Source organism: Solanum dulcamara, chromosome 10 (genome assembly GCF_947179165.1).
Source record: "Solanum dulcamara chromosome 10, daSolDulc1.2, whole genome shotgun sequence".
NCBI classification, from domain to species: domain Eukaryota; kingdom Viridiplantae; phylum Streptophyta; class Magnoliopsida; order Solanales; family Solanaceae; genus Solanum; species Solanum dulcamara.
In genome coordinates, this window is record NC_077246.1 from 11,763,402 (window position 1) to 11,835,490 (window position 72,089).

General features: G+C 38.0%; 1 long non-coding RNA gene across 3 annotated transcripts; it reads right to left on the bottom strand.

Annotated features, from left to right (window-relative positions):
• Nucleotides 1-1,136: 1,136 nt before the first annotated feature.
• Nucleotides 1,137-5,190, bottom strand: LOC129870319 (uncharacterized). 3 transcript variants are annotated; one of them, XR_008762067.1, is made up of 4 exons: nucleotides 5,022-5,190; nucleotides 4,206-4,266; nucleotides 1,783-2,041; nucleotides 1,137-1,476 (listed from the first exon to the last, which is right to left on the bottom strand). It is a non-coding gene; the product is annotated as an uncharacterized LOC129870319 (long non-coding RNA). The 3 variants fall into 3 exon arrangements; XR_008762066.1 differs by lacking the exon at nucleotides 4,206-4,266 and having other exon boundaries at nucleotides 1,783-2,023; XR_008762065.1 differs by lacking the exon at nucleotides 4,206-4,266.
• Between the last annotated feature and the right edge of the window lie 66,899 nt (nucleotides 5,191-72,089).

Sequence of the window (72,089 nt, forward strand, 5' to 3'; positions counted from 1 at the left end):
TTCTAGTCAGAGATATTATACTGCTAAGGTCATTTCCGGCGGAATTATATTGTCAAGGTAATTTTTGGTGAGGTTATGTTGTCGAGGTCATTTTCGGCAAGATTGTGAGACTGAAGTTATTTTCGATTAGAGATTATGAGATTGAGGTTATTTTCGGTTAGAGATTGTGAGACTGAGGTCATTTTCGATCAAAGATTGTGAGATCGAGGTCATTTTCGATTAGTAATTATTATGCCGAGGTATTTGTTGGAGATTGCACACATGCATGATTATTGAGTATGCATATACATATTCTGCATATCTGTGTGTGACAGATTTCATGCTTATATATGCCTTGTGATTACTTGTAAGTTATATCTTGTGATATTGAGTTGTGATTTGTACCTTCTTGAATTGTTTAGTATGAACTGTCAGGTTGGGCTGATTTCTGTGCAGGTTGTAGTTATAGAGGTTGGGTTGGGTTGGAAAGGAGTTCATGTATCCTATTAGATTTAATTAGTTTTGCTAGTTAGCTTATTGGGTACCGTGTTGTTTAGTACTCACCCTTTCTTCTACACTTGTGTAGGTCCTGAGCCTGGACTGTGATCACCCATTCCTTCTGATTATCTGAGGCTTTCAGGGGATTGTGAGAGGTAGCTATTTTCATCCAATGGACTCTCAGTTTTCCAATTTTTTTTGCATTACTCTATTTGAGAGTTGAAGAAATATTGATATTTGTATTTCATTTCACTCTTTATTTCTTTAGCGGCTTGTACATATGACAATCAATTTTTGTGGGTATTTAAGTTGAAAGACTTCCGTTTTTGATATTATTAGCTTATTTGGACTATTTTCCACTTATTTTTCGTGAAAGTTGGTTTTTAGATTGACTTGTCTGATAGGAAAGGACAGGTGCCATCACACCTAGATTTGGGTCATGACACCGACTATCCCGCCATGACGGCTCCCATCACGCTGTGGCAGCACCGTCGTGGAGGAAATATTCCTTCTACGATTGGATGACACAGATATGGATCAACTTAATTCATAAAAATTTTGCCGCACCTAGCTAACAATGGTTCGGATCGTTACATAGACAAAAATGGGCTAGAGGAGTACATCTAAAAGGATATACTCTACCTAATTATTTATGAAAGTCAATGGAAATTGTTACGTTTTGTATGTATCTATAAATAAACGCCAAACAATCTAATTTCCAGATAACACAATCAACAAACTCTAGTAAAAAGACTACAACATATATATATATATATATACACACTAACTACGCATATGCTACCCCAAATATCTCAGGATAAAGGCAATGAAAAGGGTAAGTGTCTATAAGCTAAAACTCATACAAGCCTTATACATCACAGTGCCACCACCAATTGCAGACTGCCCGAGTTTGACGTTTCCTAAGATTGCAGATATAATACTAACTATCCATGGTTGAGGTTCTTGATATGAGAAAGTCATTACCTTACATGCAATGTCCTGCGGCCAAGGTAACACATTCACTTCATTTATTAAAGTCAACAAAAAAAGTTCAAAAGAGTAGGACTTCAGTTCAAGTCCTTAAACAAGAAGTTTGATTATAGGTAAGATATAAATATTATACTTTTCATTTTTAAGAAATGGAGCCGACAAATCAATAAATACACTAGTAAACCAATCTCTTCCTTTTTCTCTTATAAGAAATTTGAGCATTTTGTAAAATACACAAGTTAATTAGAGTTTTGTAAATCACGTTGTTAAAAAATGCACGTTTTATCCCAAAGATGAATAAGCAAAACAATTTACCTCTATGCTGTGCACGTGGATTAAGTGTGTCGGCCATCAAATCTAAATGCGCGGTATTGTGAAGAAGTAACACCAGTGACACCAAGACCTTCTAGAATTACCTCCAATTTGGATCTAAACAAAAGAGGCCAGCTGAGGAAGTCTTCTATTGATGGTTGGGGCCTTTCTCCTACTCCGGTGGCTTAAATTTCTTCAGTGGAGAATTTGGTTCTGCTTCTTCAGAAACCCCTGCTAAGAAGGCCTATGGGAGGCCATCAGACTCCGTAAAGAAGCAACAGCCATAAGCTTTAAGTATATATGTCTTCAATTATGTATCTAGCTTCTAATTTGGCATTATGTAACTACTTCTAATTTCGGAAGGATTTAACAAATACACATTGATAACATAAATAATTTAACTTAAATACACTTGCTCAAATTCCTTAGTGGTAAAATTATGCAGATTTTGGTAATGATATTGGTGTTACGGGTGCTACTTCTTGGGATACATTAGAGTTGGATGGATGCCACACTTAATCCCATGTGCACATCGGGGAGGTAGAATATGTTTTGATTATTGATCTTAGGCTAAAACATGCATTATATCGGATGTTCAAGTCTAATTTGTGGTGTGTGCAAGATGTGTTTCAAAATAGAGGTATCCTTTCCGGTGTCATCTATCACTTTGGTCTACTATCTCTTGCCTGAAAAACAACCTACCCTATTCAGGCTTCATCAACTCACACTTGTTCATACCTAGGTTGAATCCTATTTTTGTACTGATTGACATTTTGTATACTTAGACTTGGTCGTATTTTCCTTGTTTTTTGCAATTTGATGCTCTGTTAATTGAAGCACACTTGGTGTAAGGTGATACATGATTGTCTCCTTATTCACGTCCTCCAATAATTTTGGATTCTCGTGAAAGTGTACTCTGGATGAACCGAGCAATCCTTGTTGAGATGCTAATTTCATCTAAGAAAAAGTAGGTATAAATGAATGTTGGAATTGCTTCTGTTTCTTATTCCACAAAGAATGTTCCAGAATCATTGATTGATATAATTATTCACATTTTATTATGACTACACCAACTACCTTGTTCTTTGCAATTTAATGATCTAGTGATCGAAGGCCCATTCTAGATGAACGAAGAAGTCCTTGTGGTTCGCCTTTAAGAGAATCCAAAATTATTGGAGGACTTGGATAAGGAGACGAGCATGTATTCTCCGGGCTTCAGTTAGAAGATCATCAAATCGTAAAGAACAAGGAAGCTAGTGCAATCATAATAAAATGTCAATCTTTAGTTCCACCTATGATTCCAGAACATTCTTTGAGGAATGAGAAACAGAAGAAACTCGAAGATTTATTTGCACCTACTTTTTCTCAAATGAAATTAGCATATCAACAAGGGATGCTCTATTCAATCAGAATATGATTTTACAAGAATCCAAAATTATTGGATGACTCGTTTAAGAAGACAAGCATGTATATCCTAGAGGAGTGTGCTTCAGTCAACACAACATCAAATCACAAAAGACAAGGAAGTTGCGCTCAAGTCTAAGTATGTAAAATGATAACCAGTACCAAATAGGATTCAACTTGGGTATGATAAAGTGTGAACGGATGAAGCCATAATAGGTTAGGTTGCTTTTCAAGCAAGAGATAGTAGACCAAAGAGACAGATGGCACCAAAAACGCTACCTCTATTTTTGAAAACATCGTTTGCACACACCAAAAATTAGAGTTGAACATACCGATATAATGCAAGCTTTAGTCCAAATATTAATAAGAAAAACATACTTAACCTCGCTGATGTGCATAAGGATTAAGTGTGGCATCCATCAAAATTTAACTGCGGGATTTTCTGAAGAAGTAGCACTCGTAACACTAACAACAACACCAAAATCTGCATGATTCATGTTTCATTTCCATAGTGTACGACCAAGTATGTCATGTGTATGTCAATGAAATGTTCCAACACAACAATCAATATCCAACACAAACATCCAAAACTAGGTTCGAATCAATATATGAGAGCAAGTGAAAGATAAATCAAGTGTGCAAATATGAGTCACAATTCAGCAATTATAACATGGATCATGGTCCCGTTATAACAAAAATCATCAATTGATAGATAAATCATCAATTTCTCCATAATAAGAACCAAGGGTTAAATCAAAGCCAACTCCAAATCACTATATAAGATTAGATGAGGAAAAGACCAATCAAGTGACCAAATATGAGTCTCAATTAGTCAATAGGTCTAAAATTATGCTCACGTAGTCACACAATTAGCAATCAGCAAATAAGGTATCAATTTTCCATAACGTGGAACTTGTACCCACTTACATTTTCATCATCTCATTTATACGGAAACTCCATTACCCCTTAATTAAGAACCAACACAAACACTTTAAATAAGAATCTAGAAAGTCTCAACTTACCTTAAGTTCGAAGAACAAAGTATAAAATTATGTTTTTCCCTTTATTGACCTCCGAACGATCCTAATCCGATCAGTATATGTGTACATAGAAATTTAATATCAGATCTGTAGCGGATATGAAAAAATAAAAAAAACTTTTTTGGATCTATCGAAAAAAGAGAAAACTATCAGATCTATAGCTAATACGAGAAAATAAATAAAAGACTTTTTGGATATGTCAAAAACATGAGAAAACATATTTTCTATTTTCTTCTTCCTTCACTGTGCACCATTAATGGAGAAAAAAACTTCTTCTTTTCCTTTTTGTTCTAGATCTTTGGAAAATTTTCAGATCTTTGTGTAAAAAAGGAATTTTTTTCCAGATATTTAGATATTTGTATAAAAATGTTTTTTTCGTTTTCAAATCTGTTCAAATAAATGAACACGCCTTTTTTTGTATTCAGATCTATTTATAAAAAAACTTATTTTTTTCATTTCCAGATCTGTTGCAAAAGAAAATCAGATCTGTTTCTATGTTTTGTTTTGTAACTAGAAAATTTTCCAAATCTTGTAAAAAAACATATTTTTTTTCATTTCTGAAAACTAATTTCAGATTCAAAAATAAGTTAAGTGTTGATTGAAAACTTTTTCTAAATCAGTCTCAAAAGAATTAATTTATTATACCCAATGACACATTTTAAAAATTAAAAACAAAATTCTATATGTACAGACCAGAAAATCAACTTATTTCTTTAATACCAATGAAGGATTATATCTATATCACCTTAATCTAAGAAAATATTAGATAAAACATAAACCATAAATACAAGAACTTACTTGTTCTTTTTGTAGCGAAAGTGAAAGACTTAGTTAAACTGCGATTTGAATTATTGATCGATCGTGGTTGTCATGGTGTGTTGGAGCAATTTCTATTTCACAACTAAAACCCTATTCTTCATGGAGAGAGAATAAGTAATGGAAAATAGTGCTATTTTCTATCCTTTTAAATCACACACATGGCTTATTTTTATAGGAGATATTAGGGTTATCTTATGTACCCTAATGGGCCTTGAAGCATCCTTATGGATGGGCCCAAACAAACTTCGTACGATTATTAATGTAAATAGTGGAGATGTAAAGTTGTTAATTTTTTTTCTCATTTATTATTTCATATGCTTGTCGTGGTCTAGAGAGTTCTCAAGTTATTTGAATTCGAAATATGTAAGGTCTATTCATTGAGAAAGCTCTCCTTCACATGATTTTTTAAGGTTTTAATTCAAAACATTCGAGAAATTAGAGGTGAAGAGATCATATTCAAACATTTGTGATAAACTCATATTGATTAAGAATAAATGCCCTTCATTAAAGCTCTAACTTGTTTATACAAAGGGATATCCACAATAAAGAAGTAATTAATCTGAGTTCTCAAAAAAGAATACATAAGCTTGAACATTAGTAATTACAATTTTATTGTATTATACCCCTTAGAAATATAATATAGTTATTTCATAAATTAACAAATCAACCTGGGATTTACCGTACTAAATTTTGAATATTCTATCAGAATTGACTTTAAAATTCTGATATTTCATATCTATTTTTAATTAACGATTATCGAAATCGACCTTTGGAAATACCAAATGTCCATCTCTAATGAATTGCTTACCATATATATGGAAAATATTATCTAGTGTTTTGAATGTCTTATTGACTTATGCCAACAAATTCATAGTGTTAGGGCTTGATTGTAAAAATCTAACATCTATATGTGATTCTCTAAAATCTAACATTTCAAATGATGGACAAATTATTTATCTCGCAAAGTTATTTTTTTCTTCGATACGTAATTACCGACTTATCTTATCAAAGTTTATTTATTGTACATAAGTTTGATTTATCGCCAAACTTTGAGAGTTCGGTAGTATGTATCTACTTTCAGTTACGGACTACCAAAATTGGATTTTCAGAAATACCAAATCAAACTCCACACATTCACCCCTATCAACCTTGTGTATTAATTATATTAACAAAAAATTAGAAAGAAGGGGAGCATAAACCTAACTTCCAATCGTAATATTGGTTACACTTTTCAAAAGACAAATCGGTATAGGTTAGTAGGATAACTAATAACCTTACACCTAAGCTATGAGGAATCTGCAATTGACAATTAGTCCTATTATATTTTTAAAGTAAATAAGGAAGACTTGTGAGAGTTCTTTTGGTTTCTCACTCGATGTTTGATATCTTAATCAGGGATAGAGGGGCGCTGAGTCACGATCCAAGCTACCCTCTAGACATGTCATGCCGAATAGTACCCCAAAAGACCCTAAACAAGTCACTTGACATATGTATGGCACTAAGATAAACAACATAAGCAAGTAATTCAAAAAGTGGAAGATAAGTCTCAACATATTCTGATATAGCATAATCGTAAAAAAACAGATACAACTCAACATACATGGAATCATCTAATGTCTAAAAGCCTTTATCTTAGACGAGATGCTAGAACATGTCTCTAGGTATCTCTAACATAAGAAAAACTGAATAAAATTTTGAACAGAGTCTAATATGAATGTCCTTGGAACATGAGGACTCACCAACTGCAATAAAGGCAGATAGAAGTCTGTACTAACCACGGGCCTAATAAGAAGCATCGTGGCTTATATTATAAAATTATATAGGCAAAAGTATGAGGTTAGTACTATGGAATGCAATGAGTATGGAGATGTGCAAGGGATGATATAAAACATGATATGCAATGACGAAGCAAAAACATGACATAATATGATTAACCTAGTTAAAACATAATACATGGTCAATGCAATAGTCGTAAGAAAATCATAAGTTGAACATGAAATAAGTGAGAATCATAAGTATTGGATATTGCTAACCTACATAAACCATGTGAGCTATAACGTGGAGTCTCGTGTCTTTCCTACATCAAAAAGAGATTGTCCTACTTGCTAAGGTAAAGGACCATGAACATGAGCTATTATGGATACACTAGCTAAGGATAATTAAGGCAAAGTACTATATGGGCATGAAGTTATATGATTTAGGGATTGCTATTAAAGGTCCACAGACACTAAATAAAAACCTTCATCCCTAAAGTCCACTCGGTGCTAAGTAAACTCTCAATCGAATATCATATATAAATATCAATCTTTAAAAAAGTTAAAAATATAGTAATACCATGTTCATCATAGCATACTTAAGATCATAAGAATTGATCCTTTCAACATATCATGATTTCATAACATATTCATAAAAAGACACTTATCTAAAACATCTAGATTATGACAAGCTTTTCATAGAAAATCACACTTCAAAAGTAGCTAAGTCATATAAATCTTTCATAATGATAACACTTCAATTCATAGCAACTTGTTTTCATAAAAAACAACCTTGATGCTTTATCTAAAAGCATCCTTAAATTATAGTTTCTTCAATTCATGATGCATACTTAAAGTCTAAAAACTTGAGCTAAAACTCAACATAGCCTTATAGTATGGGTTCATGTAAACATGTTTGAAAACATGTACTTAAGATAATATCATGCATAAGAAGATCAATAAGAATGAAAAAACATAATTGATTGAACCCAATGCATAATCACAAAAACTCTAGATTTTTGGAAGAAATCACAGAAAAAATTTGAAGATTCTTTGGGACTCTATGGAAGAAAAGTGTCGCAATCCGAAATTGGGTGTTAGGTACATGTACAAGCCGATACTTTTGACGAAATGAGAAGGTACAAGTCCAAATGTCTCAGTACTCAAAGAGAACAAAGTATACGATAAATGGGCGGCGAGAGTCTGCCGAAGAAGACAAGCTGCTACCTCTCACGCATCCAGAAGCTCGGTCTAATCAATAGAAATACTAAGAACATGAGGCACCGAGCTCAGATCCTCCACAGATGTATAAGAAAGGGGGTAAGCACCAACCAACATGGTACTCAATAAATGGAAACTAAACTGTAAGTAAAGCAATGCAGAACACATGTACTCCTAACATCCCAGCCACATACCGCCACAATTATACACCTGCACTTAGAAAACCCAGTCTATACAGTTTATACATCAATTATCTCTGAAATACCAAATAGTCCACAAGTAGAAAGTACATATATGTTCTCATCACTATACTCAGGAATACACAGGAAATCTTAATCATATATAGCCATAGGATGAAATAGATGCAAATGCAATGTCAAATAATCATGATATATGTCTGTCCTATGATACACATCTGTTGATCGCCTCAGATAAACCATGGGGGCGTCACAAGGACCATGTATCTATCATCATTGATGGAAGAAACATCGGCCATAATATCCATCGGAAAAGATCTCAGCCAGCCATCTCGACTGGTAGAAACCTCGATCCCAAAATATAATATCTCACTTATATCACTTTCTCAGCCATCACATATGGATATATGAACAAGTAATGAGTGAATACATTGTAAATAGTCATAATATAATACCATATAGTCCATAATCACACACAAACAGTTAACAACTCGAGAATTTACAACACTTGGACAATTATACCCGAATTCTACAATCAATGCCTCATAATAGATTAATCATACTCAATTTACTACCTCAAATACACCCTAATCCCCACACATAGGAAAATACAAGGTTTAATATACTTACCAAAAGGTTAGAAGTCCACTTGCCTTAGTCAAGGACATTGTCAACTCAAATCCAAAGCTTTTTCTCTCCGATGATACTTCAAATCAACACAATCTGATCAAATATAAGCTCATAATCACATTTCAAAGCCAATGACACTAAAAATAATTAATTTAGGTGAAAAGGAAAAAATGGTCCAGAAATTGAACCCCAAAATTCGAGGTTCAAATCTGAAAAATTCTAGGATGAAAATGTTCCTCAAGTAGTTAGAAATCTAATGGTAAAGGCCATTTCGAAAAAGGACTTAAAATGAGTTCACAATCCCAAATTTTAATAAAATTTCAGATTAGGCAAACCCCCCCAAAATCTCCAATTCAAATTACCAAATTTGAGGTTAAAATTATAACTTAATCAATGGAAATCAAAGATATAAGTTGAAAATGACTTACCCAATTTTTATCCACGAAAAATCTCTTTGAAAATTGCCTAACCGAGCTTGAAAAGTTCAAAAATAGTGAAAACACCTTATACCTCGCCTAAACCCTCTCAGATGTCGCTTAAGCGATTGGGTTTTCACTTTCGCGGAGGTTCTCTTTTGTGAATATGGTTTGCTTAAGCAAACTCCGCTTAAGTGACCCTGCTTGATAAAGAAGCGGGTACATCGCTTAAGAGGAAGTTGTTAAAGCAATGGGTACCTCGCTTAAGCGAACGTCGCTAAAGCGCCCCCCCCCCCCCCCCCCGCTAAAGCGAGTGCGCCAGATCTCAACACTCAAGAAATACACCAAGTCACAAAAGTCTCCAATTTGACCCTCGGGATTTGATCGAAACCCCATATATACAAATCGTATATGCAATCCTTCTAAATTGGACGTTCTGAATTTAATGGAATCGTCCAAATTTGAATTCGGGGTCTCCTTGACCCAAAGTTTGACAAGTCGCAACTAAATTAGTTTCGATATTTAAAATACCCAAAATACTCTCGAGACTTCTAAAAATTACAATGAAGACATTTGTAGCATTAGAATCACCCCCCAAAACCATTAAAAAAATTAGAAATCTAATCCGAGCACCCGAACCCAAAATGTAGACCAAAGTCAAACTTAGATCAAATTTTAACTCACTTTCCAACTTTGGACCTAAAATCTATGTTTCAACTCCAAATCTAATTCTGAAAACTCTCCTGGATCAATTTCCACATTTCAAAATAGATGGAATCGATAGAATTCCATTCTTAGACTCGAAACTCCAAGTGACTCCAAAACTCGAAATTTGACAACTTAAGCCTTTACAACTCATTTCTTTAGCAAAACCTTAACTTTTCACAAGATTTCCAAAACCCAACTTTTAGACCCAACCAAAAGTGACTCGGGTAAAATAATGTGAGGGTTAAAATGGTAATTTTATCAAAAATATCGAAAATAACCTTTAGAGTCATTACATCATCCACTACTAAAGAACATAAAGCAAGGAGCATACTCGGAGTCTCAAAAATATTGGGGTAACAGGCCCGCATATTTGACTCTATCTCCCAAGTAGGTTCTCCCATGGGACAATACCTCCACTGAACCTTCACCGAAGCTATCTTCTTAGTCCTTAATTTCCTGACTTTCCTTTCCAGAATAGCCACCGGTTCCTCCTCTTAGGTCAAATCTAGGCTCATCTCCACAGAATCAAGGGAAATCACATAAGACTCATCCGAGATATAGCGTCGTTGCATAGAAACGTGAAATACTGGATGTGTAGTAGATAAACTAGGTGGCAAGGAAAGTTTGTAGGCCATCTCTCCCGCTCCATCTAGGATCTTAAAAGGACCAATATACCTAGGGCTGAGCATTCCCTTCTTCTCGAACCTTATCACACCTTTTAAGGGAGAGATCCTCAACCATACTCTGTCACTGACCATGAACACAAAAGGTCTAACCCGCCTGTTAGCATAGCTCTTTTGTCGACTCTTAGTTGTCGACAACCTACCCTGAATCAACCGAATCTGCTCCATGGAATCTCTGAGCAAATCAGTGCCTAAGCTATCCACCGCCACAGAATCAAACTATCCAATAGGTGACCTATATCTTCGGCCATACAAGGACTCAAAAGGAGCCATCTGGATATTGGAATGGTAACTGTTGTTGTAACTGAACTCCGCCAAAGGAAAGTGTTGATCCCACTAAGCACTAAAATAAATCACACACGTCCGTAGCATATCCTCAAGCATATGAATAGTCCTCTCAGACTGTTCGTCCGTCTGAGGGTGAAACATGGTACTCAAATCCAATCAAGTACCTAACTCACGCTACAGGACCTCCCAAAAGTGAGATGTGAATAATAAACCCCGATCAGATATAATGGAAATAAAAACTCCATAAAGTCTATCAATTTGAGTTAGCCAACATCTTCACCATGAACTTAACCTTAGCTAGAATTAAATAAAAAGCTCTAGTCAATTGATCAACAACAACCCAAATGGAATCAAATCATCCCATGGTAGTGGGAAAACCTACCACAAAATCCATAATGATCCTTTCCTAGTTCCAAATGGGAATGGGCACCCTCTGAAATCACCCTCGGGCCTCTAGTGCTCATAATTAACCTGTTGGCATGTCCAACACTTGCACACAAACTTAACGATGTCCTTCGTTATACCACACCACTAATAATGCTGACTCAAGTCGTGATACATCTTTGTTGTCCAAGGGTGAATAGAATATCGAGTGCAATGGGCCTTCTCAAGTATCAATATGATCAAATCACCCTTCTTGGGTACACAAATGCGACCCCCAATCCTCAAAACACCATAAGAATTAAGTATCGCTTCCTTATCTTCACCTCTCATCACCTTGTCTCAAATAAGGCACTACTTCTCATCCTCAAAATGTCTCTCACGAATCTGATCTATAAAAGAGGAGCGAGCATCTATGAAAGCAACCACTCGACCCTCATCAGAAAGCTGCAATCTCACTAACCCATTGGCCAATCTCTGAATATCTCTAGCCAAGGATCGCTTCTCATCTTGAAAATCTACAAGACTTCCCATGCTAGAAGTCTTCTAACTCAATGCATCGGGCACCACATTACCCTTCCCGGGGAGATATAGAATAGTCAAGTTATAATCCTTCAGAAGCTCCACCTTCTTTTCCTCAAATTCAAGTCTTTCTGGCTGAAGATATATTCTAGACTTCGGTGATCGGTGAATATCTCACAATAGACACTATACAAATAATGTCGCCATAACTTCAAAATAAAGATAAAACTCTAAGTTATGGGTGGGATAATTATTTTCATGCGTCTTCAACTGCCTCAAAGCATAGGCAATCACCTTCCCCTTTTGTATCAATACTTCACCTAAACCCACCCTCGATGCATCAAAATAAATAATTAAGTCAACACCCTCCTTGGGTAAGGTCAATATAGGCGTGGTAGTCAATGATACCTTGTGCTTTTGAAAGCTTTCCTCACACTCATCTGACCAATGAAATGCCATATTTTTCTAAGTGATCCTGGTCAATGGAGTTGCTATCGTAGAGAAGCCCTGAATGAATCGACAATAATATCTCAGCAAACCTGCAAAACTGTGAATCTCAATAGCTGAGGCAGGTCTAGTCCATCCTCAAACCACCTTAATCTTAGCCATATCGACTCTAATGCTCTTCTTGGACACCACATGCCCTAAGAACGCCACCGAACTCAACCAAAACTCACACTTGGAGAACTTGGCATAAAGCTTCTTCTCCTTAATCCTCTAGAGCACAATCCTCAAGTGTTGCACCTGATATGCCTTAGTCTTGGAGTAAACCAATATATCGTCAATGAAGACAATCACAAATGAATCTAGATACGGATGAAACACATATCTGCTTTGACACTTATAGTGTCCATATCTGGTTTGAAAGGTGGTCTTAGGAATATCTGAAGGCCGGATCATCAACTGATGATACCTGAATCTCAAATCGATCTTAGAGAATAAGGCCGCTCCCTAGAGCTGATCAAATAAATCATCGATATGGGGAAGATGGTACTTGTTCTTGAAAGTCACCTTGTTCAACTCTCTATAGTCGATACACATCCTCATGGACCATTTTTTTTCTTCACAAATAAGATAGGGGCACCCCAAGATGAAAAACTAGGGCGAACAAACCCTTTACTTAACAAATCCTGAAGATGCTCCTTTATCTTCTTCAAATCAGCTGAAGTTATACGATAAGGAAAAATAGGAATGGGCTTGGTGCCCGGCTCAAGGTCAATAGAAAAATTAATATCCCTACCAGGTGGAAACCTTAGAAGATCAGTAGGAAATACGTCTATAAAATCTCAAACTACAAGAATAGACACCATAAAAGATGGCTTAGTAACAGTATCATGAATAAATGCCAAATATGCCAAAAAACTCCTATTAATCAATTACTGGTCTTGAATACAAGAAATAACCTTACTGGACTAAGAATCACTCGAACCCTTCCACTCTATACGTGGCCTACCAGGCATAGCTAATGTAACAGTCTTGGTATAATAATCAAGAATAACATGATACAGAGATAACCAGTCCATACCTAAAATAATATCAAAGTCTACCATATCAAGGATAATCATATCCACCAACGTCTCATAACCTACCAAGGTTATAAGACAGGATTGTCACACCCGATCCACTACTAAGAGCTCTCCTACTAGGGTAGAAATATGCAGGGGAACGAGCATATAATTACAAGAAAAGTCAAACCTAAAAGAAAAATATGCAGATAAATATGAATAAGTGGAGCCAGGATCAAATAACACAGATGCAGTGTGATGACAGACCAAAACAATACCTGTGATGACTGCATCAGAGGCCTCAACCTCGGGTCTACCTGGAAAGTCATAACAATGATATCCCATCCACCACCTATTTGGGAAACTCTTCTACCATCCTACTATGTTGGGGCATCACCCACTCCCTACTTTCGGTAAGACCACCTCTATAAAAATGACCCCTACCACGACTACCGGTCTATGAGGATGAACCTCTGGCTGGTGGTGCCAAACCCCTGACTGGCGCTATTGTGTAAGAATGGTGTGGACTAGAATGAGTCTGAATGGGGCACTGTCAGGCTTGATAGTCCAAGGATCCATACGCAAAACACAATCTCGGAGCGTATGGCTGCTGCGAAGAAACAGGAGGAATATTATAACCAACCTGGACCGCAGGCCTTTGTTATGAACTAGATGAACTCTAACCTGAACTGTATAAACTATGATAACCCTGTCCACCTCAGATGCCGATAAGTATGCATGGACCCTTCAATACCAAAAAGAACAACAACCATGTGCAACATCTCTGCGTCCAAATGAGGTACCAGAGTACTCACTAGATAAATGAGTCCTTTTAGGGTCCCCAAACTCCTCCTTCTCTATCAACGCCGCCTTCTTAGCGGCATTAACGATAGACTAAAAGGAGGCTCCATCTCTAGATACCCAAAATATAGACTGCCTGATAGAATAAGTCAAACCTCTCACAAAATGGTGACCCTTCTCGATCCCATCGGGGATGATAGCGGTGACATATCTAACTAACTGATAAAAGCGAACCTCATACTCAAAAATGGGTATCTCATCCTGCCTCGGGCTCTCAAACCTTATGCGACTCTTCTACCTCATACTACAAGGGATAAAACAATCATAAAAGGCATTGGTGAACATCTCCCAAGTCACTAAAGAAGAGACTTCTGGTAGAGACCTAGGATATATTCATCACCACTCTCTAGCCGGTCCACAAAGTTGAAGAGTAACATAAATAACACCATGGGAATTAGCTAACACAACTATCTGTAGCAACTCCCTATAAGTAGTCCAAAACTCATATGCGTCCTCAGCCTTCCCACCCTGAAACTGAGATGGGTCCATCTTTCTAAACTTATCATACATGTGCTTCTCATCCTCAGTCAATGCAGTTACTGGTGCACCATGACCCTCAATTGCTTATGCCATAGGTATCTCAACTATAGAGACTACTAGCAGTTATCCCGCCAGTCTCTAAGCCTTAGGAGCCTACTGTTAGCCTATAACCTGGACCTTTACTCGGATCTTTGATATACCTAGTGAGCCTTCTGGGCTGCCAGTCTATGCCATAGTATCGAGCACGCCCAAAACCCTAAGTAGAGTATCCTGTAGTAATGGTTTTGTCGCATACTCAGGAGGAACTTGCTTTCCTCTTGCCTCTATCACAGGTTCAGGGGAAATATCCCTCTCACGACCCTGGTTGGTGCTTCTCCTTGACCCCAACCCCTACCTCGGCCTCTAGCTCTGGCTCTACCTCTACCATGAGCTAGGGTCTTAGTAGCAATATCGGGGGCTAGCTCCTAACGTCTAGAAAAATCTGATGCTCTAGTCCTATCCATCTATAGAAAGAACACGCAATAACTTAACACTTATACAAGAACCCACACCTGACATAACTGAAAGAAGTAAAAAGAGGATTTCCTAACAGTCTTCATAGCCCCTCAAAGATAAGTAACAGACATCTCTACACCGATCCTTAAGGCTCTACTAGACTGGGCTTGTATACATGTGAGAGCTATGAACCTAGGGCTCTGATACCAATTTGTCACAACCCGAATTGGGCGTGATGGCACTTTCCTAATCTACCAAAGGCAAGTCATCCAAAATATCTAAACAAGTCAATAAACCAAAATAAAAATAAAAGAGTAAAGTCTAACAAGATATATATATGCATATGAATAAGCAGAAGATAAGTCTAAACCACCGAACACTTGGTGTCACATGTACAATCCACTAGTTTAGACAGAACTAACAAGTTACAAGTCCAAATGTCTCAGTCCTCAAATAGAGCAAAACATAAGATAAATGGGTTGCGAGAGTCTATCGAAGAAGATAAGTTGCTACCTCTCACGCATCCAGAAACTCATTCAAATCAACCAAAATACTAAGAACCGATGGCACTAGGCTCAGATCCTACAAGGTTGTACAAGCAAGGGGGTAAGCACCAACCAACGCGGGACTCAACAAATGGAAACTAAATTCTAAATAAAGCAATGCAGAACACATGTACTTCTAACATCCCAACCACATACCGCCACAACTATACACCTACACTCAGAAAACCCAGTCTATACAATTTATACATAAATTATCTCCACAATCACACACAAACAGTCAACAACACCAGAATTTACAATATTTAGAAAATTATCCATACCTGAATTCTACAATCAACGCCTCATAATAGATGAATCATACTTAGTTTACTACCCCAAATACACCCTAACCCCCACATATAGAAAAATACAAGGTTCAACAATATTCTTAATAAAAGGTTAGAAGTCCACTTGCCTTAGTCAAGGTCACGGTCAACTCAAATCCAAAGCTTTTTCCTCTCTAATAATACTCCAAATCAACATAATATAATCAAATATATACGCATAATATCATTTCAAAGCCAATGACACTAAAATCAATCAATTTGGGTGAAAAGGGTAAAATTGTCCAAAAATTAGAAACCAACAATCGAGGTTCAAATATGAAAATTCTAGGATGAAAATGTTCCTCAAGTAGTTAGAAATCTAATCGTGAAGGCCGTTTCAAAAAAAAGGGGCTTAAAATGAGTTCACAATCCCAATTTTTGATAAAATTTCAGATTAGGTAAAACCCCCTAAAATCTCCAGTACAAATTACCAAATTTGAGGTTAAAATCATAATTTAATCAATAGAAATCAAAGATATAAGTTGAAAATGACTTACCCAATGGTTTTCCATGAAACGTCTCTTTGAAAATCGCTTAACAGAGCTTGAAAAATTCAAAAATGGTGAAAACACCTTAAACCTCTCAAATGTCGCTTAAGCGACTAGGTTTTCGCTTTTGCGAACATGGTTCGCTTAAGCGAACCCCGCTTAACTGACCCTGCTCACTAAAGAGGGGGTAAATCTCTTAAGCAGACATTGCTACCGGTATGGGAACCACTCTTAAGTGAATATCGCTAAAGTGCCACCCCCCCCCCCGCTAAAGTGAGTGCACCAGATCTCAGCACTCAAGTAATACACCAAGTCACAAAGTCTCCAATTTGACCCACGGGATTTGATCGGAACCCCGTATACACAAACTATATATGTGTTTCTACTAAATTTGACATTCCGGACTCAATTAAATTGTTGAAATTTAAATTTGAGGTCTCCTTGATCAAAAATCCGATAAGTCTCAACTAAAGTAGTTTCGACACTTGAAATATCCAAAATACCCTTCGGACCTCTAAAAATTATAATGAAGCCATTTCTAGCGTTAGAATTACCTTGCAAAATTATTGTAACCATCAGAAATTCTATCCGAGCACTCGAACCCCATATGTTGATCAAATCTAAACGTGGATCAAACTTTAACTCACTTTTGTACTTTGGACCTAAAATTCATGTTTTAACTCTAAATCTGATTCTGACAACTCTCCTAGACGAATTTCCACATTTCAAAACTGATGGAATTAACAGAATTCCATTCTAACACTCGAAACTCTAAATTTGACAACTTAAACCTTTAAAATTTATTTTGTTTTAGCAAAACCTAACTTTTCACAAGATTTCCAAAACCAACTTTCAAACCCAACCAAAAGTGACTCAAGAAAATTAACATGAGGGGTAAAATAGTAATTTTATCAAAATATCAAAAATGACCTTAACGGTCATTACAAAAGGGGATCCATGGATGAAATTTCCACATACCTCAATGAATTCTATCCTTGAAATTAGAAGAGGAAACTTGAATTCTTTAAACCCTAGCTTGGTTGAAAAAGAAGATTTGAGAGAGAAATTCCTTGAGATATTTGGGGTTTTGAGTGAATGTGAGGGAGTGGGGAAATTTTGAAGGGTAAAGGTAGTTATAGGATTTATGAATAATCTAGAAATGACATAGTTTAGGTATTAAAAGAATAGAAAATGACCAAAATAACCCAAGAAATAACTGTCAGAGGGACTTTTCGGACCCCACCTATGGGTTCGTAGGTCCTCCTACATCGATAGAGAAGAAGGCCCTTGTTTGGGGCGATTCCTCAAGTGAATTAGAGGAATCCGAACATCCTGAAGATATTTCCATGCTGCTATCAAAGATGATAAAGATGCATTCAATTCAATGTTTGCATTAATGGAAAAGTCAAATGATGAAGAAGTAACTCTTGATGACTTTAAACAAAACTTGAATACTTATTCTTCTAGAATATTGCGAGGCCTAGTTGTAGTGTTGATTGAGTCTCTTAATGAGTTAACTACTAAAAAGGATCTCTTGAACAATAACCTTGACATTTTTCAATATGAAAAGGTTTTCTTAGTTGCTAAAATGTGTGAAATGGAAAGAAAACTAACTCTTCTAGAATCTAAAAATTTAGAACTATCAAGAAAACTAGAGAATAAATCCAATTGTGTCTCTAAGGGGAAGGGTGAAGCCAATAGATTACAGCTTGAACTTGAAAGCAAGATAAAATCTGCTAAATTGAAGTTGAATATGGCTTCAAAAAGAAATTGTCAGTTGGAGAGGGACCTGATCCGTGTAAGGAACAATTGAATAAATCTCTTAAATGGACCACCTCTTCCATAATATTGGAAAACTTAACTCGTCAAGGGCACAATAGTGGTAAGGTTCTAGGTTATGTGAAGATAGACCCTCCTTATAATCCACATAGTAAATATCTCAAAAGGGATTGTTCATCTTGAAAAAGTGTTGAAAAAAGCAATTCAAAGTATTCTAAACAGAGAAAGCAGTTGAAAGTTGAACCTAGTCCTAGGTCAAAGTCAAAGAAAATTCTTAACCTAAAGAAAATGGCTCTACCATATTGGACAAGAAACACACTTGTTACTCCTTTATATGTTTACTGGGAACTCATACTTAAATGGGTTCCTAAGCTTAACAAGTGATCTATGTATAGGTGAGTGAAGGAAGCAGCAGCTAATGCTGGTACATGGATAGTGTCTGCTCAAAGCACATGATTGGAAATGTTGAAAGCTTTCTCTTACTCAGGTCACTTCAAGTGGAGGTGTCTCATTTGGAAACGACAAAAATGGATATATTCTTGGTATTGGAAAAATTGGAAAAACTCTTGAACACTCAACTGAAAATGTGTATTATGTGAATGGATTGAAATACAGGTTATTGAGTGTATCATAAATTTGTGACATGGTAAATAAAGTCAGATTTATGTTTGAAAAGTGTAATGTTACAAATTTGAGCTCAAAAAAAGTGATTCTAATTGCTAAAAGAGTCAAAAATAAGTATGTGGCAGATTTGAGCACTATACAAGGAGAGGATTTCACATGTCTCAGTGCTCTAAATAAAAATGTAGAGCTATGGCATAAGGGACTTGGCCATGTCAGTACTTTATAGCTCAACAAGATTATATCTAGGAACGTGGTTCAAGGGTTGCCAAAGATGAAGTTCACAGATAAAAAGATTTGTGAAGCTTGTTTAAGGGTAACCAAAGTAGATCCTCTTTCAAACAGAAGAAGCAAGTTAGCACAATAAGACCTTTGGAACTGATTCACCTGGATCTATGTGGACCAGTTAAAATTCAAAGCTGAGGTGGAAAGAAATAGATTATTGTGGTTGTAGATGATTTTTCAAGATTCACTTGGACCATGTTCTTAAGAACTAAGGATGAAACTTATGATGTACTTATGATATTTGCAAAAATGATACAAACAAAGCTGAACTGTAAGATTACTAGAACTAGGTCAGACCATGGGACTGAATTTCAAGATGCCAAGATGGGCATTTTTTGTGCTAAAATGGGATACATCACAACTTCCCAACTCTTAAAACTCCTCAGCAAAATGGTATGGTGGAAAGGAAGAACAGAAACTTGGTGGATATTGCTAGAACTATGTTGATAGACTCTGGTCTTCTAAAGAATTTCTGGGCAGAGGCAGTGAATACTCCAGATGTATGATAAGGTCCATTCTCAATAAAACACCATATGAGCTCCTGAACAATAGAAAGCCTACAGTGAATTATTTAAGGGCTTTTGGGTGCAAATATCTTGTTCTTAACAATGGTAAAAATGACCTTGATAAAGTTCGATCTAAAAGTAATGAAGTTGTGTTCGTTGGGCACTTTACTTCTATCAATGCATATAGATTTTTCAACAAAAGAATATAGAACATTAAAGAGAGTGTCCATATAATCTTTGATGAATCTGTTGAGCTTGAGAGATTGATAAATCAAGATGAAGATGAGGTTGAAGAGCTACTCCTTTTTCAGAGAGACAAAATCAAGGATGAACCAATTGATGATAATCAAAATCAAGATAATGATCATCTTTATTTTCCCGGAGATGCAAGAATTCCTCATAAGGGACCTAGTTTAGCTGATAGTCAAGAGCAAAGTAATGAAGCTCAACAAGAAAGTACTGATTATGGTGACATAAATGTAGAAGATGAGGAAAGTCATCATGAAGTAAGAAGTTCAACATGGAAATATCAATCCTCTCATCCCATTGATAATGTTATTTCTCCTTTAGATTCAGGTGTTCAAACCATATCTAAAGTAAGAAATATAATGGCATTCTTAGTGTTCATCTCCTTCATTGAACCTAAAAATGTAAAAGAAGAATTAAAATATGTTGAATGGATCAAGTCTGTTCAATAAGAGTTGTATCAATTTGAAAGAAATAAGGTGTGGCATCTGGTTCCTCGACCATTTAATAGAACCATCATAAGAAGCAGATGGATTTTCAGAAATAAGCTTGATAAAATGGTAAAATTGTCAGAAATAAGTCAAGATAAGTGTTCAAAGGTACAGTCAAGAATAAGACATTGATTATGATGAGACTTTTGCATTTGTTGCAAGGATGAAAGCAATAAGAATACTCATTTCATCTGCTTCATTCATGGGTTTCAAGCTGTACCAAATGGATGTCAAAAGTGCCTTCTAAGCTGGCAACTTGAAAGAAGAGGTCCATGTCAAGCAATCTCCAAGTTTTGAAGATGTTGATCAGTCTCATCATGTTTTCAAGTTGGACAAGACCATGTACGGCTTGAAACAGGCACCAAGAGCATGGTATGAGATGTTGCCCAAGTTCCTGTTGGAAAATGGCTTTAAGAGAGGTAAAATTGATAACAGTTATTTTTGAAGACAAAAGGAAGGGATCTGCTCATAAACCAAGTATATATAGATGATATCATCTTCGGTGCAACATCAGAACCAATGTGTAAGGAATTTTTTGGTCTCATGAGAAGTGAGTTTGAGATGAGTCTGATGGGAGAATTAAGTTTTTTCCAAGTCTTACAAATAAAGCAATCTTCAACAGGGACTTCACTTTAATCTATCAAGAAAAATACATCAAAGAGCTTCTGAAGAAATTTTAAATGGATTCTAAGCCTATTGACACTCCTATGGAGACAATTTCAAAATTGGATGTAGATGAACCTGGTCCTGAAGTAAATCAGACCATGTACAGGGGTGTCATTGGCTCATTGTTACACTTGACTGTGAGCAGACTAGATATTGTGTTCAGTGTTGGAATGTGTGCTAGGATTCAAGCAAGACCAAAAGAATCTCTCTGAAGGTTGCTAAGAGAATTTTGAGGTACTTGAAGAAAACATGGGACCTAGTCATATACTATTCTTCAGGCAATTCATTTGAATTAGTAGGCTATGCTAATGCAGACTATGTAGGGTATCAAGTTGATAGAAAGAGAACCTCTAGGATAACTCATTTTCTAGGGCCTCTCTTGTCTCATGGGGTACTAAAAATTAGAATTCAGTTGCTTTTTCAACAACTGAGACTGAGTATGTAGCTAATGCATCTTGTTGCGCACAATTATTGTTGATCAGGAAATAACTCAAGGATTTTGGTGTGCTTACCCACACTTGTCCACTTCTGTGTGACAACACCAGTGCTCTCAACATGGCAAAGAATCCATTTCATCACAAGAGGACCAAGCATATTGATTATATACATCATTTTTTGAGAGATAATGTTGAAAAAAGGGAATATTAGCATGCAATTCTATAACTGAGGATCAGATTGTTGATATCTTCACAAAACCCCTGAGTAAAGACATGTTTGAGAGGAATCAAATGAAGCTGGGTCTGTTGAAAAGAGATTAGATTACCAAGCTCAGCCTTCACTCACCTATTTTGAATATGATCAGGCAGCAGGTATCCTAGTTCTTTAACTTGGTTTAGTGCTTGCCTTTTTAATGATGTCAAAAGGGGAAAAATAATAAAGGTTGTGTTGTGTGGTTGATTGTAAAAAATAATTGATAGTGATATGCCAAAATAAGGAGTGGGACCTAGTTGAAATAGGAAAGTAACTATGAGAAGTAATTGACATTGTGAAAGGAGTAGTGTTGATTGTGAGAGACTATTAAATATGATAGACTGATTAACTTTTGCAGCTGAGTTTATCATCATCAAAAAGGAGAAATTATTAGATTATAGTTTTGATGATTTGACAAGTAAGGATCTGGTATGGGACTGATCCCATGTTAGAATCAAATTGATTTGTGTAAATGAAAATGACAGCCGATAAATAGTACATTGTTGTAACCATTTTGTGAGTGCTCGGGCTATGTCATATTGATAGGTCTCCTGGCTAATAGAATTGTACCAAGAGGACATAAAAATAAGCTTTCAAGAATTCATCTCATACACAACCAAAGGGAAAGAACACTTTCACTCTCAAGAAATAGAAATAAAGGAACATCAATGGAGCTCAAGTTTGCCATTGTGTGTTGTTTCTATGTTTTATTTCTTCCTTCATTTTATGTAAACTAGGTCCTTATCTATGAAGGAGCTTGGTGTTTTCTTTGAATTGGTTTTTACTCATTGTATAATCCATAACTAGAGTTAGTTAGGATGAGTTGTTTTAAAGTCTAAATTAATATGAGGGGATTAGTTTAGTGGGCATAATAGAGTTGTTGCTTAGTGGTTGAAGATTCCAAGTATCATAGTGAGGGGGAAGGGATTAAGAGTTTATTTCTTAGGATTGCAACAGTTTGTAATCATTTATTACTCTTTGTTTGATAATGGAATCAGGGTGAAATCCTGTGAGACAGGTCATGGTTTTTCCTTCCTTGAGTAAGGGAGTTTTCACGTAAAATACTTTTGTCTTTAATTTTTTTCTTTACTGTTCTTATAGTAGTAAGGGACCATGTCGATAGTTTACCTGAAGAAGGATACATGACATCAAGTTGTTTTTATTATGGTTGTGGTTGTTGTGATGTTTGTGAATTTTGATTTGTAAGGATACAACGCCTAGTGTGGAATATCTATAGGTTGGTTCAGGTACCGCACCTGGTGTATAGTCTATTATGGTTGGCTCGGGTAGCATACCTGATACATGTTTGGTTGTGCTTCTGTGTGTTGGACCCATGAGTGAACCAAGTTTTATTTCTTGTGATATAATTATTTCATGTTGGTTCATAAGTGGCCGGATTATTATGTTTCAATGTTGGAGTGGTTTTTGTGTAGACCAGGATTGCAAGTTAAACATCGTAGATAGTATCTTAAGAATCCTTGGGTGGTCTTGAATACTTGAAAGTTGTGTGGAATCATATTTATTATTGTTGTTGTGATATTGGACATCCTCATGTGGTTTTTAAGTCAGTTTGATGACTGAGAGTCTTGTCTATATTCATTGACTTGGGTTATACATGTTTTTTTTCCAGTTTTACTAAGTTATAGCTATACGTTCATATTTTGTATATCTGGAGTTGGCCAATGATCCTACTAGTACACTATTATTTTTGTATACTGATACTACACTTGCTATTTTTTTATCGAGTACATGACATATTTTGGTGAATGTTGTATGACCTCAGTTGTGATACATATATTTCCTGAATTTAAGGATGAGCTGTGTCTTTCGGGCTGCTATTGTTTCATCTACTCTTTCCAATCCATTGTTCGAACTTAGATTCCTTTTGTTTGGGGTTGCATCCCCGTATTTTATACTTTGTTAGATGTTTTGGAACAACCAATTTCAGATTCTAGGGGGATTATTTTAGTAAGTTTTATGTTAATAGTTTTAGTTATGAATCTTTTCTTTAATTAATGCAACAAGGGTTTTGCTGTCTAGTTGTTTAAGTATTGGCTTAAGTAATTGGTTCTCCCATTAGGGGTTTAGAATGGGTGCCTCTCACGGAGGTTTAGGTTATGACAATGATGGTATTAGAGCCCTAGGTTCATTGATCTCGTCGTACCAAAATGGGTCTAGTAGAGTCTTGCAGAATGGTATAGGGACGTCTGTACTTTTCTTTAAGAGGCTATATGATCTCTTCTTTCTTTCTTCGTTCTATAAATTGATTCCAACTGGTATCTAGCGACCCAAATTGATATCTAACTCCCTTCATTCTTATGTTTGTAGATGGTTAACACTCGATAAAATGGAGCAAGGGCAACAACTTCAGCTGCGAAACCAATGGCTCGAGGGCAAAGAATGGGCAAGGGCAAAGGTAGAGGAAGAGAAACGCCCATTAAGGATGGATCTCAGGACATGACTGAGCTAAGGTTGGTGGCCCCTCCCCCACCCAGGATCATGTTGAGGAGGATGTTGAGGTAGTTCATGAGGATGGCATTGAACCAGAGATGGTAGCACCAATTGGAGGTGCATGTCTTCCCCCTATATTGTCTGAGGTTATTCAGCAGGTGCTGGAAATATATAGTAGGTTGGCAGGTACTGTAGCCACTCTACTATGCTGGCTACTAAGGTTTTAGGTGCCTATCCTTTTGTTTCCATAATCTGTCAAATGTATTCTTCCTTATAGTACTAGGCTCTATTATGACTGGGACCGAGCTTGAGATTTGACCAAGTTCTTGAAATTGAAACCTCCGTCATTTCATGGTATATAAAATGAGGATACTTTCAAGTTTATTGTCGATTGTTAGGGCAGATTGCATAAGTTTGCTATTGTACAACAACATAGAGTGGAGTTTATTACTTTTCAATTGTAGGTTGAAGCCAAGCATAAAGGGCTCATATAGAGTGTTATTTGTTAGATTTTCCTTCGTTGACTTGGGCCTAGTTTCATGCCCGCTTTTGCAAAAATATGTGCTCCGTACTCTTCAAGATCATAGAAGGATGAATGTTTACCCTTGAACAGGGCAGCATGTCTATTGTAGTTTATGAGGCTAAGTTCCAGGCCTTGTCTTGCTATATAGCCCAATTATTGGGCACTGATGAGGAAAGGATTCGTCTTTATATTAAAGGTCTGAATACTGAGTTCCAAGTTCTATATGTTCATATGAATTCAACAGGGAAGAGTTTGCATGAGGTGACTGATTATGTAAAGAAATTGAAGGGGGTCAGGAAGGTTAGGTAGGCTAAGGTATTAGCCAAGAGGTCTAAAAATATAGCTAACTTTAGTGGTTCTTACTACAAAGGTCCCATTCAATAGATTTATTCAGCCTATCTTATTTAGTTAGCCTTACCAGCTTCTATGGGTATCTATTCTGCAGTCTCCCGCTCCTAGAGGTCAGGGAACTTCTTATTCTTCCTCTAGTAGACCCTCTCTTGATCGAGGATCCTTTCATTATGGTGGTTTGTGCCATTTTAAGAGGGAATTCCCTCTCATAAAGGTAGATAATCAGATGTAGTAATAGACTAAGGATGTAGTTCTAGTAGGTGGAGGTGGCAATGACAATGGACGCTCACAGGGTTAGCGAGGTAATAATTAGGGGGGGTTGTGGAAACAGAGGTAATGGTAATACAGGGAGGGAAGAGGCACAACCATCAAGAGAGGTTGCCTAAATTGACTGAGGATGCTTTCATTGTGGTGATCTGGGTTATTTTAAGAGGAAATGCCCTCTCAGACATGTAGGTAATCAGATTCAACAGTAGACTAAGACTGTAGTTCTAGCAGGTCAAGGTGGCAATAGCAAGGGACACTTACAAGGTGAACGAAGTAATAATCAGGAAGGTTATGGAAATAGAGGTAATGGTAATGCAGGGAGGAAAGAGGTACAGCCATCTAGAGAGGTTTCTTTTATTGATGATAGAGCCCATTGTTATGCCTTTCTGAGAAAATCTGAGACCGAGACATTTGGTATTGTGATAACATGTACAATTCTAGTCTGTTGATCTAGGACCCATATATTCTTATACATCTATTACATTTTCCTTGGGTTGAGACTTGATTTGTGATATTCTTGATTCTCGTATTCATGTTTCTATCTCGGTTGGAGAGTCTATGATAGTGACCCATGTATACCGTTCATGCTCTGTGGTGTTTGTGGGTTTTCAAACATGGGTAGATTTTATTATTTTGGATATGTTGGACTTTGATGTGATCTTGGGTATGACTTGGCTATCACTTTATCATATTTTGTTAAACTATAATTCTTAGAATGTAAATCTAGAGATTCTACATAGGGATTAACTAGAGTGGGAAGGTGTGTACAAGCCTAAGCCAACGAAGATAATATCCTTTATTCGGGCTAGAATGCTAGTAGGGATGATGTGTTTAGCCTACTTGGATCATCTTTGGGATTTTAGTATGGAGTCCCCTTTTACTGAGTCAATCTCCGTGGTTTCATAATTTTAATAGGTATTTCCTACAAATCTTCCTGATATGCCTATGGACAGGAATATTTACTTCTTTAAAGATTTAGAGTCGAGCACTTGCCCAATATATATTCCTCATTATCGTATGGCTCTAAAAGAGTTGAGAGAACTCAAAACTCAGCTTTAGGAACTTCTAGATAATAGATTTGTTAATCCCAGAACTTTACCTTGGGGGTGCTCCGATCTTGATTGTGAAAAATAAGGATGGTAGTATGAGAATGTGTATAAACTATAGGAAATTGAACAATGTTACCATTCATAATTAACATAGATGAACTTTTTGACTAATTGTAGGGTGCTTTAATTTTTTCAAAGATTGACTTGAGGTTAGGGTATCATCAGTTGAAAACTAGGCTGGAGGATATACCTAAAACAACTCTCAAGACTCGATATGGACATTAGGAATTCTTGGTAATGTCGGTTGAATTGACCAATGCGTGGGCAAATTTCATGAGTTTGATGAATGATGTCTTCAAGTAATTTCTAGATTCCTTTGTGATTATATTTATAGATGATATTTTTATCTAATCTAAGAGTAAAGAGGAGCAAACAAATCATCTTTGCATTGTTCTGGGGATTTTAAGAAGACAAATATTGTATGTCAAGTTTTCAAAGTGCGAATTTTGGTTGACTTTGGTTGCTTTCTTAGGGCATGTGGTCTAAGAAAAGGGGTGATGGTGCATTCCCAAAAGATTGAGGCAGTTAATAGTTGGGTCTAACCTAGCTCTATAACTGAGGTTAGGAGCTTTGTGTATCTTGCTTGCTAATATCAAAAGTTTGTCCAAAACTTTGCTTTCATTGCAACTAATTTGAATAGATTGACTTAAGAAGGAGGTACCATTTGTATGATCTGACAAGTGTGAGAGAAGCTTCCAAAAGCTCAAGACACTCATCACTACAACTCCTATCTTATCATTGCCACTTGAAGGTAATAATTGTATTGTGTTTTGTGATGTTTAACATTCAGGTTTGGGTGTTGTGTTAATGTAGGACATGAATGTTATAGCTTATGCTTTGAGGCAATTGAAGCCGCACGAGAAGAAATACCCAACCCATGATTTGGAGTTGACAGCGGTGGTATTTGCACTTAAGATTTAGCGACATTATCTCAATGGTGTCAGGTGTGAAGCGTTCACAAACCATTATAGCCTGCAACATGTATTTACACAGAAGGATTTGAATCTAAGATAGAAGAGGTGAATGGAGTTGCTGAAAGATTATGGCAGGACCACCTAGTATCATCCGGATAAGGCCAATGTGAAGACACATTGAGCCAGAAAAAAGTCACCATGGGCAGTTTTGCTTTTTTGGGGTTGTCTTAGAGACCTTGGCTAGAGATATTCAAAATATAGCATCCAAGTTCATGCAATTAGGTATTTTAGAAAAAGGGTGGAGTGTTGTCTTGTATCGAGGTTAAGCCTACATTTATGAAGGAAATCAAATCCAAAAAGATTAAGGATGTGCAATTAAACAAGCTCCGAAACAAGGTGGTTTTTGGGGATGCCTTGGATGCCACAAATGATGGTTGTTAGGTGTTATTTGTTAGAGGGTGGATTTATATCCCTCGGGTTGATGACTTGGTTCAAAATATGTTGGAAGAAGCTCATAGTTTGCGGTACTCGATTCACTCGATTGTAACCAAAATGTATTGGGACTTGAGGAAACTTTATTTGTGGCCTTAAAAGAACAGGGACATAGCTGAATATATTTCTAATTGTGAAAATTGTCAGCAGATGAAATATTAGCAACAAAGGCCTGTAGTATTGGTTCAAAAGATTCCCTAATCCTGAGTGGAAGTGGGAAAGAATAGCCATGGACTTCATGATGGGTCTTTCGAAGACCTTGGAAAAGTATGATTCAATTTGGGTCATCGTGGATAGGATGACTAAATCATCCCACTTTATTCAAGTAAAGATAGATTACAACTCCCAGTAGTTGGCAAAGATTTACATCAAGAAGATAGTGAGGTTGCACAGGGTATCCCTTCCCATCATTTCAAATAGAGGTACATAATTTACTTTTATGTTTTGGGGCAAGTTACGTAAAGAACTGGGCACCCAATTCACTTTTAACACAACTTTTCATCCTCAAATAATTCATCGGAGTAGATGATTTTGGTGCTGGATGACATACTTAGAGATTGTGTGATTTATTTTAGGGACCATTTGTGATCAATTCTTACTGTTGTGTGAATTCTCATACAACTACAGTTATCACTATACTTTATATGAAGGGATGTAGATAGCCCGTACGATGGTTTGGGGTAGGTGATGTGAAACCTTTAGGCATTGACTTGGTAAAGAAAGCTCAGGAAAAAGTTAGAGGTATCCAAACTAAGTTGTTGGCAGCCCAGAGCAGACAAAAGGATTATGCAGATCGCAAGGTAAGGGACATTACATTTTAGGTTGGTGAATAGGTTCTGTTTGAAAGTGTCACTGATTAATAGAGTAATGAGGTTTGGCAAGAGGGGTAAGCTTAGGCCTCAGTATATTGGACATTTAAAGTTCTCAAAAGTGTGGGGCTGGTAGCTTACAAGTTAGCATTACCACCGAGTTTATCTAAAGTTTATCCAGTTTTTTATGTATCAATGCCGAAGAGATACCATGGGGATGGGGAGTACATTATCAAGTGGGATTCAGTCTTTCTAGATACCTTCAGTACAAGGAGGAGCCAATTTCTTTTCTTGATTGGGATGTCAGAAAGTTGAGGACGAAGGGAATCAGATCAGTGAAGGTTCAATGAAAGCATCATTCAGTGTAAGATTTTAGGAGGGAATCTGAGAAGGACATTGTACTTGTTTGACGATTTTAGTAACACCTTTTTCTTGATTTAGCTCATATTTTTCTTGTTTGATCATTTAGGGATGAACTACTGATATATTGGTATGTATTGTAATGAGCCTTCTTGGTTTTATGTGTTATCTAATCATAAAGAAAATTGAGTGAGATAATTTTTGAGTTTAGGAGTTGAAAATTTTAGGGTAGGCTAGGCTCGGATGAAATCAGAGCAAGGTGAAGTCTTGGGAAATCTGAGAAAGAATTGGGTAAAATGTCTATTGGTTTTCTTTTTAGCTAAACATTAAGGAGTCCGTGGGGCTTTTCAGAATTGAATTCGGGTGAGTAGAACTTCCGATATCAAACTTGACATGAAGGAGATAGTTTAGGACATCAAGTTTGATGGTGTGTTGCAAAATGATTGAAATTGGGAGGTATCCTGAGTTTCTATCCTATGTCATCTGCTATAGCAGGTGAGACACCGCTACTACGATGAACACTAAAGCGGAGAAATTCCTTCAACAGCGGGAGTAAAAAATGGTCAACCCTGTTATAGCAGGTGGATTTTTCTACTATGGCACCGCTCTAAAGGGATTGGGGCCATAACTGTAAATGCAGAAACTTTCCTAAAATATTTATTCTTACCAAAGAATGTTTTGGGGAAGGCAGAGGTGATTTGGGCAAATTTTGATCATTTTTCTATCAAGATTCTTTGTAAAGGTAAGCAATTTATTTACCTAATCTAGTAATTCGATTCCTATACCTTAGAATCGATAGTTATGGGCCTTGGGAAGGGGGTGGCTTGACTTAAGATGGAAACTCTGGTGTAATAAGGATTGTTGGGTATAGAAAATTTAGGTTTGTTTATAAACTGTTTATTCATGATTATATTATCGTAATTCTCTAGTGTGTCCATTAGGTGAATTATTAATGGAAAAGCCTTGCGTTGGGTGGAATGATCATGATATTGGCTTGGAGTTTGGGATTAGGATATAATCGGCAAATATTTAGGTCAGTTGGGGTTTATTTTCTATTTTTGTTATTGTTTTAGACCAATATCAAGCTAAAGATGCACAAAAGGGAAGACTTAGGTCCAGTAGAGCATTCATATTTGGTTCGACGTAGGTGATGGTTGAATTATTTCCCAAATTATGATATGTGTTCATGTTAACTATTTTTGTTAGTATTACCTGTATTTTTCATGATTTAGGGGATAAGGGAATGAAAGTTAAGGATATTCGATTATCAATCTTATGAAATAAATTGTCTTAAGTACTTGTTGGTTTTAGAAGTGTGAGTTGTTTTTCATTATGGTTGTGGTTGTTGTGATGTATGTGACTTTTGGTTGGCATCAGTACCATGCTTGGTATGGAATATTTATTGGTTGACTCGGGTATCACCCCGGTACATGTTCTATTATGGTTGGCTCGAGGTACCACGCTAGGTACATGTCTGGATGTGCTTTTATGTGTTGGTCCCATAAGTGAACCGAGTTTTATTTTTTGTGATGTAATTATTACATGTTGGTGCATGAGTGACCGTATTATTTAGTTTCATTCGTAGAGTGGTTCTTGTAAAGACTAGGATTATATGTTAAACATGGTAGATGATGTCTTAAGGATCCTTGGATGTTTAGGGTTACTTGAAAGGTGTGTAGAATTGCAAATATATTCGTTATTATGATTTTGAACATGCCTCATGTGGTTGTTAAGTTAGGTTGATGACTCAGACTCTTGTTTATATTAACTGACTTGGGTTATACATAGTTTGCCCTGTTTTACTAAGTTATAGTAATATGTTCATATTTCGTATATTTGGAGCTGGCCAATAATCCTACCAGTAAACTATTGTTGTGTATTGATACTGCACTTGTTCTTCTTTTGTTGAGTATTGGGCATATTCCAGTGGATGCTTTTCATATAGATGTTTCTTGAATTTAAGGGTGAGTTGCTTCTTCCAAGCTGCCATGGATACATCTAGTCTCTCTATTCCATTGTTCGGACTTAGATTCCATGTGTATGGGGTTGCATCCCCATATTGTAGACTATGTTAGATATTTTGTTCCACGACTTCAAGATTCTAGAGGGATTATTTAGGCAAGTTTTTCTATTAAAGATTTTAGTTTTTGTTTCAATTAATGCAGCTGGTTTTGTGCTATCCAGTTGGTTAAGTGTTGGCTTGGGTAATTAGTTATCCCACTGAGGGTTTAGTATGGATGACTCTCATTACAGTTTTGGGCGTGACATACATTCATCATAAAATCATATTTATGAGTAAAACACTTTCAACAGAAAAAAGGACCAAGAGACGAAAAACTGAAATCATCACATGATTGACAACGGACTGGTTAATAGAAGTGGAGCTAGAAGCCCATACATGATTGTCCAAACCCAGTAGATATATTTCAAATAGTGTAGTTGTGTCAATATATATGTATGTATAAAAGTTTAAAACTCGGTTATTAACAATGGAAATCATCGTTCTAAAATATAGAACCCATAAAGTTGTCTAGTATCTAACTGACAATAAAATAATTTGATTGAATTGTTTGATTTAATTAAAAAGGCAATGTAACTAATTATACATAATCACTCGAGTCAGAATATGAATACTAACATTGAGATTAAAATTCATAAACATCCGCTAGGTTAAGTCATGAGCCTTTAAAAGAATATTCAAATAGTGATAAAATATGTTCTCATGGCATAAATAGTTGGTAATTATTTAGGTAGAAAACACAAACACGTGATAGTTCAAATATGAAACTCGAAAAAAGATTGATACTTTGTGTGTATTATCTCTTTCTATTTAGAATTCGAAGTATTTGAGAAATAGTAGTTAAAGAAAGCTGAATGATTATTTAAAAGGTAATAGACTATCATGAGCCCAACCCACGGGTTGTACGAGCACCTACTCTATCACCTAAGTAGGAGAACCCTTGATCCTCAAAATAATTATAATATATGGAAGTTTAACGAAATATAAAATAGCATCCTAAAAGAGTTATGAAGTCTTCATATATTAAATTAAAACCCTAAGGTTGATTACAAAAAAAATATTATAACAACCCAAGGATACTAGTCTAAACTGGTACAACAACTTTTAAGAATATACATATATATATATATATATATATATAATAATAATTACACAACTCCCACCAATAGGAAGGAAGAGTAGAAGCTATTGGAGAATCACCTTAGTCTGCACCTATGAGACATCACTTATCCTGCAACTAGACAATGCCAAGTGGCATATCAAGAGTAATATTAGTAAAAACAGCACGCACTACTAGGCATCATCAGTCATCCCGATATCCACTACATAATATAAAGAAATCAACCAGAAGAAGAACATTCATAAATAGATACCCTGAGTTAGCCTTTTTACACACACTCTGAACGCCATACTTTCCTGGATCACCACTAGTATGTATCATGATATCAACCTTCTATTTGTCTGCTACCAACTTGAATACAGAACAAGATCTAGACCTTCTATCACCCATAGAGGAGTTTCTGACTATACCTTATTCTAAATTTATCTAACCCACTTACTTTACTCATACATTTTCTCTTTACCACAATCCGGCCCTGGACCACATAATATACTATAACAAGGCTTTAGTAACAATGCTAGACTGAACTTTCTTCACAAGGCATAACCTAGTCACTTCATCCCCATATTGACCACTTCGCTTTCTACTCCTACACCTTTCCATACTTGGAGTACGGAAATACATCTAATTACCACAATACAATAACACCGATAGCACAACCACAACATAGTAACATAGATAACATTTAGATTTTCGATCTTTTCAGATCAATTATTACACATGATGGGCATGGTGTCACGCCTCGGGAGGGTACCCTAGGCATGGCCGGCACTCGAAGGCCATTTCTGACCTCCGAGCGAACCACCTGGTCCAGTCACACATTCATTCAATCATGTTCTCTTAGCGGAAATCTCAATTAATGAAATACTGTTCATATATATATGGGGGCCGAAGGCCAAGCCTTTTCAACCCAACAAAACAATATAATAAGGCTCCTCAAAATAACAGTTCAACCTCCCCACACTCCAGTCTATAAAGCCTCTATCAAAGTCTAAGAGGTGCCAATGACAAGTCCATGGCTACCAATAATCAAAATAAAGGAAACGACAACACACTATACAAGAAAGCTCAATATCCTCCGGAAACTAGGAGGACTAACCAACTAGCTGAGAGTGTATATGGATATTCAATGGAGCGTCGGTTGATGATCTCTAGTACCTGTCTCTATATTATGAAATGATGCAGGCCAAATGGCGTCAGAACATGGAATGTACGAGTATGTAAAATGGCCGAATGTAATGAACATCAAGGAAGAATCAATCAACTCAGAATCCCAACTCAAAAGGGATAACAACTCAATCACATGTCCTAAGTCTAAACAAGGATATGTTTTAGATGGGACCAATCACATACAATTCAACTCAATCTGACTTAGAATACTAGCAAGGCCTATTTGGGAGTTTCTCTTACCCGACAACCATCACTTATGAGCTAGTGAAAGTATAACAAACCGACGTTATTGCCGCGTCCGTTCATACTTTGCCAGAGTATGAACGAATCAACTAATTATGGATCCAATCCAACCAAGTCCTATAATGTCAGGACAAACATCCCGGGGAAGCATCCGACTTTAACGGTTCAATCACCCCTACATTTGGCGATGTAGTTATTGGGTTAGAGTATGGATTATACCCTAGTCTAATTCAGTGCTCGATACTCCTCCCAAGACTCAATGCTCATAAAACTCCATCTAATCAACTCAATCAAATCATATCGACAAGTCTCATTACAACCTTGTCAACTCATCAACTCTATCACGCTCAAATCTCTCTCAATCATACTATCCGATCAATCTCAATCATATCTTTCAAAAGAAATTTAAAAGCACATTTATAGCAATATATAAACATAACCAATCATTTACTCCATCCATTTGAGAAATCCTTGAGACTCATCACAACTTCAAGACTTTAAATCACACTTTAAAATAGGCAACACTTCTTAAGAAAATAACATCTTTTATCATAATCCACATAGTTAAGAAGATCAATAAAATATATTTTAACAACTCATTTCTATCAACTCATACTCACATAAGGGCTCATTTTAGGAACTTCCTACCTCAACAACATCAACACATATAGAATCAAATAAATTGGGGACAAAACTCATTTAACCATAAACTATACCAAGAAACTCCATTTTCATGGACATCTAACCTCAAAGCAAGAGTAGGGCACATGGGTGGACTCAAGCCATGTTTTGGATAGCCTTACATACCTTAGTGATGACTTGAAGAAAACCTTGTGGTTGGGTCTTCAATGGAGAACTAAAACCTTGAAGCTCATGGAACTCTTCTTGTTGGAGGAGGATTTGGAGAGGAAGAAGAAGAGAGAGAGAGAGAAGAACTCCTAGGGCTTTTTAGAGAGAGAGTGGGGGCTAAAAATATGATCTCAAAATAGTCTAGGGTGATACATATATAATTTGGGTAAGTTCCCAAATTGCCCCTTCTAAAAAGTTCTGAAAAATAGGCAAAAATGCACCTGGTGCGATAGTGGCGCATCGCGCCATTGCAGCGCTAGGCTGATTACGCCTAAAACCTACACACCTCGCAGTGGTGCGCTGCGCCAGAGACCAAACTATTAAGGCATGTTTCTGACGAGATAGTGGTGCGTCGCGCCCTTACAGCGCCAAGGCCAATATTTTCTGGGTTTTGGAAATTGCCTTGAAAAACCCTACACACCTTTTAGTGGCGCACCGCGCTAGAGCCCAAACTACTAAGTCATATTTTTGGCGCGATAGTGGTGCGTCGCGCCATTGCGGCGCCAAGCCCAGTTTTCCATCAATTGCAACCCAGGCCTGAAAATCTCTACTGTGCTAGTTCATCTTAGGATCGTCATATCTTTTGACTCCGAACTTCAAAAATTACATTTTTGGTGGCATTGGAAAGAAGACTCGACGACCTTTAATTTGATGGGTCGTGGGCCACCTAGATTGTCGTCTTTCAAAAGATAGGATCGTTAGAAGTCGATCCCTCATATAAACTCATCCTAAAACTTAGCCACGACGAATCTTTTGGACTTAGCTTGGTCCTAGGGGTCCTTCGTGACCCCACATCACCTCTAGCACTTCTCAATTTCTCAAGAACTCATCTTAACTCCTACAAATGCTCCACAATACTCGAGTTCGACCCTACCCGAATATAAGAAGGGTCCGAATCTTAGGTAAAAATTTTGAGGGGTGTTACATTATCTCCCCCTTGGGATCTTTCGTCCTCGAATGACGAGTAACCAAGAATGGACTCGGGGCGCAAATCACAATCAAAAATTCAATCATTCAATGAATCAAATTCTTAAACAATTATCAATCAAGACTCAAAATGCACAAATGAATTCAAGTCAAGGAAATGGGCATTACCTTCAACATTCTCGTCGGTAGGCATGAATAGATGTGGATATTTAGATATCATGGCTTTCTCCGCTTCCTATGTGGCTTCCTCAACAAATTGGTTCCTCTACATGACTTTGACTGAGGCAACCTCTTTGTTCCTCAACTTGCAAATTTGGCGATCAAGAATTTGGATCGGAACCTCTTCATAAGACAAGCTATCCATAATTCCAACGCTATCAATGGGGACTACCAACGAGGGATCGCCCAAGCACTTCTTCAACATCAAAACGTGGAACACCGAATGAATAGAGGCTAGCTATGAAGGTAACTCCAACTCATAGGAAACACTCCCAATCCGCCTCGAAATCTGGTAAGGACCAATATATCGAGGACTGAGCTTCCCTTTCCTTCCAAACCTCATGACACCCTTCATGGGTGACACTTTCAAATACACCCAATCACCCACCTCAAACTCCAAGTCTCTCCTCTTCATATCGGTGTAAGATTTTTGGCGGCTTTGGGCTATCTTTAGCCTATCTTGGATAACTCTCACCTTCTCCATGGCTTAGTGAACAAAGTCAGGCCCAATCAACTCAATCTCACCAACTTCAAACCACCCAATGGGCGATCTACACCTCCTCCCATACAAAGCTTCATACGGAGCCATTTGGATGCTTGCATGATAGCTATTATTGTATGCAAACTCAATGAGAGGTAAGTGGTCATCCCAATTTCCTTTGAAGTCAAGCACACATGCCCTCAACATATCTTCCAATGTTTGGATGGTGCGCTCTGCCTGGCCATCTATTTGGGGATGGAAGGCTGTACTCAAGTTCACCCTCGAACCCAGTCCCTTCTGAAAGGATTTCCAAAATTGGGAAGTGAATTGAGTTCCTCTGTTTGAGATGATAGACAAAGGGACCCCATGCAACCTGACAATCTCCTGAATGTACAACTTTGCATAATCTTCTACGGTGTCAGTAGTCTTAACCGCCAAGAAGTGAGCTAATTTCGTCATTCTATCCATAATCACCCAAATGGAATCGTGTTGCTTTCGGGACTTCGGCAAGCCTATAATAAAGTTCATGTTGATTATCTCCCACTTCCATTCTGGAATTTCTATGTTTTGGGCTAAACCACATGACCTTTGATGCTCAACCTTCACCTGTTGTCAATTCGGGCACTTGGAAATAAATTCTGCAATATCCCTCTTCATCCCACTCCACCAATAGATTTCCCTCAAGTCATGGTACATTTTTGTGGAGCCTGGATGAATAGAGTATCTGGAACTATATGCTTTGGCCATAATCTTCTCTCGAACATCATCGACATCAGGTACACACAATCTACTTTGGTACCTCAACACACCATCTCCCCCTTTGGTGAAAACCATCACCCCTTGTTTGTGAACAACTTCTTTCAACCGGAGGAGGATGGGATCCTGATCTTGTTTCTCCTTTACCTCTGCTACAAGTGAGGACGTATCCCCATCTCGAATGTTTACTCCACCTTCATTGTTCTCTTCGAGTCGAACTCCCAATCGGGCTAATCGATGTACCTCCTTCGCCAATTCCCTCCTTCCCACCTCCACATGGGTAGTGCTACCCATAGATAACCTGGTAAGAACATCAGCAACAACATTAGCTTTACCTGGATGGTAGAGGATACTCATGTCGTAGTCCTTGAGTAGCTCGAGCCATCTCCCTTGCCTCAGGTTGAGTTCCTTCTAGCTGAAGACATATTGTAAGCTCTTGTGATCGGTGAATACATCAACATGCACTCCATACAAGTAGTGGCGCCATATTTTAAGCGCAAACACCATAGTTGCCAGCTCGAGGTCATGAGTTGGGTAGTTCCTCTCATGGACCTTAAGCTGTCTTGAAGCATAGGCTATCACCTACCCCATTTGCATCAACACACAACCCAAACCACTTCTGGATGCATCATAGTAGACCACAAAGCCCTCTGTTCCATCGAGCAAGGTCAGGACAGGAGCAGTGGTTAGCTTGGTCTTCAATTTCTAGAAACTCTCCTCACAAGCATCGGATCATTGGAACTTAGCGTTCTTTTGAGTCAGCTTAGTCAATAGTGATGATATGGATGAGAATCCCTCTACAAACCTTTGATAATAGCCAGCCAAACCCAAGAAGCTTCTTATCTCTATCGGGGATGTGGGTCTGGGCTAATTCTTCACTGCTTCAATCTTCTGAGCGTCAACCTGAATACCATCTCCAGATACAATGTGGCCTAGGAAGGCCACTGATGCAAGCCAAAATTCACATTTGGAGAACTTTGCATATAATACCTGGTCCCTCAAAGTTTGTAAAACAACTCTAAGATGGTAGGCGTGCTCATTTTCATTCTTGGAGTAGACCAGAATATCATCTATGAATACAATCACAAACATATCAAGATATGGTTTAAACACTCGGTTCATGAGATCCATAAAAGCTGCAGGGGCATTTTCAATCCAAAGGACATGACCAAAAATTCAAAGTGGCCATAACGAGTCTGGAAAGCAGTCTTCGGAATATCACATTCTCTCACCTTCAACTGGTGGTAACCGAATCTCAAGTCTATATTTGAGAAACACGTGGCACCCTGAAGTTGATCAAATAAATCATCTATTCTGGGAAGAGGGTATTTGTTCTTTACGGTGACCTTGTTTAGCTGCCTGTAGTCAATACACATTCTAAGGGACCCATCCTTCTTTCGCACGAATAGGACCAGAGCACCCCATGGTGAGATACTCAGCCTAATGAATCACTTATCTAACAAGTCCTTCAACTGTTCTTTCAACTCCTTCAACTCGGCTGGAGCCATTCTATATGGAGGGATTGAGATAGGCTGGGTGTCAGGAAGAACATCAATCTCCAATTCGATCTCCCTATCAGGAGGGATTCTAGGCAGATCCTCGGGAAAGACGTCGGGAAACTCATTGAAAATCGGGACCGACTCGAGAGATGAAGACTCAACATTGTCATCTTTCACACAGACAATGTGATAGATACACCCTTTTGACATTAGCTTCCTGGCCCTAAGGTAAGAAATAAACTTACCCTTAGGCATAATGGGACTACCATTCCACTCTATGACAGCTTCATTTGGGAATTGAACTTAACCACCCAAGTCCTATAATCAATAGAGGCATAACAGACATAAAGCCAGTCCATGCCAAGGATCACATCGAAATTAACCATGTCCAACTCAACCAAGTCAGCCAAGGTATCCTTGTGATGGATTGACATAGTACAATCTCTATAGACTCTCTCAGCTAAGGCAGAATCACCCACAGGAGTGGTTACACTGAAAGGCTCAAGAAGACATTCAAGAATTTTATTGAATTTAATAGCCACGTAAGGATTTACAAAGGATAGGGTGGCACCCGGATCCATCAATACATAACAATCAAGAGAAGAGACTCGAATCATACCCGTCACGATGTTTGGAGAGTCCTCTTGATCTTGGCGACTACCCATGGCATATAAACGGTTCGTACCTCCCCTCATGCCTGAAGTAGTGCCCCTCTACTCACCCCTAGTCGGTGGTGCGGTAGTAGAGAACTGCGCCCTGTCTCCCCATGCTGGACACTCTCTCTGAAAATGGTTCATTTATCCGCATTTATAACAACCGGCCCTCCCCGCTCTACACTCTCCCAAATGGAGTTTACCACACTTGACGCATGGTGGCTTCCCTTACGAACCTTGACCCACACTAGGTTGTGATTGAGAACCCTGGGGTCTAAAATTCTGGCAACTCTGACCCAGCCGATCATACCTGTTCTGTGGCATAGGTGCACTGGCGGTAGATGAGGCATAGTTGGAAAGCCTCTTCTGGAAGAAGGACCAGTTGCCCTTATTTTGCCTCTGTTCACTCTCATGGCCCACTGATTTTACCTTCTTGCTCAGGTGCTCTTCTCTGTCTCTTCTTTTCTCATCCTCTACCTGTTGAGCATACACCATTAATCTGGAAATATCTATATCCGAGATCAACAATGCTGTTTTGCACTTCTTCTTTACATGCCTCCCTAATTCGGAGACAAACTTCCTCATCTTTGACCTTATATCTGGGATCATTTCTGGAGCATACCTGGACAGTTGGATGAACTTCAGGCCATACCCCTTAACAGTCATACCCTCTTGTCTCAGATTCACAAATTCCTCCACTTTCGCTTCCCTCAATTCTCGGGGAAAGAAGTGGTCAAGAAAGGCTCCCTCAAATTCATCCCACCTAGCAGGTTCAGCATCCTCACCCCTACCTTGCTCCCATTAGTTATACTAGATGTTTGCCATATCCTTGAGTTGATAAGACACCAACTCAACCCCCTTAATTTCCGTAGCATGCATAGCTTTCAAAATTTTCCACATCTCATCAATAAAATTTTGGGGGTCCTTATCAACCTTCGAACCCGTGAATACTGGTAGATTCATTCTTAGAAAGTCTCGAATTCTGACGGCAACAGATGGCTCTTGGGGACTAGAGCTAAGAGTGGACACACTTTGGTTACCTTTCCGGGCAGCCATTAATTGAGTGAGCATGGCAATCGCCCCTTGAAATTCCACCTCTGATGTGGGTGCAGGCGGGGTAGCAGGTACTTGAAGAGCCTCCGCATACCTCGCAGGTCGGCCTCTAGCCCTTGCCGGGCGTACCTCAGACTGAGGCATCTTTGTATTTTCGGTATTTCTCTGGCTGGCAGTACGTTTTGGAGGCATTATCTATAACTTATAAACGCACAAATTAGAAGGAAAGTTTCATAGAGTTTAACTCCATCGCACGAATTTAGAGTATGAAAGAAGTGAAACAATTTCTAATGTCCTATAGCCTCCTGCTTATAAGTGTGGTGCACAACACGCCCATAAGCAAGACTCTACTAGACACGGCTTCATAGACTCCCTAGGACTCTTGAACTCTGGGCTCTGATACTATGTTTGTCACGCCCGAGAGGGTACCCTAGGCGTAGCCGGCACTCGAAGGCCATTTCTGACCTCCGAGCGAACCACCTGGTCAAGTCACACATTCATTCAATCATGTTCTCTTAGCGGAAAACTCAATTAATGAAATACTATTCATATATATATAGGGGCCGAAGTCCAAGCATTTTCAACCCAACAAAACAATATAATAAGGATCCTCAAAATAATAGTTCAACCTCCCTACACTCCAGTCTATGAAGCCTCTATCAAAGTCTAAGAGGTGCCAATGACAAGTCCATGGCTACCAATAATCAAAATAAAGGAAACGACAACATACTATACAAGAAAGCTCAACATCCTCCGGAAACTAGGAGGACTCACCAACTAGCTGGGAGTGTATGTGGATCTTCAATGGAGCGTCGGTTGATGATCTCTAGTACCTGTCTCTGAATCATGAAACGATGCAGGCCAAATAGCGTCAGTACATGGAATGTACGAGTATGTAAAAAGGCTGAATACAACGAACATCAAGGAAGAATCAATCAATGCGGAATCCCAACTTAAAAGGGATAACAACTCAATCACATGTCCTAAGTCTAAACAAGGATATGATTTAGACGGGACCAATCACATACAATTCAACTCAAACTGACTCAGAATACTAGCAAGGCCTATTTGGGAGTTTCTCTTACCCGACAACCATCACTTATGAGCTAGTGAAAGTATAACAAACCGACGTTATTGCCGCGTCCGTTCATACTTTGCCAGAGTATGAACGAATCAACTAATTATGGATCCAATCCAACCAAGTCCTATAATGTCAGGACAAACATCTCGGGGAAGCATCTGACTTTAACGGTTCAATCCCCCTACGTTTGGCGACGTAGTTATTAGGTTCGAGTATGGACTATACCCTTGCCCAATTCGGTGCTCGATACTCCTCCCAAGACTCAATGCTCATAAAACTCCATCCAATCAACTCAAGCAAATCATATCGACAAGTCTCATTACAACCTTGTCAACTCATCAATTCTATCACGCTCAAATCTCTCTCAATCATACTATCCGATCAATCTCAATCATATCTTTCAAAAGAAATTTAAAAGCACATTTATAGCAACATATAGACATAACCAATCATTTACTCCATCCATTTGAGAAATCCTTGAGACTCATCACAACTTAAAGACTTTAAATCATACTTTAAAATAGGCAACACTTCTTAAGAAAATAACATCTTTTATCATAATCCACATAGTTAAGAAGATCAATAAAACATATTTTAACAACTCATTTCCATCAACTCATACTCACATAAGGGCTCATTTTAGGAACTTCCTAGCTCAACAACATCAACACATATAGAATCAAATAAATTGGGGACAAAACTCATTCAACCATAAACCATACCAAGAAACTCCATTTTTATGGACATCTAAGCTCAAAGCAAGAGTAGGGCACATGGGTGGACTCAAGCCATGTTTTGGATAGCCTTACATACCTTAGTGAAGACTTGAAGAAAACCTTGTGGTTGGGTCTTCAATGGAGAACTCAAACCTTGAAGCTCTTGGAACTCTTCTTGTTGGAGGAGGATTTGGAGAGGAAGAAGAAGAGAGAGAGAAGAACTCATAGGGCTTTTTAGAGAGAGAGTGGAGGCTGAAAATATGATCTCAAAATAGTCTAGGGTGATACATATATAATTTGGGTAAGTTCCCAAATTGCCCCTTCTCAAAAGTTCTGAAAAATAGGCAAAAATGCACCTGGCGCGATAGTGGCGCATCGTGCCATTGCAGCGCCAGGCTGATTACGCCTAAAACCTGCACACCTCTCAGTGGCGTGCCGCTCCAGAGACCAAACTCCTAAGGCATGTTTCTGGCGCGATAGTGGCGCGTCGCGCCCTTACAATGCCAAGGCCAATATTTTCTAGGTTCTGGAAATTGGCTTGAAAAACCCTGCACACCTTTTAGTGGCACACCGTGCCAGAGACCAAACTACTGAGGCATGTTTCTGGCGCGATAGTGGCGCATCGCGCCACTGCGGCGCCAAGCCCAATTTTCCAGCAATTGCAACCCAGGCCTGAAAATCTCTACTGTGCTAGTTCATCTTAGGATCGTCATATCTTTTGACTCCGAACTCCAAAAATTACATTCTTGGTGGCGTTGGAAAGAAGACTCGATGAACTTTAATTTCATGGGCCGTGGGCCACCCAGATTGTCATCTTTCAAAAGATAGGATCGTTAGAAGTCGACCCCTCATATGAACTCATCCTAAAACTTAGCCACGACGAATCTTTTGGACTTATCTTGGTCCTAGGGGTCATTCGTGACCCCATATCACCTCTAGCACTTCTCAATTTCTCAAGGACTCGTCTTAACTCCTGCAAATGCTCCATAATACTCGAGTTCGACCCTACCCGAATACAAGAAGGGTCCGAATCTTAGGGAAAAAAATTGAGGGGTGTTACACATGGCCAGTTACAATTGCATCAATTACAATTACAATAGTAATCATACATGAAATCATATTTATTCATAGGTAATCAGTCAACAATGGTTCTCTCATGGAACCCACACCCAAATAGTTAGTATGCATCAATGTGACACGTAATCCAATATTTGTATGTGTAGGCATGACACTATATCAAATATTTAGTATGCGTCAGCATGACACCTGATCCAATATTTAGTATGTGTCAACGTGTCACCCAATACAATATTTAGTATGTGTCAGCATGAAACTCGATCCAATATTTAGTATATGTTAGCGTAACACCTGATCCAGTATGTACAATCAAAATCATAACCACAATCACGTCACAGCCACAATAAATAGTTCACTCACTTGTACAATCAAGTAACAGGTTCATTGCTGCAATTGGTCACAATAATCATTTAATTAGGTTCATTCCATCTTTCCCTACTTATATATATGCATGCAATACTATCAATGCAGTTAACAAGCACATATAACACAGATGGGAAAATAAGACATTACTTAGAGTTATACATTCAAGCATATCCTACTATATACATTAATAACCCAAGACTAGACCCCTCTTTTTATTTGTCATAGGTCTCACGATCTCATAAAAATCCATCAATCTCCCTGCACTTAATCTCACAAGAGTCATCAGTCCTCTCAATATGTATTACCAAGGTAGTCATAGGCTAATCATGACCCATATACATATACATTCTTGTCCTAAATAGTAATAACAATCGTTTAGCTGTCCAAACTACATGCCCAAAGGCCTAAGAAAGAAACCTCCTATCAATCTATGATATAGTATGCATGGGAAGAGATTTACAACTACTTTATTAAGAAAACGTAGCCTACCTGGGGTAATGAGTAGCTATAGAAGGATTATAGCACGACCCTTGAATTTCGCAGGAGAAACAATGGAAACAACCCTGAAATCCACAGTTTGTAGCCTTCCTTCTGCTATAATTCTCTTCCTCCCTTCTCTCTAAGCCTAGATCAGTTGTTTGAGGGTTTCTAGGGTGACCCTCACCTATTTTGGCACTTAGTAAAAGAAAGAGAAAACAAGAATTCGCGTCTTTTAATTCTTTCCTCGACTATCCCTCCATGGAGATTCCCATCCCACTATAGCAGCGCCGTCGTGGAGGAAATATTCCCTCTACGGCAGGATGGCTCCCATCCGGATCAACTTAGTTCACAAATATTTTGCCCCACCTAAATAACGACGGTTTGGATCGTTACATAGACACAAATGGGCTAGAGGAGTACATCTAAAAGGACATACTCTACCTAATTATTTATCTTAAGTTAAAACCAATTGTTACATGTGTATATATCTATAAACAAATGCCAAACAATCTAATTTCCAGAGCACACAGTCAATAAACTCCAGTGAAAAGACTATAATATATATATATATATATATATATATATATATATATATATATACATACTAACTAACTACGCATATGCTACCACAAATATCTCGGTATAAAGGCAACTAAAAGGGAAAGTGTCTTTAAGCTGAAACTCATACAAGCCTCATACGTCACAGTGCCACCTCCAATTGCAGACCACTCGAGTTTGACATTTCATAAGATTGCAGATATAATACTAACGATCCAGGGTTGTGGTTCTTTCTATGAAAAAGTCATTACCTTACATGCAATGTCCTGCAGCCAAGGTAACAGATTCACATCATTTATTAAAGTCAACCAAAAAGTTCAAAAGACTAGGACTTCAGTTTATGTCCTAAAATAAGAAGTTTGATTATAGGTAAGATATAAATATTACACTTTTCATTTTTAAGAAATGGAGCCGACAAACAAATAAATACACTAGTAAACCAATCTCTTCCTTTTTCTCTTATAAGAAATTTGAAACTCGTGCCTGTTGCAGAACAAAAATATATAACAAAAAATATATATATATTAGAGCATTTTGTAAAATACACAGGTTAAATATAGTTTTGTAAGTCATATTGTTAAAAAATGCATGTTTTAGCCCAAAGATGAATAAGCAAAACAATTTACCTCTCCGATCTGCACATATATTAAGTGTGGCGGCCATCAAATCTAACTGTGTGGTATTGTGAAGAAGAAACACCTGTAACACCAACACCTTCTAGAATTAACCTCCAATTTTGATAACTTTTCTAGATCAATTGTTGTTGTTGAATCTAAAGAAAAGAAATTGGCTTAGGAAGTCCTCTATTGATGGTTTGGGCTTTTCTCCTACTCTGGTGACTTAAATTTCTTCAGTGGAGAATTTGGTTCTGCTTCTTCATAAACCTCCACTAAGAAGGCCCATGGGAGGCGATCGGACTCCGTAAAGAAGCAACAACTAGAAGCTTTAGGTATATATGTCACGATCCAATTTCTCAGGTCTTGATGGAGCCCACTATAACCCACAAGTTGGAAAGCTAACCCATATCCCGAAATTGTAAATGGGATGTCAGGGTAGAATACCAACAAATCTATCTAAAAAATAATTAAAATAATAGGAGCATACATGAACGGTGGAAGCAGCTAAATATATATACAAATCAAAATGAATCTCTCCCAAAACATGGAAGTCACCTGTATAGAGCTACTAGTAAAAAGCATACAAGTCCCAAAAGTGGACCACGGAAACAAAGATGTCTCAAAAAGCAAAAAACAAGCAAAATGTATATACAGAAGGAGACGGGTAAATCTAGGATGCAATATGCTCACCCTCGCCTCTAAACACGATCACTGCTGGATCGAACTCAAAGTCGGTAGATAGTACTCGGATTTGCATCACGAAAATAGATACAGAGTATAGTATGAGTACCAAAACAACAGGTACACAATAGGCATCATAGGATGACTGAGAAAGATAAGCAAAAGCAAACTGGAATGCGAGACAGGTCACAACCAACGACAAAATAGGAAGTAATTGTAGATATGTACATGAGCGTACAAGCAAACAAAGAGAAGGAATCTAACTACCTCCATCAGGCTCCCATAAACCCGACGGGTATGCTTGTGCACAAATAAAAGTGGCCACCTGCACAGACCCCCATAAGCCCGACAAATGCAAGAATAGTGGAAGGAGAAAGAGAACGGAGCTAAAGGACTCCATCAATATCACCATTTTCCTGACTTGAACCGAACCATATCCAACTCACACTCCTCAACCCACAATTGAAAGTAGCTGAAGACTTAACCGAAGATTCATTAGGAAATCAGGAATTTTACCACATGTAAGCTGGTCCACAGATTGGAATCGGGTAACTGTAGCTAATGAGTCAACATGAGTGGGCTAGACCATGGACTTTAATCGGGTAGCTGTAGCCAAAGGTCAAGCATAGGTAAGCTAGACCGCGGACTCTAACTGGGTAACTGTAGATAGAAAGCCTGAACACAAGTAAGCTGGACCACGAACTGGAACCGGGTATCTGTAGCTAAGGAACCGATCACAAGTAAGCTAGACCATGAACTTTAATCGGGTAATTATAGCTAAGGAACCAAACACCAGTGAGTTAGACCACAGACTTCAACCGGGTAACTGTAGCTAAGGGATCGAACGAATTAAGAATCAACGTCCAACTGTCCATTACAAGGAGTGCCTCCAAACCAAGTGCCATCAATATGTCATTCTAGCCTAAAACAAATATACCACAAATCATCGAGGAAACTTTCGAAAATCAAGAACCGATCGATATAGGGCCAATAGGAGAATAGGGCATATGGAGGTAAAATCACAAGTTGAGTTACTGCCTAACTAAGGCTCTCACTATCAAACTCAAGTCTTCTATATCACTCTACAGGGAGCTAACCATCCAAAACAACGTCGGAGAATCTCTAAGGCCCAACGACACCAAAAATCATGCAAGTCTAAGGCAACACTAGTCTAAGCCGAGACTAAGGCCAAACATGCTTCCAAACATATAACCACAGGCACAGTATTCACCACAAGGCATAGATGATCAACAATAATAGGAGTCATGCTTACACAGTCCAATAATTACCTAAAATAAGGCCTAGGACATGGATTCTAGGAAATTTGTATGCTTGACACCCAAATCCCTCCATACTTATACAAATCAATGTACAATTTCCTAAATATGCTCAGTCTTGCGAGGGGAAAAAGTCATAGCGTACCTAAAAGCAGACCACGCGCGCTCCAACTCATGAAACCAGAGCTTTTCCCTTTCGAGCGGCCTCCAAATACCGCCATGCTATCAACAATAGAATCACAACGTTAATATGATCGTTATGACACTAAAATTATCAAATTCGGAGACAGACCAATTTTGGGACTTAAAATGGGAAAAGTGGGACCCGCATCTAGGATTCTAAAATTGACCCCAAAATTAGGTTCTACACATCACTCCAAGCTCACAAATAAGATTTATATCACAATTCGGGGCGGAAAATGATGCAAAACGGGCATGCAACCAAAATTTACAAAATTCGATTAAAAGACCAAAAATGGAAGCATCTTGATCACCTAATTCTGAAAAAAAGGGACTCCTCCAACTCAAACAAATTACACTACCACGATCCTTACAAAAAAAACCATAGTCTAGCCTCAAAAATCACTCAAAACGGAGTTAGATTGATCAAGCTACAACCTCCACAAAATCTACCAAACTCAACTCCCAAAATAACTATAGCAGTAGCTAAAATCGATTTCTTACCCTACCCAAAGCTTCTTCTCGTGTTTTCGAGCCCACCACTAGCTTTCTTATGAAATTCTCTTGAAATTTGACCTTGGAATCGTCTAATTTGAGTCTAAGATGAAGGAGAAAACTATGTTTAAGGATTAAGGAATGAGCTGAAATTCGTTTTTGTCTTTCAATAAAAGACCAGGACAATGATCTTCACGAACGCGGCTACAGTGCTCCACGAACGCAGTGGCCAAGAAACTTGGCCTTCGCGAACACAGCCATAGGCCTGTGATCACAGAGACCAATGACTCAAGCCTTCACGAACGCAGCCAAGTCTTCGCGAACGCGGCCAAGTCTCCACGATCGCGGAGAGAAAATGGTGATGCACTAGATATCAGCGAAGCTGAGTTTTTCACCAAGTTCAAGAACTCTGATAGGGTGCTCGGGATTCGTTCAGAACCCCGTGCGCGCAAACGATATATGCTACCCCACCAAAATTGACATTTTGGATACAATGGCGCAGTTAAAATTTCCATAGAAGGTCATTACGATTGAAAGTGGGTCCCACATCTAAAGGCCATTTTGAGCCAAATTCCACAACGGGCCTTGGGTCTAGACCGGAAGCCTCATGAAGCGAACGAAGGGTCATTCTAGACCAAACTAGACATTTCGAAACTAACCGTGCTGTCATAAATTTCATCTGAGTGTGTTTTCCAAGAATATTGACTAAAGTCAACTATAGGCCAAATTTCAAAGGCAAAAATGCCAAATGGTCCTAAACTCATACTGATTGCCTCGGAACTCATTCTGACTATGTTGCTTGCTTAATTTGGCCATTCCAGAGCTGATGAAACCATCCAAATTCTATTCTGAAGTTGTTTTCCTAAAGTTATGATCAAAGTCAAATTTTTAGGTTATAAAAGCTCCAAAATAGGGAAACAGGCCTAAAACCCAGATGAATGACTAGGCGATCGAACAATCAGTGCCAGAAAGTCATAAATGACTTGGGATCGTTATAGGAACATTCTAAATGACAGAATGAATGCTTAAATTCAAAAATGACCTAGAGGGTCATTACAATATATGTCTTCAATTTTGTATCTAGCTTCTAATTTGGATTATGTATCTACATTCTAATTTCGATAGGAATTAACATAGACACATTGATAACATAAAGAATTTAACTTAAATACACTTGTTTAAATTTCTTTAGTGGTGAAATTATGCAGATTCATGTGTTGATATTGGTGAAAGGTGTTACTTCTTCAGGATACATTAGAGTTCGATGGATGCCACACTTAATCCCATGTGAAAATCGGGGAGGTAAAATATATTTTGATTATTGATCTTAGGCTAAAATGTGCCTTATATAGGTATATTCAAGTCTAATTTGTGGTGTGTGCAAGATGTGTTTCCAAAAATAGAGGTATCCTTCCGGTGTCATCTCTAACTTTGATCTACTATCTCTTGATTTCTAAACAACCTAGCCTATTCAGGCTTCATCAAATCGCACTTGTTCATACTTAAGTTGAATCCTGTTTTGGTACCGATTAACATTTTGCATACTTAGACCTGGCCGTATTTTCCTTGTTCTTTGCGATTTGATGCTCTGTTAATTGAAGCACACTTGGTGTAAGATGATACATGAGTGTCTCCTTATTCACGTCCTCCAATAATTTTGGATTCTCATGAAAATGGATTTTGGGTAAACCGAGCAAACCTTTTTGATATGCTAATTTCATCTGAGAAAAAGTAGGTGCAAATGAATTTTGGAGTTGCTTTTGTTTCTCATTCCTCAAAGAATGTTCTGGAATCATAGATCAAACAAAAGATTAACATTTTATTATGACTACACTAACTACTTTGTTCTTTGCAATTTAATGATCTAGTGATCTAAGCACACTGGGGCACGGAGGAGATATGCTCGCCTCCTTATCCAAGTCCTCCAATAATTTTAAATTCTCTTAAAGGTAGACTCTAAATGAACCAAGCATTCCTTGTGGTCCGTCTTCAAGAGAATCCAAAATTATTGGAGGACTTGGATAAGGAGACAAGCATGTCTTCTCCAGTGTCTTCTCCGGGACCTAGTGTGCTTTAGTCACAAGATCATCAAATCATAAAGAACAAGGAAGCTAGTGCAGTCATAATAAAATGCGAATCTTTAGTTCCACCTATGATTCTAGAGCATTCTTTGAGGAATGAGAAACAGAAGGAACTTGAAGATTCATTTCCACCTACTTTTTCTTAGATGAAATTAGCATATCAACAAGCGATACTCGGTTCAACCAGAATCCATTTTTACAAGAATCCAAAATTATTGGAGAACTCGTTTAAGAAGACAAGCATGTATATCCTAGAGGAGTGTGCTTCAGTCAACAAAGCATCAAATCACAAAACACAAGGAAATTGCGGTCAAGTCTAAGTATGCAAAATGATAATTAGTACCAAATAGGATTAAACTTGGATATGATAATGTGTGAGTGGATGAAGCCATAATAGGCTAGGTTGTTATTTTAGACAAGAGATAGACCAAAGAGACAGATGGCAATGGAAAGGCTACCTCTATTTTTGAAACCACTGTTTGCACACACCAAAAACTAGAGTTGAACATACTGATATAATGCACGCTTTAGTCCAAATATTTATAAGCAAAACATATTTAACCTCTGTGATGTGCATAAGGATTAAGCGTGGCATCCATCAAAATTCAACTGTGGTTTTTTTTGAAGAATTAGCACTCGTAACACCAACACCAACACCAAAATCTGCACGATTCATGTTTCATTTCCATAGTGTCTATGACCATGTACGTCGTGTGTATTTCAATGAAATGTTCCAACACAAGAATCAATATCCAATACAAACATCCAAACCTAGATTCTAATCAATATATGAGATCAAGTGAAAGATACATCAAGTGAGCAAATATGAGTCACAATTCAGCCAATATAACATGGATCATGGTCCCATTATAACAAAATCATCAATCGATAGCTGAATCATCAATTTCTCCATAATAATAACCAAGGGATAAATCAAAGCCAACTCCAAATCAATATATAAGATTAGATGAGAAAAAGACCAATCAAGTGACCAAATATGAGTCTCACTTAGTCAATAGGTCTAAAATTATGCTCACGTAGTCACACAATTAGCAATCAACAAATAAGGTATCAATTTTCCATAACATGGAACTTGTACCCACTCAAATTTTCATTATCTCATTTATACGGAAACTCCAGTACCCCTTAATTAAGAATCAACACAAACACTTTAAATAAGAGTCTAGAAAGTCTCAACTTACCTTAAGTTTGAAGAACAAAGTATAAAATTATGTTTTTCCCTTTATTGACCTCCAAACGAACCTAATCCGGTCAGTATATGAGCCCATAGACATCCATACTTCTCTAATACTATCCCAGGACAAAACAAAGAACCCCCAATCCTCGAGGTCAAAACAATAATTTTCTTTCAAACCAATTTAGCCATAACACATTGGTTTTGAAATCGAGTTGACAAATTGCCCAAATGAGAGATCACTTGCTAATTTACCAATATAGGGTATAACATAGACGTCCGATTAACAATGTCAAAAGTAGACGAATCACAACTCAATGAAAAGATCTTGTCGCAGGGATCAAGAATAGTTCGTGAATCTACCAAAAACAGTGTGTTGTTATTTTACCAAAATCCTCTTGAAAATCACCAATTTTGGATTTTAATCTAGTATATATTCATGTTAAACTCACAGATTTGAGTTAGAAACCATACCTTGATGATATCCAGTGATTACCCATTGATTTTCTCTTAGAAGTCATGTTTTGATGTTCCAAAATTTCTCCGGCCAAATAAAATAATTTGGATCAATTTTTTATATGTTGTAGCGGGATGCATCTGATATGTTTAAATTTGTTACACCAGAAAATCCACAACATTTTTGTGCTAAAATACAATAACTCTCTCATATGACATCGATATTTGTCGATTTTTGTTCCTAGTTATTCAGTTGAAACTCAATTCCAAGCTCCTTTTCCCAATCTAATACTTTTTTTGCTTGTTATGGATTTATTTCACATTTCACAATCAAAACAAGAGAGCAATTTTTTAGAATTACAGCAAACACTCCATATCAGTCCTATAAATCATTCTCAAATTTTTGAAAGTCTCTTGAATTAAATTTTGTATCTCTAGAACTAAAAATAGACCTTTGAGTTATTAAAATGTTATGCCTAAAACATTGTCAAAACTTGTTCAAAACTCATCGAAATTAAAAGAAACTTTGTGGACAAGTCCAAAATCGCCATACAAACCTGTTGGAACTTTAAAATACTGAATTCAAGTTCATTTAGTCAATTGTTTAATTAACGACACCTCTTAATTTAAAATTCTATTAGAATGAAAATAGATTGTTCTATATTCATTTGGAACTCAAATACAAACCAAAAAATGCAAATCCATCATAAAATACACTGTCAACTTGTTGGAATCATAAAAAATTTCTGATCCGAGATCATCTCCATGGTCAACAAATATATCCAAACTTACCAAGAAACTCAACTAATGATCCAAAGGACTCTTAAGCGACTTAGGATCTATGCATAACATTCGACAAAAGAATAAATCACCCTCTAGACCTCACGAAAATGTCAAAAATTGAATCTGAGTTCATTAACCCTAAATGTTGACTTTGGTTAAACCTATTATTATAACTTAAAAAAATTTAAAATTTGAACTTTCTTCCTCGATACTCACCCAAATCCCTCAAAATGGAAGAGAGGCAAGAGAGAGAGTCGGTGTTTTCTAGATACACGCGAATCACCTTTGGAGACAATGTATTCCAACAAATTACACCTAATTTGACTTGTGTGTCAGTTCCGACAGATACATTTATTCGAAACAATATTTTTCTTGCAAAAATGCAATTAGAAAATCTATTGTTTCGGCGTGTAATTTCACCAATAATGGTGTGCTTAGTGTTGTTTCATCTAGAAGTGTCACGACCCAAAAACTGAGGTCATGATGGCACACATCTCAAAACCCAATCTGATGTGTAACCCTAAAAATAAAACTCATACAAGACTCCCAAAAGGGAAAGTGATGCCACGATTTAAATAAAACGAAAAAAAAACAATGAAGAAATTATCTCAAAACCTGGTTTCATAAGTATAAAGAGCATCTAATACAAGGTTCGAATCTGAAGATACAACATAAGTCTCTGAATGATACAAAAGACTGAAAAATAAAGATAGACTAGTGACGATTCGAATTCTGGGACCTCACCACTAATCTGAGAATACACAATCTGCTAGAATATTAACTGCCATGTGGGGTACCCCGACTAGTATCTGCATCAAAAAGGGACACAGAAGTAGGGGTGAGTACAATTCACATGTACTCAGTAGGTTTTAGCTGACTGAGTATAAGGAATTAATCAAACCTATGAAATAAAATAAGGAACGCATCCACCTGCATACAGAAAAGTCCCACTTCGGCATCGGTGCCGCCAGTTTATATATATATTGACGCGAGTAAAGTAAACCCATAATAATAGCTCATAATCACAATTAACCAGATAATTCAAGCAGTACAAATATCAATGCAATGCAATATGATGATGCAATATGATGATGCAATGATGTGGTGGTACGGTGGAATCAAGACTGTCGCACAGACTGTCGTATACACCTGCTGAGCTGTGCTACCAAGCAGGGCCCATGGGGGTCTCGCAGACCATATACCTCAATCACAATATCTCATTATCCTTGCCACCTCCTCGTGGTCAAGGATCACAATACATCCACTACCCTGCCGGAAAACTGCCTCGGTCAGGGACTCAAGATACAAAGGTTGAGATCACAATGCATCCACTACACTGCCGGAAAACTGCCTCGGTCAGGGACTCAAGATACAAAGGTTTAAATGTGTTTCATTTTCTTTCTCAAAAAGAATTTCCATATTTCTCAACTTCCCATGTTTCATGATATGATGAATGAGGATGAATGCATCAAAACACATATGGCATGGAAGTAATATTCAACTCACATATGGTATAAGGTTCAAAGTTCTCAAAACTTAACCTACACATAATATTCACCCTCAATAAATAGTAACGGGAAGGAAACACTTTCTTTTAAATATTCACCCCTTTCTCAACAATATTTCAATACTCAAGTATGCTAAAAAAAAACCAACTCAATCTCTCAGGCGGCATCACAAGTCAAATAATATACTCAAGCCTCTCTCTTAGGCAAATCACAAATCACATGCTTTCAAAGCAAATAAGATAACAAACAAGGCCCCCACACGGGCTATATAATACGAATAAAACCCCACACGGCAACATATTAATAAATAAGCCCCCCCACGGGCATCACAATATATATAACATTCTCAACTCATACTACAACCCCATCCCAAAGTCTATAACATATGAATGACTAATTACCCCATCTCAATCTCAAAGAAAGATAGCCAAACCTACCTCAATTGCCGAAACCGCACTCGAATACCTCCACCGGATAAGCAACTCTCGAATTCAGTGCTCGGAATGACAACCCACTATCAACAATGAAACATACACGTCATAAGGAGTCCAATGACATTCATATTGATAGGTTTCGAAACCGGGGGTAAAATGATCCAAAAATTAACTATTTTCGAAAAGGGTCAAATATGGAAATTTATTGAACAATCCCATTCTATTGGTAATAAGGATCTTATGATTGAAAAACCCATAAAAATAGAGCTCAAAACGAGTTGGAAATCACAATTTTCCTTAAATTTGGATTAGGGAAGAAACAAAGATTTTTGGGGTTTGAAACTAAAATTTAAGAGTTAAAATCGTCAAAAACTTAATGAAAAAGGAAGGTTTTAGGTCAAAAATCACTTACCCAATACTTTGCCTCGAAAATCTCTTCTCCAATCACCTCAAGGAGTTCAAGAACTCAAACAAATGATGAAAAATATTGAAATGGGAAGAAAGGGGCATTTTATGCCCAAAAAGTTACTATTCATGCGTGTTACTGTTCACGCGTGTTACAGTTCACGCGTGTTTTGTACAAATTTTCGAAAATCACCCTCAAGGTCATTACAATATCCACCACTAAAAAGGATGTTCGTCCTCGAACATAAGATAAAATAAAGTACCTGGGGTCTCAAAAAGTTGAGGGTACCGAGCCTGCATATCAGACTCTAACTCCCAAGTCACCTCCTCAGCAGGCCGATGCTGCCACTGCACCTTGACCGAAGTGATCTCCTTGGTCCTGAGTCTACAAAGCCGCCTATCTAGAATAACTGTCGGCTCCTCCTCATAAGTCAAATCCGGACTCAACTCTACCGCATCATAAGAAATCACATGAGACTCATCCGGTATGTACTTGCGAAGCATGGAAACATGAAACACTGGATGGACAGCTGACAATTTAGGGGGTAAGGCCAACTTATACGCCACTCCACCTACTCTCCTCAGGATTTCAAATGGGCCAACAAACCTTGGGCTAAGCTTGCCCTTCTTTTCGAACCTCATCACACCCTTCATGGATGATATTTTAAGCCACACGCAATCACCCACCATAAACTCTAAGGGACGAACCCTCCTATCAGCATAACTCTTCTGACGACTCTGAGCTGTCAATAGTCTACCCTGAATCAAACGTACCCGCTCCACAGCATCCCTAAGTAAGTCAGTATCCAATGCATCAACCGCAACAGAATCAAACCATCCAATGGGTGATCGACACCTATGACCATACAATGCCTCAAATGGTGCCATTTGAATGCTGGAGTGATAACTGTTATTATAGGCAAACTCTGCTAAGGACAAGTGTTGGTCCCATCAGGCACCAAAATCAATCACACAGGCCCTAAGCATATCCTCCAACACCTGAATAGTCCGCTCGGACTGACCATTGGTTTGGGGATGAAATGCTGAAATCATCTCTAGCCGCATACCCATACCACGCTGTAATGCCTTCCAAAAGTGAGAGGTGAACACTGAACCCCAATCCGATACAATAGAGATAGGCACCCCATACAGCCTAACAATCTCACGAAGATAGATCCTAGCTAACTGATCCGCATTGTAGCTAGTCTTCACTAGAAGGAAATGGGCTGATTTGATCAATCGATCCACAATCACCCAGATAGAGTCATACTTACCCAATGCCATGGGTAATCCAGATATGAAGTCCATAGTGATACGCTCCCATTTCCACTCAGGAATGGGCTTCCTTTGCATAGGACCACCTGGTTTCTGATGCTCATACTTCACTTGTTGGCAATTTAAACACTTAGCCACAAAATCAATAATGTCTCTCTTCATGCCATACCACCAATAGTGTTGTTTCAAGTCATGAAACATCTTTGCCACTCCCGGGTGAATCGAATACTTGGACCAATGAGCCTCCTCCAATATCATACATACCCATTCACTAACCTTGGGCACACAAATGCGACCATTAATCCTTAAAACTCCTTCCGAATCAAGAGAGGATGATTTTGCTTCACCACTTAACACTTTGTCTCGAATGGCCCTCAACTTTTCATCTTCAAACTGGTGTGTACGAATCTGGTCTATCAAAGTAGACCTAGCCTCCACAAAGGCCAAAATACCATGATGTGTAGAAATATCAAGTCGGACCAACTATCTAGCCAATGACTGAACCTCCAATGCCAAAGGCCTCTCCACAGCCTTAAGAAAGGCCAAACTACCCATGCTAGATGCTTTGCGACTCAGGGCATCCGCTACCACATTAGCTTTTCTCGGATGATAAAGTATGGTAATGTCATAGTCTTTCAATAACTCTAACCACCTACGCTGCCGCATGTTCAGATTTGGCTGAGAAAAGATATACTTAAGGCTACGGTGGTCAGTATAGACCTCGCAATGCACTCCATAGAGATAATGCCTCCACAACTTCAGAACAAACACCACCACTGCTAACTCTAAGTCGTGGATAGGATAGTTCTTCTCATGTACCTTCAACTGTCGAGAAGCATAAGCTATAACTCTACCTTTTTGCATCAATACACCACCCAAGCCGACTCCCGAAGCATCACAAAACACAATAAATACCATGCCCTCCTCGGGTAAGGCTAGAATAGGTGCTGAAGTCAATAATTCCTTGAGCTTTTGAAAGCTTGCCTCACACTCCTCATTCCACTGAAATGCCATGGTCTTTTGAGTTAGCCTAGTCAATGGGGCTGCAATAGAAGAGAATCCTTGAACAAACCGACGATAGTAGCCTGCCAACCCAATAAAACTCCGAATCTCGGTAACCGAAGTAGGCCTAACCCAATCACGAACCGCTGCAACTTTGGCTGGATCAACCATAATACCATTTTTGGTCACTATATGACCCAAGAATGTCACGGACTCAAGCCAAAACTCACATTTGGAGAATTTTGCATACAACTTCTCCTCTCTCAATCTCTGAAGGACTGTCCTCAGGTCCCTAACATGATCCGCCTTATTCTTGGAATAAACCAAGATTTCATCAATAAACACGATCACAAACGAGTCCAAATAAGGTCGAAATACCCGGTTCATCAACTCTATAAAAGCAGCCGGGGCATTAGTCAACCCGAAGGACATAACCACAAACTCATAATGCCCATAACGAGTCCTGAATGCAGTCTTTGGGATATCAGATTCCCGAACTCTCAACTGATGGTAACCCGACCTCAAATCAATCTTTGAGAACACCGATGCACCTTGAAGCTGGTCAAATAAATCATCAATGCGAGGAAGAGGATACTTGTTCTTGATAGTGACTTTGTTCAACTGTCGATAGTCAATACACATCCTCTTAGTACCATCTTTCTTCTTCACAAATAAAACCAGTGCACCCCACGGTGGTACACTAGGTCTAATAAACCCTTTCTTCAATAAATCTTCCAATTGTTCTTTCAACTCTTTCAATTCTGTCGGAGCCATCCGATAAGGAAAAATAGAGATGGGTTTAGTGTCATGCTCCAAATCAATCACAAAATCGATATCACGGTCAGGAGGAACTCCCGGCAAGTCTGTAGGAAATACATCCATAAACTCTCTCACTAACCTCGTAGTCTCTATATGAGATGACTCCGTGGTGAGATCACGTACATGAGCCAAATAAGACAAACAACCCTTATCCATCAAGCAACGAGCACGAATATAAGATATCACCCCCTTAGGATATGAACTCGGATTACCTTTCCATACCACGCTAGGTAAACCGGGATAAGCTAAGGTCACGGTGTTTGCATAACAATCTAATATAGCATGATAAGGAGATAACCAGTCCATATCCAGTATCACATCAAAATCAAGCATGTCTAATAAAATTAAGTCTGCACGGGTCTCTCTACCCGAAAATATCACCAAACATCCCTTGTATACCCGATCCACTACTAAAGATTCACCTATTGGGGTAGAAATAGTAATAGGCACAATAAGGGACTCACTCACATAATCAATACCCACATTAAAATAAGTCGACACATAAGAATAGGTAGACCCTGGGTCAAATAATACTGAAGCAGAACGATGGCAAACTGGAACAATACCTGTAATAACTGCATCAGAGGCTTCTGCCTCATATCTACTCGGTATAGCATAGCATAACTGACGGTCACTCTTAGCCTGTGAACCCCCACGTGCTCCACCCTTAGCACCACGGGTGCCACCTCTAGTATTCTGTGAAGAACCTCGAATAGTTGGATCATCTATAGAACGAACAACTGGTGCCCCAGGCCGTCTAGTAGAAGGAGCACGTTTGGGGCAATCTTGGGCCTTATGCCCAAACTCATCACACACATAACAACCTCGAGGACCTGAACTCCGTGGGGAATAACTAGAAGTGTCAAAATGACCTCCGGAGCTTGAACAACCCTGAATAGCTGCCTGGACTGGTCTGCCCTGATAGCCATGGGTTCCTGAACCCGAATATTCTCTACCCTTAGAGGAATGATCGTTGAATTGACCCTGCCGATGGAACCTCTTGGCCCCGCCCTGTATAGCACGTCGGATACTCTTTATCATCCTGGCATGATCAATAATACTCTGAAACATACCCCAAACAATACAAGAGAGGCTGTAGCCTCCTGGAGATAACCGGCAAATCCCTTCACTAGTTTGCGAATCCGATCGAACTCGGTGGGAATACTCGACATAGCATAATGAGATAACTCATGGAAGCAATTCTCGTACTCAGATACAGATAGAGAGCCCTGCTCCAGTCTGTCAAACTCATCCCTACACTGATCACGAAGGCTATAAGGCACAAATCTCTCAAGGAACACCTCAGTAAACTGTTCCCAACTCATCATAGGAGAACCAATAAGTCTACGAGCAAGAACTGACCTCCACCATTCTTTGGCCACTCCCGCAAATTGATATGAAGTATAAGAAACTCCATGTGCCTCTAAAATGCCTAGGTTGAACAACTTGTCTTGGCACTCAGTCAAAAGTCATAGGCTTTCTCTCCGGCTTTACCATCAAACCTTGGAGGCGCCAATCGAACGAACCTCTCGAAACTCTTCTGCTCAGCTACCGACATGGCAGCATTAGCAGAAACTGGCAGAGCTGCAAATCTCAGAGGTGAAATAAAAGGCATTAAAGATGAACCAGGAGTTTGAAATCCTATACTAGACCCCTAAACTGGCGGTGTTGCACCAACTATGATAGGAGAACCTACAGCACCTGAAATAATACCATAGGTAGGAGCACCATCCAGTCTATCCAATAATCGAACTAGTAGCTCCTAAAGAATTGGAGCACTATCGGGAACCACAGGAGGCTGGGATGGCCTCTGCTCCTCAGTCTTCTGCTCTAGTCATCCTCATGCTCATACATGGGCTCAGGTGATAGCTCTCTAGCTCATCCATGAGCAGGTGCCACTCCCCTTGCTCGGCCTCATCCCCTAACTCTACCACGTGCTCTACCTCGCCCGCATACTGGGGCTCGAGCAGCAGGTGCAGCCTCACCCTCAGTAATTGTGGCTCTAGTCCTCACCATCTGCGTAAAAGGAATAGATCAGAGGTATACAACACTTGATATGAATAAATCGCACGAAGGGAGTAAAAAGAAAGAAATTCTCCTATTAAGTATCTTGTAGCCTCTCGAAGATAAGTACGGACGTCTACGTACCGATCCGCAAGACTCTACTAGACACCCTGCTCTTTAACTTATAACACCGGTGAACTTAGTGCTCTGATACCAATTGTCATGACCCAAAAACTGAGGTCATGATGGCACACATCTCAAAACTCAATCTGATGTGTAACCCTAAAAATAAAACTCATACAAGACTTCCAAAAGGGAAAGTGATGCCACGATTTAAATAAAACGAAAAAAAACAATGAAGAAATTATCTCAAAACCTGGTTTCATAAGTATAAAGAGCATCTAATACAAGGTTCGAATCTGAAGATACAACATAAGTCTCTGAATGATACAAAAGACTGAAAAATAAAGATAGACTAGTGACGATTCGAATTCTGGGACCTCACCACTAATCTGAGAATACACAATCTGCTAGAATATTAACTGCCATGTGGGGTACCCCGACTAGTATCTGCATCAAAAAGGGACACAGAAGTAGGGGTGAGTACAATTCACATGTACTCAGTAGATTTTAGCTGACTGAGTATAAGGAATTAATCAAACCTATGAAATAAAATAAGGAACGCATCCACCTGCATACAGAAAAGTCCCACTTCGGCATCGGTGCCGCCAGTTTATATATATATTGACGCGAGTAAAGTAAACCCATAATAACAGCTCATAATCACAATTAACCAGATAATTCAAGCAGTACAAATATCAATGCAATGCAATACAATATGATGATGTAATGATGTGGTGGTACGGTGGAATCAAGACTGTCGCACAGACTGTCGTATACACCTGCTGAGCTGTGCTACCAAGCAGGGCCCATGGGGGTCTCGCAGACCATATACCTCAATCATAATATCTCATTATCCTTGCCACCTCCTCGTGGTCAAGGATCACAATGCATCCACTACCCTGCCGGAAAACCGCCTCGGTCAGGGACTCAAGATACAAAGGTTGAGATCACAATGCATCCACTACTCTGCCGGAAAACTGCCTCGGTCAGGGAATCAAGATACAAAGGTTTAAAGGTGTTTCATTTTCTTTCTCAAAAAGAATTTTCATATTTCTCAACTTCCCATGTTTCATGATATGATGAATGAGGATGAATGCATCAAAACACATATGACATGGAAGGAATATTCAACTCACATGTGGTATAAGGTTCAAAGTTCTCAAAACTTAACCTACACATGATATTCACCCTCAATAAATAGTAACGGGAAGGAAACACTTTCTTTTAAATATTTACCCCTTTCTCAACAATATTTCAATACTCAAGTATGCTAAAAAAAACCAACTCAATCTCTCAGGCGGCATCACAAGTCAAATAATATACTCAAACCTCTCTCTTAGGCAAATCACAAATCACATGCTCTCAAAGCAAATAAGATAACAAACAAGGCCCCCACACGGGCTATGTAATACGAATAAACCCCCACACGGCAACACATTAATAAATAAGCCCCCCCCACGGGCATCACAATATATATAACATTCTCAACTCATACTACAACCCCATCCCAAAGTCTATAACATATGAATGACTAATTACCCATCTCAATCTCAAAGAAAGATAGCAAAACCTACCTCAATTGCCGAAACTGCACTCGAATACCTCCACCGGACAAGCAACTCTCGAATTCAGCGCTCGGAATGACAACCCACTATCAACAATGAAACATACACGTCATAAGGAGTCCAATGACACCCGTATTGATAGGTTTCGGAACCGGGGGTAAAATGATCCAAAAATTAACTATTTTCGTAAAGGGTCAAATATGGAAATTTATTGAACAATCCCATTCTATTGGTAATAAGGAACTCATGGTTGAAGAAACCATAAAAATAGAGCTCAAAACGAGTTGAAAATCACAATTTTTCTTAAATTCGGATTAGGGAAGAAACAAAGATTTTTGGGGTTTGAAACTAAAATTTAAGAGTTAAAATCGTCAAAAACTTAATGAAAAAGGAAGGTTTTAGGTCAAAAATCACTTACCCAATACTTTGCCTCGAAAATCTCTTTTCAAATCACCTCAAGGAGTTCAAGAACTCAAACAAATGATAAAAAATATTGAAATGGGAAGAAAGGGGCATTTTCTGCCCAAAAAGTTACTGTTCACACGTGTTACTGTTCACGCGTGTTACTGTTCACGCGTGTTTTGTATAAATTTTTGAAAATCACCCTCAAGGTCATTACAAGAAGAAAATGCCAAGAAACCTTTTCTTTAGGTTTTAGGAAGAGAACTTCTCTTCAACACTTTGTTTTAACAAAGGAAGCAAAGAACAAAGGTTATAAAATATTTTTTTAATATTAGATCTATAGCGGATATGAGAATATAAAAAAAAATTGGATTTGTCGAAAAAAGAGAAAACTATCAGATCTGTAGCTAATATGAGAAAATTAAAAAAAGACTTTTTTGGATCTGTCAAAAAATGAGAAAACATATTTTCTCTTTTCTTCTTCCTTCATTGTCGCACCATTAATGGAGAGGAAAACTTATTCTTTTCCTTCTTGTTCTAGATCTTTGGAATAATTTTCAGATCTTTGTGTAAAAAAAGAATTTTCCCCCAGATATTTAGATATGCATATAAAATATGTTTTTTGCAACAAAAAAAAAATCAAATCTGTTTCAATCATTTGTTTTGTAACTCTAGAAATTTTTCCAAATCTTCTTGTAAAAAAACATATTTTTTTCGTTTCTAAAAACTAATTTCATATTCAAAAATAATTTAAGTGTTGATTCAAAACTTTTTCTAAATCAATGTCAAAAGAATTAATTTATTATATCCAATGACACATTTTAAAAAAATAAAATTCTATATTTACAGACCAGAAAATCAACTTATGTCTTTGATACCAATGAAGGATTATATCTATATCAAATTAATCTAAGCTAATATTAGATAAAACATAAACCATAAATAAAAAAACTTACTTGTTCTTTTTGTAGCGGAAGTGAAAGACTTAGTTAAACAGCAATTTGAATTATTGATTGGTAGTAATTGTCATGGGGCGTTGGAGCGATTTCTATTTCACAACCTAAACCCTATTCTTCGTGGAGAGAGAATAATACATGGAAAATAGTGTTATTTTTTGTCCTTTTAAATCACAACATATGCTTATTTTTATAGGAGATATTAGGGTTGTCTTATTTACCCTAATGGGCCTTGAAGCATCCTTATGGGTGGGCCCAAACAAACTTCCTACAATTATTAATGTAAATAGTGGAGATGTGAAGTTGTTATTTCTTTTTTTTTTCACACTCCGTGTTTCATACGCTAATCGTGGCCTAGAGAGTTCTCAAGTTATTTAAATTCAAGCTATGTATTTAATGATTAAGCCCTCCTTCACATGATTTTTTAGGGTTTTAATTCAAAACTTTGAGAAATTAGAGGTGAAGAGATCATATTCAAACATTTGTGGAAAACTCATATTGATTAAGAATACATGCTCTTCATTAAAGCTATAACTTGTTTATACAAAGGCATATCCACAATAAAGAAGTACTGAATCTGAGTTCTCAAAAAAGAATACATAAGCTTGAACATTAGTAATTACTATTTTATTGTATTATATCCTATAGAAATATAATATAGATATTCCATAAATTAACAAATCGAACTGGGATTTTTCATACTGAATTTTGAATATTCTATCAGAATGAACTTAACCTCTCCGCTGTGAAGTTAACCTTAACCGGAATGAAATGAACAGCTTTGGTCAATCGATCAACCACAACCCAAATGGAATCAAATCCTCTCACGGTAGTGGGAAAACCTACCACAAAATCCATAGTAATCCTCTCCCACTTCTAAGTGGGAATGGGCATCCTTTGAAACTCACCCCTGGGCATTTGGTGCTCACACTTAACCTGCTAGCATGTCAAACACTTGGACACAAACTCAACGATGTCCTTCTTCATACCACACCACCAATAATGTTGACTAAAGTTGTGATACATTTTTGTTGGCCCAGGGTGAATAGAATATCAAGTACAATGAGCCTCCTCAAGTATACATATGATCAAATCACCCACTTTGGGCACACAAATGCGACCCCCAATCATCAAAACACCATCTGAATCAAGTACTTCTTCCTTAGCTTCACCTCTAGTCACCCTCTCTCGAATAAAGCACTGTTTCTCATCCTCAAACTGTCTCTCAGGGATCTGATCTATCAAAAAAGAGCAAGCCTCTATGAAAGAAAGCACTCGGCCCTCATCAGAAACCTTCAATCTCACCAACCCATTGGCCAATCTCTGAACATCTCTAGCCAAGAGTCGCTCCTCGGCTTGAATAGTTATAAGACTTCCCATGCTAGAAGTCTTCCAACTCAATGCATTGGCCACCACATTGCCCTTCCCTGGGTGATATAGAATAGTCAAGTCATAATCCTTCAAAAGCTCAATCCACCTTATTTTTCTCAAATTCAAGTCCCGCTGGCTGAAGATACATTATAGACTCTGGTGATCGCTGAATATCTCACAATAGACACTATACAAATAATGTTGACATAACTTCAAATAAAAGATAAAACTCTAAGTCATAGGTGGGATAATTCATTTCATGCGTCTTTGCCTTAAAGAATAAGCAATTACCTTCCCTTTTTGCATCAGCACTCCACCTAAACCCACTCTCGATACATCACAATACATGGTGAAGTCAACACCCTCCTCGGGTAAGGTCAATACAGGTGTGGTAGTCAATGATACCTTGATATTTTGGAAGCTCTCCTCACACGCATCCGACCAATGAAATGCCATATTTTTCTGAGTGAGCCTAGTCAATGGAGTTGTTATCGTAGTGAAGCCTTGAAAGAAATGACAATAGTATCTCGCCAAACCCACAAAACTGTGAATCTCTATAGCTGAGGTGGGTCTAATCCATCCTCGAACCACCTTAATCTTAGATACATCAACTCTAATGCCCTTCTTGGATACCACATGCCATAAGAAAGCCATCGAACTCAACCAAAACTCACACTTGAAGAACTTGGCATAAAGTTTCTTCTCCCCAAGCCTCTAGAGCAAAATCTTCAAGTATTGCACATGATCTACCTCAGTCTTGGAGTAAACCAAGATATCATCAATGAAGATAATCACAAATGAAACCAGATACGAATGAAACACATCATTCATCAACTCTATAAATGTTGTTGAATATTAGTCAGCCCAAAAGACATAACAAGAAACTCATAGTGGCCATATCTGGTTTAGAAGGCAGTCTTAGGAATATCTGAAGGACGGATCCTTAACTGATGATACCTGGATCTCAAGTCGATCTTAGAGAATAAGGCCTCTCTCTGGAGCTGATCAAACAAATCATCGATACGGGGAAGAGGGTACTTGTTCTTGAAAGTCACCTCGTTCAACTATCTATAGTCGATACACATCCTCATGGACCAATCCTTCTTCTTCACAAATAAGACCAGGGCACCCCAACGTGAAACACTAGGGCGAATAAACCTTTTTCTCAACAAATCCTGAAGATGCTCATTTATCTCCTTCAACTCAGCTAGAGCCGTATGATAAGGAAAAATAGAAATGGGCTTGGTGCCTAGCTCAAGGTTAATAAAAGGCGGCTCAACAACAGTATCAAAAATAAATGCCAAATACGCCAAACAATCCCTATCAATCAATTATTGGACTCAAATACAAGAAATAACCTTACTAAGAAAACAACCACTTGAACTCTTCCACTCTATCCGTGGACTACTAGGCATAGCTAATTTAACAGTCTTGGCATAACAATCAACAATATCATAATACAGAGATAGCTAGTCCATACCCAAAATAACATCAAAGTATACCATATCAAGGATACTCATATCCACCCACATCTCATAACCCGCCAAGGTTATAAGACAGATTGATACACCTGATCCACTACTAAGGGATCTCCTACTAGGGTTGAAACATGCAGGGGAACGAGCATACGATTACATGGAAAGTCTAACCCAGAAGAGAAATATGTAAACACATATGAATAAATAGAGCCAGGATCAAATAATACAGATGTAGTGCGATGACAGACTGGAACAATACTCGTGATGACTACATTGGAGACCTCCTCCTTAGGTCTACCTGGAAAAGTATAACATTGAGATCCCCATCCACCACCTATATGGGACACTCCTCTACCATCCAGTTGTGCTAGGGCATCACCCGCTCCCCTACTTTCGATACTACTATCTCTGACTAGTGGTGCTGAACCCCTAACTAGTGCTGCTATATAAGAATGGTGTAGAGCAGAATGAGTCTACATGGGGCACTGTCGGACTATATGGTTTGGGGATCCACACCCAAAACATGATCTCAGAGCGGATGGCTGCAGCAAAATAATAGGAGGAATACTATAACCACCCCGGCTCACAGGCCTCTATTATGAACCGAATGAACTCCAACCCGAACTATATGAACCATGATGACCCTGTCCACCCTCAGATGCCGGAATGGATGTATGAACCCTGCGGCATAGGAAAGAACTACTACTAGGTTCAACACCTCTGCCTCCATATGAGGTACCAGAGTACTAACCAGATAAATGGGCCATCTTAGGGGTCCCCAAACTCCTCTCTCTCCATCAACTCTGCCTCATTGGTGGCAGTAACCATAGAATGAAATGAGGCTCCATCTCTAGATACCTAAAATACAGACTGCTTGATAGAATAAGTCAAGCCTCTCACAAAATGGAGAACCCTCTCGGTCTCATCGGGGATGATAGCAGTGACATGTCTGGGTAGATGAAAAAAGCAAAATTCATACTCAGAAACGACCATCCCATCCTGCCTCAGGCTCTTAAACCTCATGTGACTCTCCTACCTCACACTCTAAGGGACAAAACGATTGTAAAAGGCATTGGTAAATGTCTCCCAAGTCACTAGAAAAGACCCATATAGTAGAGACCCGGAATATATTCTCCATCTCTCTCTAGTCGGTCCACGAAGTTGAAGAGTAGCATAACTAACACCATGGGACTTAGCCAACCCAACTGTCTCTAGTAACTCCCTGTAAGTAGTCAAAAAATCATATGCGCCCTCAGCCTTCCAACCCTAAAACTGAGATGAGTCCATCTTCCTAAACTTCTTATACCTGTGTTTCTCATCCTTAGTCAATGCAGCTACTAGGTCACCCTGACCCTCAATTGCTTATGTCGGAGGTATCTCAACTATAGGGACTACTAGTGGTTGTCCCACCTATATTTGAGCTTTGGGAGCCTGTTGTTGCCCTGGAACCTGGACCCTTACTTAGATCTTTGATGTACCTGGTATGCCTCCTGGGCTGCCAGTCTGTGCCATAGTGTTGAGCACGCCCAAAACCCTCAGTAGAGTATCCTGTAGTAATGGCATTACCTCATACTCAGGAGAAACCTACTTTTCTCATACCTCTGTCTCTGCCTCTACCTTAAACTAGGGTCTCCATATCAATATCAAGAGCTCACTCCTATCGTCCGGTAGAAGTTGATGCTCTATCCCTAATGAACTATCGAAAGAACACGCGATCAGTCAATACTTATACAAGAACCTATGCACGACATAATTGATAGAAATAAAAAGAGGATTTCCTAACAGTCTTCATAGCCCTTTAAAGATAAGTAACGGACGTCTCCTCACCGATCCTTAAGGCTCTACTAGACTGGGCTTATACATATGTGAGAGCTATGAACTTGGTGCTCTAATACTAATTTATCACAACCTGAGATCGGGTGTGATGACACTTGCCTAACCCACCAAAGGTAAGTTAGCATAAGAGTCTAAACAAGTCAATAAACCAAAATAAAAATGGAAGAGTAAAGTCTAACAAGTTATATATACATATGAATTAGTTGAATATAAGTCTAAACAACCCAAGACTTGGTGTCACATGTACAAGCCACTATTTTTGACAAAAATGAGAAAGTATAAGTCCAAATGTCTCAGTCCTCAAATAGAGCAAAGCATAAGATAAACTACTACCTCTCACGCATCTAGAAATTTATTCCAATCAACCGAATTACTAAGAACAGGAGGCGCCGAGCTCAGATCCTACACAGTTGAAGTAAGGGGGTGAGCATCAACCAACATGGTACTCAACAAATAGAAACTAATTCCTAAGTAAAGAAATTCATAACACATGTACTCCTAACATCCCAACCACATACAGCCACCTCTACACACCTGCACTCAGAAAACCCAATCTATACAGTTTATACATAAATTCTCTCCATAATCACTCACAAACAGTCAACAACCCGAGAATTTACAGCACTTAGACAATTATCCATACTCGAATTCTACTATCAACGCCTCATAATAGATGAATCATACTCAATTTACTACCTCAAATACACCCTAACCCCAACACATAGAAAAATACAAGGTTCAACATACTTAATAAAAGGTTAGAAGTCCCCTTGCCTTAGTCTAGGTCATGGTCAACTCAAATTCAAATCCTTTTTCTCTCCGACGATACTCCAAATCAACATAATTTAATCAAATATAGACTCACAATCACATTTTGAAGCCAATGACACTACAATCAATTAATTCGGATGAAAAGGGTAAAATGGTCCAAAAATTAGATACTGAAAATCGAGGTTTAAATCTGAAAATTCTAGGATAAAAATGTTTTTCAAGTAGTTAGAAATCTAATGGTGAAGGCCGTTTTAAAAAAGGACTTAAAATGAGTTCACAATCCCAATTTTTTATAAAACTCCGGATTAGGTAAAACCATCCAAAATCTCCAATTCAAATTACCAAATTTAAGGTCAAAATCATAATTTAATCAACGGAAATCAAACATATAAGTTGAAACTGACTTACCCAATGGTTTTCCACAAAACAGCTCTTTGAAAATCGCTTAACTGAGCTTGAAAGGTTCAAAAATGATGAAAACACCTTAAACCTCGATTAAACCCTTTGAGATGTCGCTTAAGCGACTGGTTTTTCGCTTTTGGGAACATGATTTGCTTAAGAGAATCCCGCTTAAGTGACCCAGCTAGCTAAAGTCCCCCCCCCTTTCCCCGCGCTAAAGCCAGTGCACCAGATCTCAGCACTCAAGAAATACACTGTTACAAAAGTCTCCAATTTGACCTAGTGATTTGATCGAAACCCCATATATATAAACCATATATACAATCCTACTAAATTTGACGTTCCAAACTCAATGGAATTATTGAAATTTTAATTTGAAGTCATCTTGACCCAAAATCTGATAAGTCGCAACTAAACTAGTTTCGATACTTGAAATATCCAAAATACCTTCGTGACCTCCAAAAATTACAACGAAGCCATTTTTAGCATTAGAATCACCCTCTGAAATCATTGGAACCATCAGATATCCTATCCGAGCACCTGAACCCCAAATATTGACCAAAGTCAAACTTTGATCAAACGTTAACTCACTTTCCAACTTCGGACCTAAAATTCACGTTTCAACTCCAAATCTGATTCCGACAATCCTAGACCAATTTCCATATTTCAAAACTGATGAAATCAACAGAATTCCATTCCGAGACTCGAAACTCTAAATTTGACAACTTAATCCTTTAAAATTTATTTTGTTTTAGCAACACCTTAACTTTTCACAAGATTTCCAAAACCAACTTTCAAAACCAACAAAAAGTGACTCAAGGAAACTAACGTGAGGGGTAAAATAGTAATTTTATCAAAAATAACCTTAAGGATCATTACAAAAGGGAATCCATGGATGAAATTTCCACATACCTCAATGAATTCTAGCCTTGAAATTAGAAAAGTAGACTTGAATTCTTGAAACCCTGGCTTGCTTGAAAAAGAAGACTTGAGAGAGAAATTCCTTGAGATATTTGGGGTTTTGAATGAATGTGAGGGAATGGGGAAATTTTGAAGGGTACAGGTAGTATATGACTTATGAATAGTCTAGAAATGACATATTTTAGGTGTTAAAAGAATAGAAAATGACTGAAATAACCCGAGAAATAACTATTAGAGGGACTTTACGGACCCCACCTATGGGTTCGTAGGTCCTCCTACGGACTGTGCATAGTCTCGTGGACATCAGGGGAAAAACCCAAGCCTCTGAACTTTTGTCTATGGCCTCCCTCTACGGGTCGTAGACACTCCTACGATCTGTAGACCCCTTCATCCTATTGAGCCCCAAATTCCAACTCTCTGAATCTCTTCTACGACCACTCCTACGGGCTATAACCCGTTCCTATGGTCCATTGACGAAAATTATTTCTTAAAATCTTTTCTTATTCAAACTATGTTAAAAGTCCTCTTTAAATAATTAAGATTTCCCTTTATCTGAATTCTATCTACTCTTGTATTTGAGACTACAATTATTAGGAATAGAAATTTGTTTTATTATGTTTGATTATAGTTATATTAGGTTGAACGATCAAATAAGTAAGATCTTATAGAATGTGGCATTAAGCAAATTTCAACGAAAGAGAATGAATCAATCGATTGTAGTCTTTGATAAAATTTAACATATTTAATTCTTTATAAAAATATATTAGGACGTATATTGGGTTAAAGAAAGAGTATTTTAAGCTCCATTCGGATTTTGAACTACACACAATTTTGTTTTACATACAAAAATTTCTACTTTGAATCATGCATGCAAAAACTTCTATAATAGAAGCTAGAGAAAATACATAAAGTCCCCCAAACTTAGATCCTTTTTTGAAGTAGACACCTTATGTTAGTGAGGTTGTATTACCCCATAGAATCATTTAAATCCACAATAAATACATCCTTTTTATACTTCCTGTGTTGTCAATGCATGAGCATGGGGGGGGGGAGCGTTAGAATGAGTTAAAGTTCCACATTAATTGATTGGAGGATAAACCGATGGTCTGCTTATATATATGGACTTGTGCTATCCGCTCCTCATGAGTTAGCGATTAAGATTAAGTTAGGCACAGATTCCATATCTTTACAGATTTGAGAGGGTTGTTGTAATAGAGGAGATATTATCATTTATAACAAAGAGTGCTCAACACAAGATCTAGTTCAAATCTATATTAAAACCAAAAGTTTTATACCGAAGCAGATTTGTAATGCTTTTTTTGTCATTTTAAAAGTAATAGTATTATGAGAGGCAGATTTATAATCTAACCTTCAAAGATTCAACGTTTAAAATCCTTAGCATTAAACCCATTTTTAGATGAAATTAGTATTCATATTTATTTCCTTCGTTGCAATTCATGTAACTTTGTACACATAAGTTCATGCTCAACATTAAAAGTATTGAGGTTAGACACATCTTACAGCCTTGACCAAGTAGTCCACCCATGATGATAACACATATACCTAAAACTTCTAGTTGTTTCTTAATACATTACATTATCTGTGTATATGAGTTACATTATTTACGTTATCAATGTATATAAGTTATCTTTCACAAATGGAGAAAGCTAGCAGAGGTTTTATATGAGAAAACAGAACAAGAATTATGAGGCCATGCTAGTTATAATAGAACTTATACTGAACTCAAGGGAGTAGAATAATGGTCAATGAAGTTATGACTTATGAATTGTGGAAACCAAGGTTCAAATCGCACCAAGTTTAGAAACAGGATCTAATGTAGAAAAATGAACAAATACAACTAGGTGCCTACTAGAAAAGGTTGGACGTGGTCATTGCACTATTCAATTATGTAAACAATAAGATCTAAAAATCTGTGGCAAAATAGAAGTAAGCACACTTTTGTATGAAAACTTTTAGATATATTCAAATATAAGTACAAGAAGTTTTTACATTTGCATTAAAACCTAAACCAAAAGAAAGTTGGAAACAAAATCGGAAAACATTATCCTTTGTACCCAACACACCCTTGATTAGGCAAGTTTTTGTTCTAACTTGGAGTTCATAAATTTCAGTCAATACTTTAGCAAAACTGTATAAAAAGAGGGAAAAGTCATAATATGAAAGGAAGCATCAGTTTGGAAACAAGGAGTAATTGTATTATAGTTGCTCTCACTATTTCTATGTCAACATAAAAAGATCACAAGGTGTTAACCAACTACTCCTAATTGATATCTCAAGTGGATTATTTAGGCTTCATAAAGGTAAAAAAGGCTTTGTCATCACAAGAAAAATACCAAAATAGGGAAAAAGAAAACATAACTAAGTCAGTTTATTGAAATACGGGCTTAACACCATTTTACAAAGGTTTTTATTGTGTTTCATCTAAATTCAAGTACATTGTAACGGCTCTTTCGGGTTTGGGAGTTGAAAATTTTAGGCTAGGCTAGGCTCGGACAAAATCTGAGCGAGGTGAAGTCTAGGGAAATCCGAAAAAGGATTGGGTAAGATGACTAACTTTGAGTTCGTTTCCTTTTACCTAGGATGTTAAGGAGTTTGTAGGACTTTTCAGAATTGAATTAGGGTGAGTAGAACTCCCGATATCGAACTTGATGTGAAGGAGTTGGT